General features: G+C 46.7%; 1 protein-coding gene across 1 annotated transcript; it reads right to left on the bottom strand.

Annotated features, from left to right (window-relative positions):
* Positions 1-11,435: 11,435 nt before the first annotated feature.
* LOC139317514 (neurotrophin receptor-interacting factor homolog) lies at positions 11,436-69,762 on the bottom strand. Its single transcript, XM_070944586.1, has 3 exons — positions 69,552-69,762; positions 15,295-16,521; positions 11,436-11,569 (listed from the first exon to the last, which is right to left on the bottom strand). The coding sequence occupies exons 2-3, from the start codon at positions 16,342-16,344 to the stop codon at positions 11,531-11,533; spliced, it is 1,089 nt and encodes a 362-aa protein (XP_070800687.1). The 5' UTR covers positions 16,345-16,521; positions 69,552-69,762; the 3' UTR covers positions 11,436-11,530.
* Between the last annotated feature and the right edge of the window lie 2,327 nt (positions 69,763-72,089).

Below are 72,089 nucleotides of genomic sequence, written 5' to 3'. Positions count from 1 at the left end.
GAAAAGGAAGGTTTTAAGGGCACGGCGGAAGGCACCGAGGTCTTGGATTCTCCTTATCTCTGGAGGCAATTGATTCCAGAGGGTAGGTGCCCCCACAGAGAAGGCCCTCCCCCTGGGGGTCACCAGCCTGCACTGTTTGGCTGATGGCACCCCGAGGAGGCCCTCTCTGTGGGAGCGCACGGGTCGATGGGAGATTGTCGGTGGCAGCAGGCGGTCTCAAAGATAGCTAGGCCCTATGCCATGGAGCGCTTTAAAGGTGATAACCAACACCTTGAAGCGCACCCGGAAGACCACTGGGAGCCAGTGCAGCTCGCGCAGGAGCAGTGTTACATGGGAGCGCCAGGCTGCTCCCGTCACTATCCGCGCTGCTGCATTCTGGACCAGTTGGAGCCTCCGGGTGCTCCTCAAGGGGAGCCCCATGTAGAGAGCGTTGCAGTAGTCAAGGCGAGAGGTGACGAGGGCATGAGTGACTGTGCACAGGGAATCCCGATCAAGAAAGGGCCGCAACTGGCGGATCAGGCGAACCTGACAAAAGGTCCCCCTGGTTACAGCCGTCAGATGTTCCTCCAAGGACAGCTGCCTATCCAGGAGGACTCCCAGATTGCGAGCCCTCTCTGTGGGGGCCAACGACTCGCCCCCAATAGTCAGTGATGGAGTCAACTGACTATATCGGGATGCCGGGAGCCACAGCCACTCAGTCTTGGAAGGGTTGAGCCTGAGCCTGTTCCTCCCCATCCAGATCCGCACAGCCTCCAGGCACTGGGACATCACTTCAAGGGCATCGTTGGGGTGGTCTGGGGTGGAGATGTACAGCTGGGTGTCATCAGCGTACTGGTGGTATCTCACCCCAAAGCCACGGATGATCTCACCCAGCGGCTTCACATAAATGTTGAACAGGAGGGGCGAGAGGACCGACCCCTGAGGCACTCCACATATAAGAGGCCTTGAGGTCGACCTCTGCCCACCTGCCAACATGAACTGCGACCGGTCGGAGAGAAAGGAGGAGAACCACCGTAATACGGTGCCCCCCATCCCCAACTCTTCCAGCCGGTGCAGCATGATACCATGGTCGATGGTATCAAAAGCCGCTGAGAGGTCTAACAGGACCAGAACAGAGGAACAACCCCTGTCCCGAGCCCTCCAGAGATCATCAACCAACGCGACCAATGCCGTTTCCGTGCTGTGTCCAGGCCTGAAACCCGACTGGAACGGATCTAGATAGGATGTTTCCTCCAAGAATTGTGGAAACTGTCGCGCGACCACACTCTCAACAACCTTCGCCAGAAAGCGAAGGTTGGAGACAGGACGATAGTTGGCCAATATTGCCGGATCCAGGGACGGCTTCTTGAGGAGAGGCCTCACCACCGCTTCTTTCAAGGCGGCGGGGAAGTAACCCTCACTCAACGAAGCGTTGACAACACCCTGGAGCCAGCCTCGTGTAACCTCCCGGGAGGCCAGTACCAACCAGGAGGGACACGGGTCCAGTAAACATGTGGCCGCACTAAGTCTCCCCAAAATCCTGTCCACATCATCCGGAGTCACAGCATCAAACTCCTCCCAGGTAACATTCTCAAGACTATTCCTCGTCACCCTGCCCTGATCTACCCAGTCAGAGTCCAAATCCCCCCGGATCTGAGCGATTTTGTCATACAGGTATTGTCCGAAATCTTCCGCCCTGCCTTCCAAGGGATCCTCCCGCACTCCCGGATGGAGCAGGGAGCGGGTTACCCTGAACAGGGCGGCCGGACGATTCCCTGATGATGCAATAGAGGCGGAAAAGTAGTTAAACTTTGCCGTCTTTATCGCCACTAGGTAGGTCTTAATATGCGACCTTACCAGTGTTCGGTCAGATTCAGCGAGACTGGCCCTCCAACCACTCTCTAGGCGTCTTTTCCGGCGTTTCATCTCCCTCAGCTCCTCGGTGAACCAAGGAGCCGCGAGGGATCGACACCGGGTCAGAGGCCGCAAAGGCACGACTCGATCCAAGGCCCCACCAGCCGCCCGATCCCAGGCAGCTACCAGGTCCTCGGCCGAGTCGTGTGCCAGATCTTCAGGAATTGGCCCAAGCTCCGTCTGGAACCTATCAGGATCCATCAGGCGCCTGGGGCGGATCCATCTAATTGGGTCCGCCTCCCTGCGGCGGGGTGCATCACCCACCAAATTTTTATCCAAAATGCCTTGATTTTCTTACAAGACAAATTTTTAAATTGTTTTTAATGTTTGTATCTATGTTTTTTACTTCGGCTGTACACCGCCCTGAGTCCTTCGGGAGAAGGGCGGTCTATAAATTTGATAATAAATAAATGAATAAAAAAAAACCTGGGCTCCCGGAGTGTTTTGAATGGATGGAAGTGGGAAGTTACGCACCTCCCTCCCAACCTCTTGAGGTGAGATGGAGATTAGTCCAACCTACATTCACCTTTCCCAATCCAGGACCTGGGGGGGGGGAATTAGTGGGGCGCAGACTCCTCTCTATCTGGCCAGGGGCAAAACGAGCGGATCAGCGCAGCATGGCCATCCTGCAGCTGGGAGACATCAAACGCAGCCAGCATAAGGAATGCAAAACCCCCCTTTTTGGGCCCCTCGCCAGCCTGTTTTTGTGCTACCTCCTGCTGAGAGTATACCATCAGGCCGGGGATTTTAACCCGGCCAGGGGTGGGTCCAGTGCCAGTGGTATCCAGCGCCGTCTGCTCCAAGTTTCCAGGGATCCCCATGGCCCCAATATGGCCCAACAATCCCGGCACCACAGGGGGGACTAATCCAGCATCCGGCTGGAGTACCCCCCCCTCCAGCCCAGCAAGCAGCTCGGCAGCCGACCCCCCTCCCCCAGCAGCCGTCTGCTGTCCACCAACCAGGAGCAGCTCCGCCACAGGTTCCAGCTCAGCCACCCATTGCCGGGGCCCATCCACCCACGAGGCCAACGCCACCCCACTTCAGAGCAACCTTTGATGGTATGCCTGCCAAACTGGCTTACTTCCTCAGCAGGGTCTGGGCTCATGTGGATCAGTACGGAGACCAATATGAGTCAGACCGGGACTTGGTGTCAGCGATTTCCAATGGGATGAATGAGGGGCAGGCTTCTGAATGGATAGCCCAGCTGCACAGTGAGGGCGTTGCGGAACTAAATGATGCCGACGGGTTTATTGCGCTGCTCTGGCCCAGATTTGAAGACCCAGACCGAATAAATGAAAATGAAGCCATACTAAAGGTGATGAAGCAAGGTAACTGACCCATAAAAGACTTTGTATGGGACTTTAGACGAGTTGTACGGAACCTGGGGCATTGGCCGGACCGCATACTCCTACACTATTTTAAAGAGGCTATTGACCCAGAAGTCAGAACAGCCTGTGGGATCCGGGGGGTGCCTGAGCGGCTGCACGACTAGTATACCATGTCCATAGCGCTAGACAGATAAATCCACCCCCACTGCAAAACCCCAGCAGAGAAGCCGCCTTGGAGAGCGTTAGCTAGACGGCCCCTTTCAAAGCCTGCTGAAGTCTCCCCCCCTCAACTGGCAGGGGTGATTAAATGCTATCAGTGTGGACAACTGGGACATCGAGCTTCTGAGCGCCTGGCCCCTGCCCCAGTTCCACAACAACGTCCGGCCACAGCCGCTCGAGGCAGAAGGGCTCCAAGGAAGGCCCCAGACACCAGTTAATTTGCCAGACAAGCTGTAGAGGTTCCCCTCCCCACTGAAGAGAGCGAGGAACCTCCAGCCAAAGAAGCTCCTCCCGATGAGGCTAGCAGAGAAGACAACCCGATGGTGAGTTCACCGATCCCCCCCCTTTTCAATTAAAGTGAAACTGGGGAGCAAGGAGAACTGCCAGCAATAATAGATACAGGCTGTACCAGTTGTTTAATTGGACTTCCAATTGTAGAACAACTGAGGACCAAAACAAGAGCCTTAAAGCGCCCAATTAAATTTCACCAGGTGGATGGGACATTAATTGGAGGAGTCGCAGCCACCCATATTACAAAACTGGTTAGATTAGAAATTGGAAGACATCATGAATTTATACAATTTATAGTAACCCAAAGGTGTCAGAATCTGTCATACTGGGCCTGGCTTGGCTGGACAAATGGGCCCCCACCATTAAATGGGAAGATGGATACCGGAAAATCATAATGGGTGTCGCCCCACTACCCTGTCCCTCCTCCCAAGGAACAGCCTACCTATACAGGCCAGCTGCCAGACACAGCAGCCGCTGGTTCAGACAGGCCTCCAGGCGAACCCCAGATTCCTAAGGTATATACAGACTTAGCCGAAGCATTTAGCGAGGAGGAATGTAACATCCTCCCCCCTCACCGGGCCACGGATTGTGCCATCGAATTAGAACCGGGAGCCAAGTTGCCAAAACCCAGGATGTAGTCCATGACGCCTGCTGAAATGACTGAGCTGAGGAAGTACATTGACACCAACCTAGCCAGAGGGTTCATCCAGCCTGCGAAATCCAGGGTGGCCACCTCCGTATTGTTTAAAGAGAAGAAAGATGGGGGGCTGAGATTATGCATTGATTTTCATAATATCAATGCAGTTTGCATACAAAATACCTACCCCCTACCACTAATGAAAGACTTGCTGAACCACTTGTCAAAAGGCAAGATTTTCACCAAGTTAGATCTAAGGGAAGCCTACTACTGTTGTGGCCCATCAGTGGCCTGTGCAGGTAGTAGCTGATTCCGACAGCAAGGAGGCTGGTGTGGTGCTGCGCCAGCAGCCTGTGCAGCTGGCACTCGAGTCAGACAATGAGGAGGCTGGAGAAGTTGTGGTGCCAGAGGCGGGGATTCAGCCAGGGCCTTCAGAACCTCCAGAAGCTCCCATAAGTGAAGAGGAAGAAGAGGAGGAGCCTCTTCTTGATGCACGGGCACGCAGAGCTGCCAAAAGGCAGGAGTGGCTCCTCAGAAGGAGGTCTCGAGAGTAAGGCTTGGGGCTAATTGGCCACTCCCTTAGCCTATTTAAGGAAGGACGATGACTGAGGCAATTTGCAGGGAACTTCGTTCACTCTCCTTTGCGTTGTGATCTTAGTTCTCTTATCAGTTTCCTGCAAATTGCTTCTGGGCTTTCTGCCAACCATAGTAAGATTACGATTATTTATTCTTTGGATTCTTGTAGGCTGTTAAGAAAGTTAATTAACAGCCTTTGTTTGAAAAAGACTGATTTAATTTAGTAAACTAAGGTTTGTACAGACTTTGTGTGTGCTGCATTCTTTGGGGTCCGTAGCTGGGGCAGAAAAACTACCGGGTTCGCATAAAGGAGGGAGACAAATGGAAGACTGCTTTTAAGTGCCCCCTGGGCAGTTTCCAATTCCGTGTCATGCCTTTTGGACTCCAAGGGGTCCCCGCAGTCTTCATGCAACTGATCAACGAAGTTCTGCATGAACACCTGTATAAGGGGGTCCTTGTTTACCTTGATGACATACTTATATTCAGCGAAAATATGGAAGAACATGTCAAATTAGTCAGACAAGTGCTCAAAAAGCTCCTAGCGGCCAAGCTTTATGCAAAGCTGTCAAAATGCGAGTTCCATAAGGAGTCCTTGGACTACCTGGGCTACAGGGTGTCGAATCAAGGAATCGAAATGGACCCGGGGAAAGTGAAAGCGGTGCTAGACTGGCAACCCCCACAAACACGTAAGCAACTTCAAAGCTTCCTGGGGTTTGCAAATTTTTACAGACAATTCATCCCTTCCTTCGTCGAGGTTGCTCTCCCCTTGACGGAACTACTAAAAACTGGTCTGTCTCCCACCAAGCCAAAACCTAGCCAACCCCTAGCTTGGACAATGGACTGTCAAAAATCCTTTTTAACAATTAAAACGCCTATTCACAGTGGAGCTGATCCTCCAGCACCCTGACCCAAATAAACCATTTGTAGTCCAGGCATTCTTCCTGTCGGTCAAGGTCAGGGCGATCCTGCATCTGGAGAAGGAGTGGTCGGAGTGCTATCTCAAGATGGGATGGACGGTGATTGGAGCATGCGATTGTCTGAGGAGTGAGGGGATAGTTTCTGTCTCAGATTCCTCTCAGATTCTGCTTGCTTTTAGAGTTTTACTTGGAGTTGGGGGGTTTTCTGGAACGCTGACATAAAGCCTATGAAATTTCAGTGGAGAGCTCAGAGACTTGAGGAGCTGAGAAAGAAATGAAAGGAGGTTCAAGACAGTTTGGTTGTTAAAAATTATAAGCATGATGGTGGTTTAGCGCCAGCAGTATTCTCTGATGCTTGAGGCAATCTCTAAAAACATCTTGGGGATGAAAAAAAAAAAGTGTAATTTTTCCTGATGGGGAGAATTTTGCCCAAACTCATTCCAGCTGAAGTGCCTCAGCTTTGACATCCCAACTATTTATAATTGCTCAGATGTTAAAGAGGCCTAATTGCCTCTGAAAACTACAGCCTCTGCTTTTTTCTTTCCTCTCTCTGCAGGGACATCCAAGAATGTAAGGTATATCTGATGTGACCCTTTCCTGCACTCTCCTTCTGTGAGGGGAGAAAGGAATTCAGAGCTGTGTGATGTCCTGGCATGTGAACTCTTTCAATCTATTACCAAAGTGGCAGAGAACATGTCAAATAATAGGGCACCTTTTCTAGGAAGTCGGGCCTTCTTCAGAACAATACTGTTGGCTTCTGGGAAAAAGTTAACAATTCTAAGTTTCATGTACATTGAAAATCAAACTCTGAAAATTTGGAATTTCTCTGAATTTATCAAGCTTGAATATAAGTAGAAAGATAATTTTTACACTGCTGGAAAGAAAGTATCACTATAGCACTGTGATGGCGAATCTATGGCACACGTGCCAGACGTGGCACACAGAGCCCTCTCTGTGGGCACGCATGCAGTCGCTCCAGCCCAGCACCAATTGCGTTTCTCCATCGCGTTTCACTCAATCAATTCCAATTTCTCGCAAAAGAAAAAGATCTCATGAAGTTGGAATTGATTGAGTGAACTTTTTCACTCGTGCACTTCACAATGGGGGAGACGGGGTCCTGTCCTCCTCCTGAAGCCCATTACGACGCAGAGCCACAATGCGACCCTATGTCAGCTCAGCTTGGCAAAACAAAAAGCAGTTTCTTTTCCTGCAGAGCTGCCTGTGTTGGGATTCGCCACCAGCCAGCTGAGTGTGGGAGCTGAGTGATAGGGAGGGAAAGAGAGAGGGAGGGAGGGAAAGAGAAATGAAATTACAAAAGTTTTTTTTTATTGTTGCTAAACATAATGTTTCAAAAGCAGAAAAAGTTGCTCCAAAGGAGTCTTTGAAGGCTGAACGCCGAGAGGCAGGGATTTCCTCTGCCTTCTGCGTTCCCACCACGCACTGCCTTCTGCGTTCCCACCCCGTGCTTAAACGAACCAAACGGGCCAGAGTCTCCCCACTAAGTGGCCCTGCCAAGCCTGCTTGCAAACTCCGCCGAGCGCAGCTCCAAACATTTGGCTTGCACATCCCTCCCGGCCAGTGCCAGCTCCGCAGCGGTGATGGGGAAGGTGCGCACCCTGCCTGCTCTGCTCTCGCTGGCCAGAGGTGGGGCTCCACGTCGCTGCCTCCCAGCCAGAGCACCACATTTGCTTGCTTGCTGGTCGCCTCCGAGGAGGGAGCTGCTCTTAGGCTGCCCGGGCCCCCACCGCGGGGTGAGAGAGGGAGAGGGAGGGGGGAGTCTCCCCGACAGGATCCAGGTTGGAGTTGCCTTATTTTGTGTGGCTCTCTAATGTTTGCCTTTGCCTGCCAGCCTCCACTCCCCCTCCACATGCCAAGTGGCTGGATTCACACGACACGTGAAGCTGGACAGGAGCGCACGGATGGATGGATGGAGATAGATAGATAGATAGATAGATAGATAGATAGATAGATAGGATAGACAGATAACCATGTTTCTCCAAAAAGACGACCCACCTTGAAAAGAAGCCCTATCACGTTTTTGAGCACATGCAATCAAATTAAGCTCCATCTACAAAATTAGTCCTGATTAAGACCCTGCCCAACCCCGGGTGCAGGGGGTAGGGCGAGGCACACAGGTAAAAAATAAGCTGGGGTAGGGATGGGGGGGTGGAGCTGCCCTACTTACCAGGCCTCGCACACCCCAACACCTGCATCACCTTCTTCTGCGGACCCTTGCCGCTACTCACACGCAGCCGGGCGGGATTGCCTTCCGGTTTTCCTGCTGCTGCATTGGCAGCTGGCACTGCCCTCCTGAGAGGCGGTGCAACTTGTCGGCAGCCATGCCACGAATGGGAATTTTTTTTTTATTGAAAAGTTTTACAAAAAAACAAGAATTTTCTTCCCCCCCATGTTCCCCCCCACCCTTTCCCTCCCCTCATCCCACCCTCCCCCCCAGACTTCCCAGAGCAAAATACAAGGTATTTCATTTAACAAACATAAACTAGATTAACCTACTTATCCTCAGACTACTAACTCCCCCCCGAAACCTTAACTCCACTATAGATAACATACTTCTAATACTTAACATTCATTCATAAGCTATTTGATATTTTCTTGTCTGATACTTATTTTGAATATAATCAGTCCATCTTCTCCATTCCGATACGTATCTTTCTTGTGTATAGTCCTTCAAGTACGCTGAGATTTTCGCCATTTCTGCTAGGTTCGTTACTTTCAATATCCACTCTTCAATAGTAGGCAAAGAGTCCTTCTTCCAATATTGCGCTACCAACAACCTAGCTGCTAATATTAAATTCAAAATCAATTTAGTCTCTGATACTGTACAGTCCGTAGTTATACCCAATAGGAACAATTGAGGAGTAAATTTCAACCTTCGTTTCAGAATATTCTGCATCACCCACCAAATTTTTATCCAAAATGCCTTGATTTTCTTACAGGTCCACCATATATGATAATAGGTTGCATCATTACATTCACATCTCCAACATTTAGCTTGCAAATTAGACTACATACATGATAATTTTTTAGGATCTAAGTGCCATCTATAAAACATTTTATAAAAATTCTCTCAAATTTTGTGCTTGCGTAAATTTAACATTTCTGACCCAAATCTTTTCCCACGTTTCCATCATCACTGGTTCCTGAAAGTTTTGTGCCCATTTTATCATACAATCCTTAACCAATTCCGTTTCTGAATCTATTTCCAATAATGCATTATACAACCTTTTAATATGCATCTGACTTTGATCTCTAATGTTTCACCAGATTTTCCTCATTTTGCATAACCCCAAATTTTTGATCTTCCCTCCATCTAGCTTGAAGCTGAAGTATGAATGTATGAGGGAGTATGAAACCAAGTATGAATTATCCCTTCTTCTTTTAATTCATCTAAAGTTTTCAGTTGCAACTTACCCCTTTCCAAAAAAAGAAGCTCTTTATAAGTAATCACCTCTGTTTTTTGCTCTATACTTATATTTTCTATTGCATGTCTGGGATTTGCCCATATGGGTATCTTATAATTTAGCTTATATTGGTACTTTTTCCAAACCCTCAACAACGCATTTCTAAGTATATGACCCTTAAACACTTTATCCACTTTTTTTCATATAACAAATAAGCATGCCATCCATATAACAAATCATAACCTTCTATGTTTAACATTCTTTCTTCAGTTAAGTTAAACCAATCACTAATTTGTGATAAAGCAGCTGCTTCATAATACAATCTTAAATTAGGCATTTTAAGACCTCCTCTCTCACGTATATCCTGTATAATTTTCAGTTTCACTCTTGGTTTCTTCCCAGCCCAAATGAAAGTATTAACCCCTTTCTGCCATTCCATCAAATTTCCATCTTTCTTAAGCACTGGTATCATTTGAAACAAAAATAAAAACCTAGGTAGTACATTCATTTTTATTGCTGCTATCCTTCCCAGTAATGATAGTTGTAACTTTTTCCAATTTTCCATTTCTTTCTGTACTTTTTGCCAAAGAATTTCATAATTATTTTTAAACAATTTCGTGTTTGAGGCTGCAATATATACTCCTAGATACTTAACCTTTTTAACTATTTCAAACCCCGTTATTCTCCCTAAGTCTTCTCTTTGAGTTATGGACATGTTTTTAGTTATCATCTTTGTCTTATGTAGATTTACTTTAAATCCCGATACTTCGCCATATTGAGCTACTATGTCCAACATATAGGGAGCCGCTTCTATAGGTTGAGATAAAGTAAGAACCAGGTCATCTGCAAACGCTCTTAATCTATAATCCTGCTAATTACAATTCCTTTTATTTTATCAGAGTCACGTAACTTATTCAACAAAACTTCTAAAGTTAAAATAAACAACAATGGCGACAAGGGACAACCCTGCCTAGTACCTTTCTCAATTTTAAACACATCTGTTAAACCTCCATTAACTATTATTTGTGCTGTTTGTTCCTGATATATTGCTCTAATTGAATGTATAAAATACTCCTCAAAATGCATTTTTTCTATTATCTTAAACAGAAATTGCCAATTCAATCGATCAAATGCTTTCTCTGCATCCAAAAATATGAACGCTGCAGGGACCTGGTTGTTTTTTTCCAGATATTCCAATAGGTTTATAATTTGTCTAACATTATATTTCATTTGCCTCCCTTTTATAAAGCCTGATTAATCATTATGAATTGTTTGTTGCATAACTGGCATTAGTCTATTTGCTAATATCTTAGCAAAAACTTTATAATCCGTGTTCAAAAGTGAAATTGGCCTAAAATTTTCAGGTTTAGTACAATTTTGATCTTCCTTCGGGATCAGTGAAACAAAAGCTGTTCGCCAAGACGGTGGGACTCCTCCCCCTAATTGAATTTTACAAAATAGAACTCTAAGCGGTTCTACCATTTCAAGCTGTAAATTCTTATAATAAACAGCTGTTAATCCATCTGTTCCCGGAGCTTTCCCTATTTTTAATTGCTTAATTGCATCAGTAATCTCATCAGAAGTTATTGGTTAATTCAATCCTTCCCTCTGTTCCAACGTTAATTCAGGAATATTCCCTTCCTTTAAGTATCTATCTATATCTATACCTTGTATTGAGTCACTAGCATATAACTTTGTATAAAATTCTACAAAAACTTTTTTGATCATATTTTGTTGGTAAACTTGCTTACCTCTAAATTCTATCTTACCAATGACTCGTGATTTCTGTTTTTTCCTCAACATGTAGGCCAACCACCTACCTGGTTTATTGGCATTACAAAATGTATTATGTTTAGCATATTGTAAGCTAGTTACCACCTGATCAGCCATTAACATACTAAATTGCCCTCGTAGTATATTTATTGTTTCTTTTACTTTCTTGTCTCCTGGATTAAATATAAGTAATTGTTCTTTCTTTTTTATTTCTTCCTCTATCTCTTTCCGCTTCTTTTGTTGTTTTAGTCTATGTTTATTATTCATGTGTATTAACGTACCCCTCATATAAGCCTTGCTAGCATCCCAGACCATTTCCATGGAAGTACCCTTATTCATATTAATTGCAAAAAATTCTTCAATTGTTTTTTAAGCTCTTTCACATTTTCTTCATATCTAAATAAATTTTCATTTAACCTCCAAGACCTCCTTTCTCCCCTCTCCTGTTCAAATTCCACCCAAACCGGACTGTGATCAGTTAAAGTTCTTGGACATATCTTCGTCTTCTTCACCCTGGAAATAAAATCATTTGTGGTTAGTATAAAATCAATCCTGGAGAAGGATTGATGTCTATCAGAAAAAAAAGTAAAATCTCTTTCCTCCACATTACGTTCTCTCCAAATATCTCTCTGTTCTATATCTTCCATCATATCAAAAAAAGATTTAGGTAATTTTGCACGGGTTGAGATCTTTGATAAACTTTTTTTATCTTTCTGCGTGTCTATTACTCCATTCCAGTCACCCATTAATATAAAAGATGTATAATCCCATTGTATTATTTTAGTATGTAGAAATTTATAAAACCTGTCTTGTTGCTGATTAGGGGCATATATTCCAATTAAAAGCATTTTTCCAGTCTGTGTTGATAATTCAATTGCAATATATCTTCCTTGATCATCTGCCTCAATTAGATTAGCTGATAGTCCTTTCCTTACATATATGACTAGCCCATTTTTCTTCTCTGGCGCTGATGCCACAAAATGTGTACCTAATCTTGAATTTATCAAATATTTTTGATCTAATAATCTAATATGTGTTTCTTGCAAGCAAATAACATCATTGTTAAATTGTTTCAAGTGGTGAAATACTGTACTTTCTTTCTTTTTTGTGGTGAATTTAGGCCATTGACATTCCAAGATAGGAATTTAGTTGCCATCTTTAGCCTTTCGAAGCCGTATGAGCATCAGCTGAAGCTCCTCCTCCACCTTACTCTTTGGCCTAGCCCCCCCTCCACCGCTTCTGTTTTTTTGAACTTCTTGAGATAAATCTTGAGATTGTTGCCTTTTTGATTGTTGTTCTTGAAGTTTATAAGTTGATCGGGTCAGTCGTACTTTCGGCTCTCCCTTCTTAGGTGGTTCCAAAGTTGGAGGTAAGCCCCCAAGATCCAAATCTTCTTCCATGATAATTCCTCCAGCTGCAACTTCAGCATAGGTTTGTATCTGTTTGCCATCTTTTTCTTGTTGTAACATCTCCATTTTCTTCCTTCCCCCCCCCCCGGTGAGGGTGGGTATCCAGCCTTTAAAACATTTACATAGAAGTCTTTTGCCTTCCAGACTGTGTTTAACCGGTATCTTTCTCCATTATAAGTCACTATTAGACCAATTGGAACGTCCCATCTGTATGCCACTTGTTGATTTCTCAGCTCATTTACCAAAAAGCCAAAGTCTTTTCTACTTCTCAGCATCTTTGGAGGGATCTCTTTCAAAACCACCACCTCTTGCCCAGCCACCTGAACTTTATTCTTGTAGGAAGCTTGTAAAATATCGTTGCTGATCCTCCTGGTTGTAAAATAGATCACCACATCTTTTGGCAGCTGTCTTTGTTTTGCCAGCCAGGAATTAACCCTTTAAATTTTATCAATTTGGCTTGCCACATCTTCTGGTCTTTCTTTAATTATCTCTGCAATAGCATCAGCGCAAATATCTTTTAAATTTTCTTTACTATTTTCTTTCAGGCCTCTCAATCTCAAAGCAAACTCCATGGACCTGTATTGTAACATTACCAATTCATCATCCACTTTCTCTGTTCTGGTCATAACATCTCCCATTTTGCTTTCCAAATTTAAATTGGCTTGATTAATTTCTTCCACTTTCCCATCAAGCTGGATAACATGGTTTGACAATCCTGATACAGCATAAACAATATCTTCTCTTATTTCATCGTGTTTCTCTGCAACCACTTCCTTAATTGAACTGATATCCTCCTCAACTTTCTTTAATTTCCCTTCCACAAGTAATGTTAAGTTATTCATAGCTTCTTTCATTGCTGTTGCTTGATTATTCATGGCTTCTTTCATAAATTCTTTAAAATCATTAAGTGCTGCCTCCTGACTCTGACTCTGTAAATCAGCCGGAAGTTGTGCTTTCTGTGTCACCACTGACACAACTGGAGAACCTCCCCCTCCTTTAACAACTCCTGGTTTCACTTGTTTAGAAGCCATTTTTTTCCCCTTCTAAAGAGATCTTTTTTTTTCCCCCAAAGCCACAAAGTCCCTTAAACAACTTTAAAATGTTTGTAATTTATAGTCTCTAATTTATCAGGCAGGATAGTTTTTTTTTTCTCCACAAGCTCTCACTTCCCAGCAGTTAATAAGCAGCTAATCCACTCTCCCAGCACAAAGTTCTCAATAAGCACTTTCGTTTCTGGCTTTCACTTTCAAAACCATAACAAAGACGCCATCTTCAGCCTCCAGCTCAATGAAATTCAGTTTGAAACAAAGTAACTTCGGAGTTAAGCTCTGTACTTTTAAAGCTTGTTCTCCTGTTTCTGCTCTGCCTGCGCTTGTAATCAGTCAAACTGACTTTTGAAAGCAGGATCGGATCACGGCTTCTCGCTCTGCTTTCGCAGAGTCATCCTGGCTTCGGAGCTTCTTGGCGGGCTGGCTGGGGAGCTCTCACCCTCCAAGCCTCTGGAAATATTCCAGAGGGCTTTCGGGGAGCTCTACTCTCGCCCACCGGCTCTCCTCTCCTTTTCCCGAAGGGGAGGTTTTTCAGCCGCCAGACAGCTGGTTTGCGCTGTCAAAGTGGCTTTTACGAAGACACAGGGCTGGCGGTTTTAAAAGACCGTCCACGGAGCCTGCGGTGCCGACCGGAAGCCTCACGAATGGGAATTGACCATCCCCCAAACCCCGCCTCTGTCAAAGTGGATCCCGGGTGCTGTGCTGCAATGGAGAGACGGAAAGCAGAGCAAGGGGAGGTGGCGGCGGCAAAGGAGGAGGAGGAGTGGGGAGCCGGGCTGGGCCTTGTGATGAAAAAATAAAGACTTCCCCCCAAAATAAGCCCTAGTGGTTATTTTGGAGCGCAAAAGAAAATAAGACCAGGTCTTATTTTCAGGGAAACATGGTAGCAACCTGATCCAAGAGTTGTCTCTGCCACTGGTTTGCATCCCTGTAGGAAATCAGGTAACAGCTTGCAAGGAATCAAAAACTCCAGCTCATTCAGCCATTGCAAAAAAAATTCCCCTATGAATATTTCCTCCCCATTTCTTGCACAGGGGCTTGACTGTCTCCTGTTACCCACCCACCCCCAAGCTCATGGATTAAAAGCAGCAAGAAGTGAGGTGAGCATATGGAATCAGTAGGCCACAGTTGGCTAAGGACAGCTGGCATTGCCAATAAATTGCAGTGTGATAGGGCTGCTAAGGAGACAATGGATTGTAGCATTTCAGATTGCAGATGAGCTCTCACACTTTTGGGCGCTCCCCGCAATTCTGCAAGTTAAACAAGCCAAAGGAGAAGTAAGAAGAACAACCTCAAGTACTAGGTGTGGTTTGGTGTGTTTGTCTAAACTAAAGGTTGCTATATGAGGAAATATTTAAAAATGACATTCACCTTGCTAATTTGGAGTACTAATAAACCTGCTGGGACCTCCTCAGTCTACCTACTGGAAATAGAATGAAATATATTTCTTCAATTTGGGTGCCTCATTTTATTGCTCTGTGATGTTTTATGGGGCAGTCGTTGAGATCTGTATGCTTTGAAAGGTAGTTGGAAGGTAGTATCATAAAGTCTTCATGAATAATAATTGTGCAATTGCCACCAGCCAGGTGTGAACATCTTTTGTTCCAAAAGGAAAAGATTTTGACTCTCTGCCCTAAAGTCCCATTTCATTTATCTCCCATACCTGCTGCACTGTCCTGTCTCAGGCACTTGCCTAAAGTCTTCCCCCCAAATAAATATAGCCCAACAATGAATTTTAAGAATATATGTGAGGAAAGGAAGGGGGACTGAGCCATCTTACCTCCTCCTCTGGTCTTTCTGATTCATTCTGCTTGGCTAGGAACTCCTCCGCTAGGGCCACTGCCCGTGCACAAGTCTCCGGGCTACGTTCCCATACCCGACTTTGGATTCCAGCAGGAAGAATGGCTAGGAACTGCTCCAAGATTAGGACATCAAGAATCTGTTCCTTGGTGCGGTTCTTTGGCTTCAGCCAGTGATTGCAAAGCTCCCAGAGCTGACCACATGCCTTTCGTGGACCCTCAGTGTCCTGGTAACAGAACTGCCGGAAGTGCCGGCGGGCAGTCTCCAGGCTGAAACTGCCTCCTCCAGATATAGGTGTCCGTGGTTTGCCAATACTCCCTCTATCCGCACTAGCTGGGGAGCGTTGAAGGTCCTGGTGGCTCTCTTCAATGAAAGATGCTCCCCATAAGGATGAAGTATTCCCTAGTTGCTCCAAAGTGGTTGGGAAGGCCTCTGGTTCTACCTCTAATGCAGCGAATTTCACTACCTGAATGATATTGGAGGTGGCTGCTTCTGGTGATATTAATGGTGGTTCTATAATTTCAGGGAAGAGAGGCTGTGAAGTTTGGGACACCTCTTCCCATTGGACCTCCCAGCGCTGAGTTTGTGGTGCCTCCTCTAGCTGCACTGATTCAGCAGTTGGTGATACCTCCAAGCCTAGCAGCTCTTCAACTGTTCCAGTACATACCACAAGCAGGGAGTCATCCCCAACAATTGCTCCCACTGGCTCTTGCTGAGGGCCTTGTGGACATGCCTCCTCTTCCTCCTCATCTCCTTCTCCCTCTTCTTCTTCTTCCTCTTCTTCCTCCTCTCCCCTCTCTTCTTCCTCTTCATCTGCCTCCCCTTCAGCTTCTACTTCCTCAGGCTCTTCCTCTTCCTCCTCAATTGTGATCTCTGGATACATCTCCTGCTCAAGCAGCACCTTAAAATGGAGATCCAGCTTCCCTGATCCCTGTATGGACTCCATTTTGTCTTCTAATAAGTAGACAGACTTGTCCCAATTGTAGACTGAGGTCTGGCCAGTGATACCCCACGTCTCACAGGCAAACATGGTGGGAAGAGTCTTCTTCTTCTTCTTCAAATTTTGACAACGAGCTTAAGCCAAAGTTGGCCAACAATTTCCAGGAGGCAGAGAGACTGTTCTCAAGGAAACTGCTCTGTCACAGGATTCCACCATGCATCAAGAGGATTTGGTTTTTCCAAATGTCTTTACATGAGTATTTTCTCCCTAAAAAGACCAAAAAAACAGTAAGCAATCACCTGAGCAGTCAACAAAATGAGATTAATCAAATTCATATTTACAGAATTCATGTCCATATAATGAAGAATGGTATTTCTGAGGAAAACAGTTTTTTGTTTGGCTTGCGTTGGTTTGGTTTAGGACAGGGGTGTCAAACTCAAGGCCCACGGGCTGGATCCGGCCCAAGGGGTGCTTAAATCTGGCCCATGGGGCCAGCCTGGAAATATCAAAGGACTGGCCTGCAATGCTTCTGCCGGCCAAAATGGGCCATGGGGGGCCAAGGCGACCTCCCCACAGCCCGTTTTTGGCCTCCACGGCCTCCAGCAGCACTCTGCTGGCCGAAAACGGGCCACATGGGGCTTCTGCGCAGCCCATTTTCAGCTGGCAGAGTGCTGCAGGAGGACTGGGTTGGACTGGATTACAATTATGTGGCCTCAAGTACCGGTAAGTGCTTGATCTGGATAGAAAACAAGCAACATCCTATGTTAATACTACAGTTTAATGCCAGATTTTACATACTGTAGGTCCATTTAATCTACAATCAACAATCTACCGTGTTTCCCCGAAAACAAGACAGGGTCTTATTTTCTTTTGAACCCCGAAATAAGGGCTTCGCCTTATTATTGGGGGCTCTTATTATTTTGAGGGTGCTCATGGCACCACAGCCGCTTGTTAGCTGTTCGGCCGAGGCCGTGCCTGCATCCTCACTTCCCTGCGCCCAGCTCTTCGCACTCGGGCAGCCTGCGCACTCACAGCCGGGAGTCTGGCAGAGAGAGGCTCCCTCCACATGCCGCCATCAATCCCCTCTCCTCCCATGGGGGGGTGGAACACGAGCGGCCCAAAGGCGCCAAGCCGCGCAAGCACCTGTCTCCCCCCCACCCCTGCTCACACGCCTCCCAGGCCTCAACACATCGATGTGGGTGAAGCCAGTGAGCACACAGCTGGAAGCGGAGAAGAGTCCGTTCGGGCCAGCCGCCTGCTGCTGTCTTCCGGGAGCTGGGGCAGCCGCATGGAACCATAGAGCAAGAAGCGAACTCCCAGAGCGGCCGCTGCCGATGCAGAGAGTCTTCCGGCAGCGGCCGCTCCTCAAGGACCTGGTGCTCATCAGCTTCACCCACATTGTGATCCTGAGATACCGTTCAGTCGGTGAGTGGCGCTCTACCTGGGTGGAGGGGTGTGTGTCCGCTGGGTGGGCACCATGTGGCAGGAGGTGCTGGGCAGCTGCTCTCTTGCAAGCAGGGCAGGAGTTTTCAGGTGAGGGGGATGGCTGGCTGGATGGGAGGTGGGCAAGCGCCAAGAACGCTGGGGAGAGATAGAACGAGAGGCAGCTCCCGATCAGTTTAGCTGATCCGCGGGTTGTGATTAAGGGGCCCAGCTGCCATTAGCTGACCGGGGAAGACCAACAACGGCTCTTGGCCTCTTTGCCCGAAAACAACCGTTGAGAGATTTGCTTCGTGTTTGGATGTATTTCTTTCTTGTCAGTGTCTTCTGTTCCTGAACTGTTGCCAAGAAAAGCCTTTGGCAGTTTGCCTAATTATCCCAAGGTCAGAGATAAACTGAAGAATGGTGTTTTGAGAACTTTGTTTTCGTTTATTTTGGAATACGCTGAGAATGAGTTAATTCTCAGCTGTTTTAATAAAATCTGTTTGTTTTTTGGAACTGTTTTGTATTTAATACTAACTACATGGGCCTGGGTCACAACAGCTGTTACATCTTGTATTATCATGTTATTTATGCTATTGTATTTTTATTATTAGTTGAATAATAAAAATACAATAGTATAAATAGCTTTTCTGCCTGGAATGGGCGTTGGTCTTACCTGATACGCCGCTTCTGGTCACTAGGAAACGCCGGTCACATGAGGGATGTGACTTATCCAGTAATCCTACGATCGAGTCTACCAACTAAAGAAGTCCCGCCTCTTCCTGTATCCAGTTTGAGACTAGGACGCACGGTAGACTGTCGTGTCTGTAAAAATAAAGGAGAAGTAAAAAATCCCCAGGACCCACCCCTGTCCTTCAACAGCCATAATCCAGCACGAGAGGTGCCGGACCAATCGGGAGGGGGTGACCGGCGTTTCCTAGTGACCAGAAGCGGCGTATCAGGTAAGACCAACGCCCATTCTCGGTCACAGAGGAAAGGCCGGTCACATGAGGGATATACCAAAGCCCATGTACTTATTGGGAGGGAGAAGGCCGGCACCGCTCTTGGTCCTGGGAGGATACCCGCTGCAGCACACGTCGCCCAAATGAAGCTTCCGCCGATGCATAAACATCCAACCGGTAATGCCGGATAAACGGAGACGGAGACGTCCATGTAGCAGCTCGGCAGACCTCCTCGAGAGAAGCTTAGGTAGACCAGGCAGCCGAAGTAGCTGCGCTCCTGGTAGAGTGGGCTGTAACACCACGAGGCACTGGCAATGATTGAGCTTCGTAAGCTAAGGAAATGGAAGCCCTGAGCCAACGTCCCAAGGTAGTGGAAGAAACCTTTGACCCCATGGACTGGGGTTGGAAAGACACAAAAAGAGCCTCAGAACAACGAAAGGAAGAAGTCCTGGAGATATAAATCTTGAGAGCCCGACGAACATCAAGCTTGTGCCACACCTTCTCCAGGCGATGACGGGGGGAAGGGCAGAAGTTGGGAAGAATGATCTCCTGGGAGCAATGGAAGGCTGTATTGATCTTCGGAATAAAGGCTGGATCCAATCACAAAACTACTTGATCAGCATGAATGATACAGAGATCCTGACAAACTGAGAGAGCAGCCAACTCCGAGATTCTCCGAGCCGAGGTGATCACTACGAGAAAGGCCACCTGAAAAGACAAAAACTTCAGCGAGACTACCCGGAGAGGCTCAAAAGGAGGACCAGTAAGAGCCAATAGAACCTTGTTTAGGTCCCAGGTCGGAAACCGATGAACGGCCGGCGGACGTAGATTGGCAGCACCTCTAAGGAATGACCGGATTAGAGGGTGAGTGGACACAGACTCAGCGGTACCGCAGGTGAGGATAGAAGAGATGGCAGAGATTTGCCTCCGGAGAGTATTGGGAGAGAGTCCCGACTTGAAGCCATCCTGAAGAAATCCTAGAATGTCAAGAATGGAAGCAGCAGTAGGAAGAACCTTCTTACGTCGACACCAGGCAGAGAAGGCCATCCAAGTGGCATTGTAAATACGGTTTGTTGACTCGCGACGAGAGGCCTGGATCATAGATATTATTTCCGAAGGGACCCTGGCCGTGGACAGGAGGAACCGCTCAACCTCCAGGCGGTCAGCCGGAGCCACTGAGGATCTGGATGAGCTAGGCGGCCTTGCCACAGGGAGATCTTGTCGGCCGGAATCTGCCAATGGGGAGCGACAGAGAGAGCCATCAGATCCGCAAACCACGGTTGTCTGGGCCAGAAGGGTGCCAGAAGGACGAGCTCGGCTTGTTCCTGCAACAGCTTCCTGATGACCCTGGAGATGAAGGGAAGAGGTGGGAAAGCATAGAGAAGAAGACCACAAGGCCACGGGCTGATCTAGGCGTCCACAGCCTCGGCCCCCTAGACGGGAAACCTTGTGTAAAACCTCGGGAGCTGGTGGTTGGATTCGGACGCAAAGAGGTCTACTGCTGGAAGACCGAAGCGATGCACGATGTCCTGGAACAGAAGTTGATCGAGGCTCCACTCCGTCTGGTCCAGCACTGAGCGACTGAGGGCGTCCGCCTGTACATTCGATGACCCTGAGATGTGAGAGGCGTGAATGGAGGCCAGGTGAATCTCCGCCCACCTGAGGAGACGGGAGGCTTCCCTCATAAGAGCCTTGGAGCGGGTCCCTCCTTGCCGGTTGATGTGGGCTTTGGCAGCTACGTTGTCTGTTCTGATCAAGACATCCAGACCCTGAAGGAGAGGGGCGAACTTGCAAAGGGCCTGGAAGATGGCTCTGAGCTCCAAGATGTTGATGTGAAGTCCCCTCTCCTGGACAGACCACTGCCCCTGAGCCAGATGAGACTCCAGGTGAGCCCCCCATCCGAAGAGGCTCGCGTCCGTGGTGATGCTGACGCGCTGAGGAACTCTGAACAGGCACCCCCGAGCAAGAGCCGGAGAGGTCCACCAGGCCAAGGACCGAAGAACTGCTGGGGTCAAGGGAACTCTGGCAACTGACGTGCTCCTGCGAGACCGTTGAAACGGAAGTAAAAACCACTGAAGTTCCCGGCTATGAAACTGAGACCAGGGCGTGATCCCGAAGGCAGATACCATCTTCCCTAACAGGCGGGAAAGACCCAGGAGGGAAAAAGAACGCGAAGCCTTAACCTGACCTGCCAGTTCAACAATACTATCCTGACGTTCTTGTGAAAGGGAAACCTGCAACCTGACAGTATCAATAACAGCCCCCAAATGCTGGATGCAGGTGGAAGGAACTAGGTTGCTCTTGGAACGATTAACCAAAAAACCATGGGACTGCAGGGTTTGAATAGTGACCTGAACATCCTCATTACCCCGGATCTCAGAACTAGACAAAATAAGAATATCATCTAAATAAAACAAAACTCTAACAGGAAAAGATCTCATATGGCCCGATAAGGCAGCCATGATCTTTGTAAAGACCCTGGGAGCTGAGGAAAGGCCAAAGGGAAGGGCTCTATACTAATAATGCCTACCCTGATAACAAAAACGGAGGTATTTCCGATGTTCCGGAAATATGGGCACATGTAGATATGCCTCTGTCAAGTCGATGGAGGACAAAAAATCACCTGGACGGATAGAGAGGAGAATGGTCTGGAGGGATTCCATCTTGAACCGATGATAGACTATATATTTGTTCAAGGATTTAAGATCCAATATGGCCCTCCAGCCGCCTGAAGCCTTGGGAACTAGAAACAAACGAGAGTAAAAGCCCTGGCCGACTTCCCCTTGGGGAACACATTGAACAGCCCTAATCTCCAAAAGACGTTGAATAGCCTCATCCAGCAGAACCCTCTTGGTCCTGACCTGAGAAACTGGGCACCTGACAAACAAGCTAGGGGGAACCGAAGAGAACTCAAGGGTCAAACCAAATCTAATTGTACGTCTAATCCAAGGATCTGAAACTGAAATATCCCATTGGTCAGCAAATGAAGCCAACCGACCTCCAATTAAGGAGTCAGGGATAAGTAAGGGAGAACTAACGGGTTCTACGGAAGGGGCGGCCCCTACCTCCCTTAAGGGCCTGCGGGAAGGGAAACGGGACCCCTGCCTGACCTGGAAATCCTGCTGTTGTCCACCCCTGGGCTGAGAGTACCGCTGAGGCCTGGACTGGAAGGAAGAGAAGTCAGAGCAAAAGGAATGGGCTCGAAAGGAGCTCTGCTGACGAGGATCAGATCTCCTCGATAAGGAGGGCAGAATCTTGCGATGATCCTTCGTCTCGATGAGAAGTGGATCCAAAGCTGAGCCGAAGAGATTGTTCCCCAAGAAGGGAGCCGATGCAAGCCTCCACTTGTTTCAGACATCCGCCTGCCACTGACGAAGCCAAAGAAGCCGTCGTGATGTGACTGAAGCCCCGATAGCCTTCGCTGAAAACCTGGCAGCATTCAGAGTGGCATCAGCAGAGAACTCAACAGCAGCGAGGATCTTGTTGATGTCCTGGTGAGATCGCACATCAGAAGAAGGCAGCCGTTCCTGCAGTTGGAGAAGCCAAAGAATGGAAGCCCTGTTAAAAAAGGCAGCGGCCAAGGAGGCCTGAATGGACCAAGCTGAGGCCTGGTGGTCCTTGACCAAGGAACGCTCAAACTTCTTGTCTTCAGGGCGCAGGGATTCCTCTGACGGGCCCGTAAGAGGAGATGCAGAAGAGAGAGCCACAACAGGCGCATCTACAGAAGGAACTTGCAGGATGTTAGCAAAATCAGAAGCCATATTATAAAACCTTTTATCTAGACCATTAGGAACAGGGCCAGAACTAGGAGAAGACCACTGTCTTTGGATCACATCAGAAAACAGCTTGGGAGCTGGAACCACTTCTGCACGAACGAAAGGTTCCTGAAATAATAATGATGAAGAGGGATGCTGAGATGAAGATGTAGAAGCCTCCCTTTGAGTGGAAGAAGCAGAAGAACTTCCCAGGCCAGTAACATTTTGAGCCTTATATAATAAGGATCTGAATAACTGAGGTTTGAAAAGCCCAATGAAGGAAGGCTGGTCTGGTTCCAGACCCTCATCATCCGAGAGATCTTGATCCGGGGCAATTTCCCCTTCAGAAAGGGAACCTTGACTTGCGTTTTCCTGGGAATCCACCCTTTCCTCACATTGCACAGGATCAGCAACAGCCTGGGCCCTCACAGAATGACTCTGCTGACTCACATAACTGGAGACCTCAGAAGAGGCCCTTTGCTGCAGGCCTTCAGCAATACCCTGCCTAATTGATACTGAAATAAGTTCAGCTAGGGCAGGAGTTAAACACAAAGGAGCCTCAGCCCCTTGATTGCTGGATTGAGCTGGAGCCTCAGGGGGTTCTTGCCTTGGAGGGGCTTAAATAGACACAATTGGAGATAGAGGCCTAGCAGCAGGAAATACAGAAGAAGCATCAGCAGCCACATTCTCACCCAGAGTAGACTGATCAGGAGAAAAATCATGTTCAATTTGAATTTGAGAAGGGGGAACAGCCACATTAGAAGTGGGGAGGGCAGATGATTTAGAAGGCCGCACAGCAGGAAATGAAACTCTAGAGGCCTCTGAGGCAGCTTTTTGAAAGGCCTTTTCCATGGCCTTATGCCTCCTGGTTTCTTCCCTTGATGATGCAGCAGGATTAGCACTCTTGGAAAGGGTGGATCTAGTAGAAACTCTGGCTGCCTTGGAAGGAACCGGGTCCCCTGAGGAACCTTCCTTAGGATCAGAAGTATGGCCCCTTTTTCCTTTGCTCTGGGATTTGTTGCCCCTAGCATCCGCCATTTTGGAGCAGGAATTTACTTTCACAGCTCAGAAATGAAGGCCAAAGGAGGGAAATCACCCTTAAAATTCCACCCCCAGGGGATAATTGGTGGTTCAGGTAACTCACTGCGCCAGGAGAGAAGCAGGAAGAATCCAGAAGCCAGGATGGACAAACAGGAGGCTGGAAATGGCCGCTAGCCAAATGGCTTAAAGGCGCGGCAAAATTAGGCGCGGAAAAGCCTTCACGCCACAAATCTGCAGCCACAATGCTCCAACAGGAGGAGGAGGCTAGGAAACCTCTCCAAACGCCCCAAATTCGCCGTAAACTGCTGTAAATAGGCGCAGTGGTGCTTACGCACGTGCGCGCTGCCGCGGGGCTGCTCACAGCTGCCAGAACGCTTCTAGCGCTCCCCAGCTGAATTCAATTAAGTTTAGCCGCTTTCTTGTAAAACGCCAGCAAATTGAGCAGAACGAAGCAAAAATAGGAAGAAATCAGCAAACAATGGCCAAAAAAGCTCTCCCATGTGGAGATTGAAGAGAGAGCTAAACAGACACGACTGTCCTCTACCGGACCGAGTCGAAAAACTGGATACAGGAAGAGGCGGGACTTCTTTAGTTGGTAGACTTGGTCCTAGGATTACTGGATAAGTCACATCCCTCATGTGACCGGCGTTTCCTCCGTGACCGAGAAAAGCCATTTACTATTAAAGAATGGGGTATAAATTTAAAAATAAAAAGTTTAGTGGAGTATGAAGAATAAGTAATAAATGTTTGTCCATAATATCTGATAGAAGAGATAGGAAAATGGTTATAGTAAAGAACTGTGGAAAGAAAGAAGGGGAAAAAAATGCATCTTGAGCCTGTGTCGAATGCCCACCATGGCCATGCCCACCCCAGCCATGCCCATGCCCACCCCTGGCCACACACACACACACCGGCCCTCCGAGGTCAAACACAACCCTGATGCGGCCCTCAATGAAATCGAGTTTGACACCCCTGGTTTAGGATGATGGATATGTGTCTCGTGGCAGAAACATTTTAAGGAAAAATTTACTCTGAAGTGTAAAGAAAATTACAAAAAAGACTTCACTTTTAAGAGCAGGACAGTTACCCCTGGGTTTCATATATTGCAACTATAATTCAATCATACTTCAACTATTTAAACCTGTTTTCATTTCCTGGGGCACTTCTCATCAGTCAGAAAGCTTCAATTGCCTAAAAAAACACAGGGCAACTTAAAGACTAGAAAAGTTTAACATAAGAGTCAATGTCAAAGAAAAACCTCCCCCACAACAGCTAACAACTCCTTCACAAAGGCAATGGGGAAAGGAGTAATGCTACACTGATTATTCTGTGCAATCTATTTTTGGAAAGGAGGGGGGAAAAAGAACAGAGGATGATGGTTTCATCCATGCAGCTCTCTCCTGGAATCTAAACATTCAGAATAATAACTCTTCACCAAAATAAAACACAAACAACAGGGAGCAAGCAGCTTCTAAAAAAAAATGATGACCCCATATATGAACATAAAGAAGAAAACCGATACACCCAAATAGAACACAATAGGGAACAAACAGCTTGCGTAAAAAACAAGCCTACATACGGTATGTACCTAAGGAGCAAGACGGAGGGAAACATGTCACCCTTAGAAGAAAACAACCAAGACCAAAGTCTATCTACCCTAGCCCACTCCAATGAAGCCCCTCTGGAACTGAACAATCGCTTTCATAGCCTCCCCTAGAAGAAAATATACAGACACCCACTCCTTCGACTAGACTTTCTAACCGCTACACCCCGCCGCAGGGAGGCGGAACTGACTAGGTGGTTCCGCCCCAGGCGCCTGATGGATCCTGATAGGTTCCAGATGGAGCTTGGGCAAATTCCTGAGACTCTGGCTCATGACTCGGCTGAGGACTTGGTGGCCGCCTGGGACAGTGCGGCCGCCGGGGCCTTGGACCGCGTCGTGCCTTTGTGGCCTCTGACCCGGCACCGAACTCACCTAGCTCCTTGGTTCTCCGAGGAGTTGAGGGAGATGAAGCACTGGAAAAGATGCCTGGAGAGCGGTTGGAGGACCAGCCGTTCCGAATCTGACCGAACACTGGTGAGGTCTCATATTAAGACCTACCTAGTGGCGATAAAAGCGGCAAAATCTAGCTATTTTTCTGCTCTTAATGCATCATCAGATAATCGCCCAGCCACCCTGTTTAGGGTGACCCGCTCCCTCCTCCATCTGGGAGCGCGGGATGACCCCCTGCAGGGTCGAGCTGAGGATTTTGTGCAGTATCTGTATGATAAAATTGCTCAGATTCGGGAAGGTCTGGCCTCTGACTGGGTAAGTCCGGACGGGATGATTGAGGCAGGTCTTGAGAGTGTTATCTGGGAGGAGTTTGATCCTGTGGCTCCCGAGGACGTGGACAGGATTCTGGGACGGCTGAACGCGACCACATGTTTATTGGACCCGTGTCCCTGCTGGTTGGTGCTGGCTTCCTGGGAGGTTACACGAGGCTGGCTCCAGAGGATTATTAACGCTTCTTTGAGTGAGGGTGTCCTGCCGGCCGCCTTGAAAGAAGCGGTGGTGAGGCCCCTCCTCAAGAAGCCCTCTCTGGATCCGGCTGTTTTGGCTAACTATCGCCCAGTCTCCAACCTTCGTTTTATTGCGAAGGTTGTTGAGAGTGTGGTGGCGCGGCAGCTGCCACAGTACCTGGATGAAGCTGTCTATCTAGATCCGCTCCAGTCTGGCTTCAGGCCTGGGCACAGCATGGAAACGGCATTGGTCGCGTTGGTGGATGATCTCTGGAGGGCTCGGGATAGGGGTTGCTCCTCTATCCTGGTCCTATTAGATCTCTCAGCGGCTTTTGATACCATCGACCATGGTATCATGTTGCGCCGATTGGAGGGGTTGGGGGTGGGGGGCACCGTTTTGCGGTGGTTCTCCTCCTACCTCTCTGACTGGTCGCAATCTGTGTTGACAGGTGGGCAGCGGTCGACCCCGAGGCGCCTTGTTTGTGGGGTACCGCAAGGGTCGGTCCTCTCGCCCCTTCTGTTCAACATTTATGTAAAGCCGCTGGGTGAGATCATCCGTGGCTTCGGGGTGGAGTTCCATCAGTACGCTGATGACATCCAGTGTCGAGTCCTGCCGGAGCTCGCCATCGATGGGGGGTGTGGGAGACGAAGGAGTGGAGATAAGCAGCCGCAGCGAACACACAAACAGTTCCTGGATAGCAGCATTCAGGGCGATGATTGATGACGTTGCCGGGCCTCTCCGATTCTGCTGTCCTCGCTGCTCGCAGCTGTTACTGTTAAGGGAGTGGGGGGTGCTTGATTGATAATCACCGGATGTATGTTTAAGGGGCTGAGTTTTGGTTAAATAGCGCTGTGGTGTGATTACACCCAGCGCTGACTTTGAACCAAAACACCGACTTGTACTTTACTTTTGACTGCAAGCTTATCATTGCCAAAGTAAACCCTGATTCTCTGTGTGTTACTGGTGATTATTTCCTATCGCAGTTCTGAACGAACGACAAGCCGAGAGAAAGTCAGCGCTCGGTTCGTTTTCGCAAGAGGTGAGGAGTCCCTGTGGCTTTGCAGCAAAGGGGGGTATGGCAGAAGGGACGGCCTTGGAAGAGCAGGAGTGTGGTGGAGATGTGGAGGGGGAGGAACCACTGATAGAGGAGGTGAAGGAGAGTGTGGAACAGTTGGCAGTGAAACCAAAAGTCAAGCAACCCAAGAGCGCCCCGCCCCGACCGGAGGAGGAGAGTTTTCCAGGACAACGGGCTCGGACGGGGGATTGGTGACTCTCGCCAGAGTCTTTAGTGAGGAGGAATGTGAGACCCTGCCCCCTCACCGGCCTACGGATTGCAGTATTGAGTTAATACCCGGGGCGAAGCTACCCAAGCCCCGGATGTATTCAATGACACAACCCGAACTAAAAGAATTACGAAAATATATAGACAAGAACTTGGCCCGGGGTTTTATCACACCTAGTCGATCAAAGATGGCTGCCCGTCCTGTTTCGTGGGAAGAAAGACGGGGGTTTACGCTTATGCGTTGACTTCAGAGGTCTCAATGCAGTGTGTGTGGAGCCCCTCTATCCACTTCCCTTAATGAAGGACCTGTTAGCTGCTCTAGCCACCGGTTGTATCTTTACGAAACTCGACCTACGCGAAGCGTATTATAGGATACGAATCAAACCAGGGGATGAGTGGAAAACAACATTCAATTGTCCCTTGGGAAGCTATCAGTTCCAGGTCATGCCGTTCGGACTACAGGGCGCCCCTGCGGTGTTCATGCAGTTCATCAATGAAGTGCTGCATGAACATCTGTACAGGGGTGTCCTTGTATATTTGGATGACATCTTAATTTACACACAAACTGAAGAGGAACATATATCTCTGGTCCGACAGGTCTTAGACAAATTATTAGCTGCTAAGCTGTACGTGAAACTATCCAAATGTGAGTTTCACAAAAAGAGGATAGATTATCTAGGCTATAGAATATCAGAGAGCGGGGTAGAGATGGATCCCAGGAAAGTCCAGGCAGTGCTTGAATGGCAGGCCCCTAGAACCAGAAAGCAATTACAGAGCTTTCTAGGCTTTGCAAACTTCTATCGGCAGTTCATTCCCAGATTTGCTGAAATAGCCCTACCACTAACGGATCTGTTACGGACCAAACCGGCCACGGCTAAACCAAAGCCGGGACAAGCGTTGACGTGGTCGTCAGCGTGTCAAATGGCTTTCGAGCAGTTAAAGACACTCTTTGCTCAAGAACCAGTACTCAAGCATCCAGACCCAACGCAGGCATTCGTAGTCCAAGCAGATGCTAGCGACGTGGCTGTAGGAGCAGTACTCCTACAAAGAACACAGCAGGGAGGGTTACAACCTTGTGCCTATACGTCTAAAAAGTTAACCACGACAGAGCGGGCATGGGCGATCTGGGAAAAAGAGGCATTTGCGGTCCGTTGGGCGTTGATGACATGGCGACATCTCTTGGAGGGGGCGTCTCATCCTTTTGAGGTATGGACGGACCATAAAAACTTAGAAGCCTTACAAACGCCCAGGCGACTATCTCCCAAACAGATAAGGTGGGCACAATATTTTCAGCGTTTCTCTTTCCGGTTGCGGTATGTTCCTGCTGGGAAAAACTTCCTGGCTGATGCGCTGTCCCGGATGCCACAGTATAATAGCAAGCGAGAGGAAGTGATAGAACCTCTAATTGCACCTTCCCAAACCCTATTAAGACTTACAGAAGTAGATGGTCACTTACGTACCGAGTTTAAAACAGCTTTACAACAGGATCAATGGGTAATCCAAAACCCCTCTATGGTTAGCTATAATGATGGAATAGCGTGGAGGGAGAATAGAATATATGTTCCAGAACGTTTACGGAACGTAGTGTTATGCAGGTGCCATGATGCCAAATCAGCAGGCCATTTTGGGTATTTAAAAACTCTACACCTTGTGAGGAGGCAATTCTGGTGGCCACGAATGCGTAAGGACATAGAAACATACGTAAAAGGTTGCACAACCTGTGCAACCGCCAAACCCTGGTCTGGACGACCGTTAGGACTATTACAGACAGTCGCGAATCCTAGCAGGCCTTGGGAAGAGATCGCTATGGATTTCATAGTCGATCTCCCCCCTAGCCATGGCCACACTGTAATTTGGACGGTGGTAGATCTGTTTTCGAAACAGGCCCACTTTGTGCCATGTAAAAGCATACCATCCGCGCGACAATTAACCGAACTCTTTTTGCAACATATCTATCGTCTCCATGGAGCACCTAAGAGGATTATATCCGACCGCGGTGTTCAATTCACCTCTAAGTTTTGGAGACGATTTGTCCGTTTAATTGGGTCCTCTCAAGGGTTAAGTTCAGCATTCCACCCGAGCACTAACGGGGCGGCTGAACGGGCCAATGCCATGGTCGAAAGATATATCAGATGCTACGTTTCATACCAGCAGACGAATTGGTCAGGACTCCTGCCTTTCGCCGAAGTGGCATATAACAACATACCCCACCGCAGTACTGGGTTCTCCCCTTTCCAATATACGGCCGAGAGTTTTCAGCCATTCCAGAGTTAGATCCCCCTATGACAGACGGTGACACGCCACGCAGTTGGGCCGATAAAATTAGTAATGTATGGCCAAGTGTAAAAACAGCATTACAAAAGGCAGCAGACGAGTACAAAAAATATGCAGACAAGAAAAGAGCTGATCCAAAACCATTCCGGATAGGAGACAAAGTATACTTATCTACGAAATACCTAAAACTCCGACTGCCCAGTAAAAAAATTAGGACCTAAATATATAGGACCATTTCCCATAACACAAGTCATCAATCCTGTAACCGTAGCTCTTAAACTTCCCCCTCTGTTCAGTAGGATACATCCCGTATTCCATAGCAGTTTGGTGAAACCGGTGACGATAGAAAGGCCAGGTACCTCAACTACTCCACCGGGTCCCGTGCATACCAACCAATATGAGATAGACCGAATATTGGACTCCAGGGTTCGTAGGGGGATGTTACAATATCTTGTGCGGTGGAAAGGATACCCTGTAACACAGGCCTCGTGGGTGGCAGCACCCGATGTTCACGCTGCCCGATTGATACAACGGTTCCATCGGAAATACCCAGACAAACCTAATGCAGGATCGTAACAGTGACTAACATCTGTATGCTTTCTATTTATAGGTGAGCTCCTGGTAGGGGGGGCCGCCTGTCGAGTCCTGCCGGAGCTCGCCATCGATGGGGGGTGTGGGAGACGAAGGAGTGGAGATAAGCAGCCGCAGCGAACACACAAACAGTTCCTGGATAGCAGCATTCAGGGCGATGATTGATGACGTTGCCGGGCCTCTCCGATTCTGCTGTCCTCGCTGCTCGCAGCTGTTACTGTTAAGGGAGTGGGGGGTGCTTGATTGATAATCACCGGATGTATGTTTAAGGGGCTGAGTTTTGGTTAAATAGCGCTGTGGTGTGATTACACCCAGCGCTGACTTTGAACCAAAACACTGACTTGTACTTTACTTTTGACTGCAAGCTTATCATTGCCAAAGTAAACCCTGATTCTCTGTGTGTTACTGGTGATTATTTCCTATCGCAGTTCTGAACGAACGACAAGCCGAGATCCAGCTGTACATCTCCACCCCAGGCCACCCCAACGATGCCCTTGAAGTGATGTCCCGGTGCCTGGAGGCCGTGCGGGCCTGGATGGGGAGAAACAGGCTCCGACTCAACCCTTCTAAGACCGAGTGGCTGTGGCTTCCGGTGTCCCAATATAGCCAGCTGGTGCCATCGCTGGTTATTGGGGGCGAATCACTGGCCCCCACGGAGAGGGCTCGCAACTTGGGCGTCCTCATGGATGCGCGGTTGTCTTTAGAAGAGCATATGATGGCCGTGGCCAGGGGGGCTTTTTATCAGGTCCGCCTGATATGCCAGTTGCGTCCCTTTCTAGTTTGGGACTCCCTATGCACGGTCACTCAGGCACTCACTTCCCGCCTGGACTAATGCAATGCTCTCTACATGGGGCTCCCCTTGGGGTGCACCCGGAGGCTCCAGCTGGTCCAGAATGCGGCTGTGCGGGGGATTATGGGAGCGACGGGGCGCTCCCATGTGACACCTCTCCTGCGCGAGCTGCACTGGCTCCCGGTGGTCTTCTGGGTGCGCTTCAAGGTGTTGGTGACCACCTTTAAAGCGCTCCATGGCTTAGGGCCGGGGTATCTACGAGACCGCCTTCTGCCGCCAATAGCCTCCCACCGGCCAGTACGCTCACACAGAGAGGGCCTCCTCAGGGTGCCGTCCGCCAGACAATGTCAGCTGGCGACCCCCAGGGTGAGAGCCTTCTCTGTGGCGGCACCCGCCCTCTGAAATGACCTCCCCCCAGAGATACGCACGATACCAGACCTCCGGACTTTTCATCGGGCCCTGAAAACTCATTTATTTCACCTAGCCGGGCTGGCTTGATCCCATCCGTTCGGTTTTAATTTGAAATTGGTTTTAATTGGGTTGTTTTAAATTATGGGCCGAAATTATTTAATTACCTTTTAAACTGTTTTTTAAATTTTGTATGCTCTGTTTTATCTCGGCTGTTCACCGCCCTGAGTCCTGCTGGAGAAGGGCGGTATACAAATCAAATCAAATCAAATCAAATCAAATCAAATCAAATCAAATCAAATAAATAAATAAATAAATAAATAAATAAATAAATAAATAAGCATTCATCAATAGTTTCTAAAAAAGAGGCACAACCCAGCATTCCTGCAACAGGAAAAGTATTCCAGAGTTCCCTAGGGGAAAAAAGGCGAATATTGGTGATAGGAGATTCAATTCTTAGGGGAACAGAAGCTATAGTCTGCAGCCAGGCAGTCAATCTAGGGAGTTATATAGTCTCCCTGGAGCAAAAGTCAAAGATGTAACTGAGTTCCCTGCTAAAATAATCAACCCCACAGATTACTACCCCTTTCTTCTCCTACACGTGGGGACCAATGACACAACAGTGAATCTGAAAACAGTAAGAGATTACGAACAGCTAGGGAAGAAAGTTAAAGAATTAGTAGCATAAGTGGTGTTTTCATCTATACTTCGAACAAAAGGCCAACATCCAATGAGGGAGCAAAGGATTTTAAAAACAAACCACTGGCTTAAAAACTGGTGTCATTAACAGAACTTTGGCTTCCTAGACCATGCTCAAAGTTTAGGGAATAAACAGGGTGAACTTGAAGTAGTAGTACATGAAGGCAGATATCATATAGTTGCCATTACTGAAACTTGGTTTGATTAAACTCATCACTGGAATGTACAGAGAAGGATACAAACTATTCAAAAGAAACCTAACAAAAGAGGAGGTGGAGTTGCATTATATATAAAACAGGGGTCCCCAACCTTTTGGACCTCAGGGACCACCAAGTTCATAATTTTAAATCCCGCGGACCACTAATACAAATCCAGCGCGCCGCTTGCTGAAGCGCCTGGACTCCCAGTGAGGGGATGGGGTCCTTCAAGTACTCTCCTTCCTCTCTCTTTCTCTCTCTCTCTCTCCCCACCCCTCTTTCTCTCTCTCTCTCTCTCCCCTCTCTCTCTCATTCTCTCATTCTGATTCTCTCATTCTCTCTCTCATTCTCTTTCATTCTGTCTTTCTCTCTCTTTCATTGTCTCTTTCTCTGATTCTCTCTCCCCCTTTCTCTCTCCCCCACTGTCTCTTTCTGATTCTCTCTCTCTTCATTCTCTCCGATTCTCTCTCATTCCGATTCTTTCTCTCTCTTTCATTCTTTCATTCTTTCTCTCTCCCACTCTCTCTCATTCTATCTTTCATTCTCTCTCTCATTCTCTCCCCCCCACTCTTTCTCACTCTCTCTCTCATTCTGTGTCTTTCTCTCTCTTTCATTGTCTCTTTCTCTTTCTGATTCTCTCTCCCCCTTTCTCTCTCCCCCACTGTCTCTTTCTGATTCTCTCTCTCTTCATTCTCTCTCCGATTCTCTCATTCCGATTCTCTCTCTCTCTCTCTTTCATTCTTTCTCTCTTTCTCTCTCCCACTCTCTCTCATTCTATCTTTCATTCTCTCTCTCATTCTCTCTCCCCCCTTCTCACTCTTTCTCATACTCTCTCTCTCATTCTGTTTCTTTCTCTCTCTCTCTCTCTCTCTCTCTCTCTCATTCTCTTTCTCTGTCTTATCTCATGGGCCAGCCAGTGACTTGGGGCTGAGAGGAAGTCAAGCAACTTCCGGAGAGACCGAGGTGCACGGAGCACCAACAATGGCCGGAAGAAACACCCGTGAGATCCAGCAAGAGACGAAGCTTCACTCCCACTCTGGAATTGAACATTGGACTTACCTGAAGGTTCCTTCTTCTTGCGCTGTGTGAGAGTCCATTGACTGGGCTATATCTTGCCCGATTGGTCCATGACTGAGCAATAATTTGAATAAACACGCCTCCTCTTCCTGCTTGTCCCCAGTTCACTGGCGAAGTCCAGATCCTAAGAACCAAATGACTTGAGCAAAAGGGGAAGAGAGAAAAAAGGATAGAAAAGGAAGGAATGACAATAGGGAGGGTATGGACTCTCACACAGCGCAAGGAGAAGGAACCTTCAGGTAAGTCCAATGTTCATTCTCCCTTGTGCTGTTTAGAGAGTCCATTGACTAAGATATACCCAAGCTAACTATCCCTAGGGCGGGAAGAAGAAGAGGAGGCAGACGGATCTACAGGATCGAGGACCTGCTGAAGGACTCTATGACCAAAGGCGGCCTCAGCCGAGGCAAACTTATCTATTTTGTAATGCCGGATGAAGGATGTCGGGGAACTCCACGTTGCGGCCTTGCAGATCACCATAAGAGACGCCTGTGTGGCCCAAGCCGCGGTGGTAGCAGTGCTGCATGTCGAATGCGCTGTGATACGGCGAGGGAGCGCCTTGTTCCTGCGTTCATAGGCCAATGCGATGCATGCTTTAAACCAACGGGAGATGGTGGAAGAGGAAACTCGTGATCCGAGAGAGGTGGGTTGGAAAGACACGAACAACAATCCCATTTTGCGGAAGGAGGCTGTCCTGTGGAGATACCTTTTGAGAGCCCGTCGTACATCCAGGGAGTGCCAACGTCATTCAGTGGGATGGACCGGGTTAGGGCAAAAATCAGGTAGTACAATCTGTGGAACCATGAATTGATTTTTGGGAGGAAGGTATGGTCCAGTCATAGGATCACTCGATCAGGATGGAAGATGCACAAGTCCACTCACGTGGATAGGGCCGCCAATTCACCAACACGACGAGCGGATGTAACTGTGATAAGGAAGGCTACTTTAAAGGTGAGAAACTTCAGGCAGACGGAGGATAGGGGTTCGAAGGGGGAATCCATAAGTACCTGTAGGACGAGGCTGAGGTCCCAGGAAGGGAATCTGTGGACTGTGGGAGGTCGGAGATTTGACGCCCCTCTGAGAAAACCATGAACACGTGGGTGATGAGACAATGAACCGTGTTCCCGGCAGGGAATAATCGTCGCCAAGGCTGAAACCTGCCGTCGCAGAGTGTTGACTGCAAGGCCGCCCTTGAGACCCGCCTGGAGGAATTCCAATATGTGTGGAACGGAAGTGTGAGCCGGTTCTGTGTTAGAAGAGGCACACCATCTACAAAAAGAAGACCAGGTAGCATCATAAATCCGAATGGTGGATTTTCTGCGGGAAGCGAGCATAGTGGAAATCACCTCGGAAGAAAAGTGTTCGTCCTTCAGGATCTGCCGTTCAACAGCCAGGCGGTTAGTTGTAACCACTGGGGTTCTGGATGGTGGACTGCCCCTTGAATGAGACATACCTGATCCGAGGGAATTCACCAAGGCCCGACCTTCGAAAGCTCCCTAAGATCCGCGAACCAGGGGCAACGGGCCCAATATGGGGCGATGAGGATGACCTCTGCTTCCTCCTCCAGGATCTTCCGGATGACCCAAGGAATGAGAGGAATTGGAGGAAAAGCGTAGAGAAGGCCGGGCGGCCATTTGCAGCAGAGGGCGTTGATTCCCTCCGCCTGCGGATTCCAGTACCTGGAGGTAAATCGAGGCACCTGGGTATTGGTCAGAGTGGCAAACAGATCCATTTGAGGTTGGCCAAAGCGGAATAATAATAATAATAATAATAATAATAATAATAATAATAATAATAATAATAATAATAATAATAATAATAATAATAATAATTTTATTTCTATACCGCCCTTCTCCCGAAGGACTCAGGGCGGTGTACAGCCTATTTAAAAACACAGACAAAACAACAATATAAAATTTAAAATAATTAAATAAAGTGGCTCAGATTTAAAACCCCAATAAATTTAAATACCCCAATTTAAAACTATTGTGTTGATAGTCCGGCCTGGCGGAACAACAGGGTCTTCAAAGCGCAACGAAACACCCGGAGGTCGGAGATCTTACGAATTTCCGGGGGCAGTTCGTTCCACAGGGCTGGGGCTCCCACAGAGAAGGCCCTCCCCCTGGACGTCGCCAGCCGACATAACTTGGCTGATGGCACCCTGAGGAGACCCTCTCTGTGGGAACGGACTGGTCGGTGGGAGGCTATTGGTGGCAGAAGACGGTCTCGGAGGTACCCGGGTCCTATGCCATGGAGCGCTTTAAAGGTGGTAACCAACACCTTGAATCGCACCCGGAAGACCACTGGGAGCCAGTGCAGCTCGCGCAGGAGGGGTGTCACATGGGCACAACGGGTTGCTCCCATAACCACCCGCGCGGCCGCATTCTGGACCAGTTGGAGCCTCCGAATGCTCTTCAAGGGGAGCCCCATGTAGAGAGCATTACAATAGTCCAACCGGGAAGTAACAAGGGCATGAGTGACCGTGCGCAGGGCGTCCCGATCCAGAAAGGGCTGCAACTGGCGAATCAGGCGAACCTGATAAAAGGCCCCCCTGGCCACGGCCGTCATATGCTCTTCTAAAGACAGCCGTGCATCCAGGAGGACACCCAGATTGCGAGCCCTCTCCGTGGGGGGCAAAGATTCACCCCCAATAGTCAGCGATGGCACCTGCTGACTATATCGGGGCGCCGGAAGCCACAGCCACTCGGTCTTGGAGGGGTTGAGTCTGAGCCTGTTCCTCCCCATCCAGACCCGCACGGCCTCCAGGCAGCGAGACATCACATCAAGGGAGTACCAGCTGACAGAATAGATCAGGATGTAATTGCCACTCTGCTGGGTCAATGGCTGTCCTGCTCAGCCAGTCCGCCTGAAGGTTCGAGGAGCCCGCAATATGTTCTGCCTGTAGGGAAAGAAGGTGCCTCTCCACCCAGGCTCCCAGCTCCGTGGCCTCAGTCATGAGGGCCCTGGACCGTGTCCCGCCCTGACGGCTGACATGGGCCTTGGTGGTGACGTTGTCCATCCTGAGTAGGACGTGCTGACCGGAGAGTTGGTGATGGAAGTGCTGTAGGGCTAAATGGGCCGCTCGTAGTTCCAGCCAGTTGATGTCGTGTCGAAGGTCCACTGGCGTCCAACGACCCTGGGTGATCCGACCGTTGAAGTGCGTACCCCAGCTGAATAGGCTGGCGTCCGTTCTCAGGATCAGTTGCTGTAGATCGAGGAAGGAGGACCCTTTTTTTTTTTTAGGGCCGTGGATGTCCACCATTTGAGAGAAGAGACAACCTTCCAAGGAACCCTGATGCAGAAGGTGGAATTGCTGATGCCCGCCTTCTGGCTGGGAAGGAGGAGCCACTGGAGTGGACGGGAGTGGAGCCTTGCCCAAGGGACGATTGAGAGGCAGGAAATCATTTGGCCGAGCAGTTGGGAGAGGAAAAGAGGAACTTTGTGGAGTGATCTGACCTGTGTCACTGTGGCCCTGATGTTGTCTTGGCTTTCCTGTGATAGGAACACGAGGCCCGCTTTTGTGTCTATGCGCGCTCCCAGATGAACCAGATTGGTGGACGGTAACAGCTGGCTCTTTTCCCAATTCATGGTGAACCCGTGAAGGTGAAGGGCATCGATGGTGGCTTGAAGATCCAAATGAGCCTGTTGAAATGATGAAGACTGGATAAGAATATCATCGAGATAGCATTGAACTCTGATGGGTGAGGCCCGCAAATGTGCTGACACCACATCGAGAAGCTTAGTAAAAATACGGGGGGCAGAGGAGAGTCCAAAGGGAAGAGCCCTGTATTGGAAATGCCCCCCCCCCGTAACAAAACCTGAGGAACCATCTGTGGGATGGTCGAATGGGAACATGTAGATAGGCTTCCCGCAGGTCTATGGATGCCAGATAGTCTCCAATTCTAATGCCTGCCAGGATAGAATGTAGGGAATCGATCTTGAAACGCCTATATTTGATGTGAACGTTCAGGCGCTTCAAGTCCAAAATGGCCCTGTTACCACCCAACTTTTTCTGAACTAAGAATAGAATAGAATAAAAACCAGTTCCGCGATGTTCTGAAGGAACCGGTTCAATGGCTTGAATTGAAAGGAGGTGTTGGATCTCGGTGTCCATTGCAGACCTTTTGGCCGGGTCAGAAGAAGTAGAACTCCTGATAAATCGTCGAGGGGGTGTGGAAACAAATTCTAAGGTGACACCTAGGGAAACTGTCTGTATGGCCCAAGCATCGGTGGTCGTGGAACGCCAGTTATGGGCAAAGAGGGCCAGACGACCACCAATGCAGTCCGGAGAGCTATGAGTTTCACTTTCTGCGATAGGGGCAAAAAGTGGAACACCGAAAGGGCTGCTTGGATTGGGCCTGACGGTTGCGGTCCCTGAATTGTTGTCTGTCCTGAAATCTGTCAGCCGTAGGGTTGAATGAACGGGAGGGGGCCGGAGAATGGAAACCTGGGTCCGTTGGCCGAAAGGTCTGCCTACGGTAAGGGAATGCAGAGCGTCTGTCTGAGCGCCTGGAAGAAAAGGGGAGAATCTTTTTCTTGTCCCTACCTTCCACCAATATGGGGTCCAATGCTTCGCCAAAAAGATTGCCACCCTTGAAGGGGGCCACTGCGAGGCGCCACTTCGCCTTCATGTCTGCTTGCCAGTGGCGGAGCCAAAGGAGACGACGAAATGTTAAGTTGGAAGCCATGGCTCTAGAGGCGAACTTGGCAGAATTAAGGGTGGCATCTGCCATGTATTCCATGGCGGCAATGATCTTGCTGATATCTTGGTGCAGCCGTGTGTCCTCGGGGGATGCTCTACTTTGCATTTGGCGAAGCCAAATGAGTGATGTACGTGCAAAGAAGGAAGCTGCAGTGGATGACTTGATAGCCCAAGCGGTGGCTTGATGGGTCTTGCGAGTGGAAGTTTCTGCCCGCTTATCCTCTGCATGTAGACCCTCAGCTGCATCCGATGGAAGGAGACTGGAAGATGTGAGACTGGCCATCGGGGCATCAATCGAAAGTAACTTAAGCAGTTCCTCAAATTCCTGTTCAGTGGAGTAAAGCTTCTTGTCTAAACCGCTTGGGGTGGAAATGGAGCCAGGTTGGGCCCACTGGCGTTGCACTGTGTCAAGAAATAATTTGGGTGAAGGAACAACTTCCTGCTCTGTCACTGCTTCTGAAAATAGGCGAGTGTTGGAATCCTGTTGATCCGAAGCTGTCTTGGAACCGGAGGAGGAAACGCCCATGTTTGCAGTGACTCTGGCTTTGTGTAGCAAGGTCTTGAATAGGTCATGTTTAAAGAGACCCGATGGGCAGGTTTTTTCAGGAAAGGACTCCTCCTCCTCCTCAGAGAGATCATAGTCAATGGTCTCCTCCTCGAGGATGGATTGTTCACTGTGGTGAGAATGGGATGGAGACCTGGTGACAGAAGACACCTCGCTGTCCAGATGGGAAGATGCCCTGGAAGAACAGTGTGGCTGAGCTGGAGCCGATGAAGGAGCCAAGATACCTCTCTGAGTGAGGGCAGAATCAATGCTTCTGGCCACGGTCTGAGCAATAAGGTCGCACATCTCTCGAGGAATGGATGATGGAGGTCTGTCTTCAGGGCGGAGACCTGCAGAGGTGGGAGTGAAAGTGGCTGGAGATGGAGAAGAAGAAACTTGAGCTTGCACAGGTGGGGTGACATCAGCTCCCTGAGCAAAGACTTCTCTAACAATGGACTGGTCATCCACAGCAGTGGTAGACCTGTTGGGAGACCAGGAAGAAACCTCCTGAGGTGGTTGGACAGAAATGGACTGTTCCTGAGGGGAAGCAGACTGAATGGGCATGATGGTGAGTGGAGGATGAACAATGGCCTCTGTTTGTCTTTTGACCTTGTCAAATTGCTTGTCTAAGGCCAGGTGCCTTCGCTTTGCATCCCACTCTGCAGCTGCAGAAGAAGTGGAGGCAAGCTGGGAAGCTGGTCTCTTAGTGGAATGCTTGCCCTTGGAGCTTCCCTCCTGCTGAGAGGAGGACTGAGAGCACTTTTTAGAACGGCTGCGATTAGGCATTCTGAAATACTGCCTGAAGACAAAAAAAATATGAAGTTTAATTAAAAGGTGATACTGGGAAGGGAGGGAGAGGGGCGGGGACAGCGACTGGTGGGTTCAGCCGACAGGAAGCCACAGCAGGAGGAAGAAACAACCCAGGATTGCCGCCACCCGTTGCTTCGACCCGCCTGCACCGCCACCCTCTCTTGCACCATTTGCCTCATTCCAGCCGGAGAGGGCTGCGCTGCAAAGTTGCGAGTTGCACGAACCTCCCTCTACAGTGGAGATTTACAGCCCCACCATGAGCTGCCTGGCCAGTCCCATATTCCAGAGTTCTAGTCACAAATCTGGCCATTGCTCATCCCAGAGCAGCTCCTCCACCCGGGTGCGCTGCGGACCACCAAAATGTTCTCACAGACCACCGGTTGGTGACGACTGATATAAAAGATCACTACATCTCTACAGAAATACACAAAACCAAGGATGAAAACCTCATGGAATCCATATGGGTCAATATAAAAGGGGGGGAAATAACATTGCTATAGACATATACTACAGGCCACCCAACCAAGCAGAAGAAATAGATGAACTCTTTGCTAATCAATTAAATGTATGTAGAAAACACACCACAGTAGTAATGGGAGACTTTAACTACCCTGATATCAACTGGGAGACAAACTCTGCAGCAAGTGGGAGATCCAACAGATTCCTAACCAACTTAGCTGACAACTTTGTCATCCAAAAGGTAGAGGACGGAACTAGAGGAAAAACTATACTGGACCTAATTCTTACTACTAGAGAAGAAGTGACAGAGGGAGTTGAAGTTGCCGGAACCTTGGGCGAGAGTGACCACGTCATACTGGAATTCAATATAATACAAACACAAGCAATAGAATATAATCCAACCAGTGTCTTAAACTTTAAAAGAGCTGATTTTAACAAACTCAGAGAGGGCCTAAGCAAAATTTCATGGATAAAAATCCTAAAGGGGAAAACAACTCAAGAAGCGTGGGAAACACTGAAAAATATGATCATAAAAGCCCAGTCCAACACAATACCACTAAAAAAGAAAAACAAGAAATCCAAAAAGAAACCAGCATGGTTGCACAATGATCTCTCTGACAAACTGAAAGACAAAAAGGATAAGTACAACAAATGGAAAGAGGGACACATAACTAAGGCAGAATATCAGCAGATAGCCTGAATCTGCAAAGATGAAGTCAGGAAAGCAAAGGCTCAGAATGAACAAAGACTTGCAACAAAAGTCAAAGATAATTTTAAAAAGTTTCTTTCAACATATAAATAACAAGAAAAAAAGTCAAGGAAACAGTTGGTCCACTAAAGAGAGAAGATGGCAAGGTGGTAACAGGCAACAGAGAGAAAGCAGAGCTGCTTAACTTATTCTTTGCATTAGTCTTGCATGCAAAAAGAAACTATAGCCCGAGGACTTCTGGTGGTGACGTCACAGTGGTGCAGTGCAAAAGAACGGGGCTGCATTCGTTTTGCCCGATTTTTCGTGCCTGGAGGCCCATAGGGGCAAAGTTGGATCCTGGAGGGGCCAGCGAAATAGAGGGAAAGCTCTGGGGGCAACAGGGAGAGGTGCGATTCCCCGTTGCAACAGGAGGAACCCCTTAAATCCGGCGAGAAAGAGACTGACCCTCATGGTCGGCTCCAGAGGCGTGACAGCCTGATCGAATGGAGTAGGACGCGAACAGAGGGAAGCAGCAGGAAGTATCGGTGATTGATGAGACAGAGTGAGATACTGGAATGATTCTCAGAGAATTTGAGACCTGCAAGCTGGCTGACAAGTGAGTCTCCAAAGTGGGAAAAGCGGCGCTTTAGCGGTGGGAGCGGAGGCTTGAGAAGTCAGAAATCGACTTTGACAGAACGAGAGGAGGGAGTGATTGATGGTCTGAGCTGGTGCCTGTTGAAAAACTTTACTGACAAATCGACTATTTGGATTGAGACTGTGACCAGGTACTGCGGTTTAGGAAAAGAATACACACAAGAAATTTTCCAACTGGGACGGAGACGAGAAGCAGAGGCAGAAGTGAAAGTGACAGCGCTAAATAGGGGGAAGATGACATTTTAGAAACAAAGAGATGAAGAGCAGCTGATGCAATAATAAGACTAAGGAATAAAGAACTCGCTAATCAACTTTAAAGTTGGGTGGACCTTAAAGACTAAATCAAAATCAGTGACTCTAAAAGGAGACTATCCTATAAGATTTGGAAAATAGACTTTACTTACAAATAGTTAAAAATATAAATCAGATATAACTTTATAAGTGTTTTGTACGTTACCTACGGTATAATTGTATAAAAATCAAATTTGGAATCTTATATACTTAATTACAAAGAATTAATTCAAAAAGAAATACTAGAAATATTTATAGACTAGATGATAGTGCATGGACCTCTAAAGCATTTTTTATATGTTTGACGTTGCAATTTGATACATACTCAAAATATAACGTGTATAATCCCTATAACTGTTATAACTGTATATTTGTAAGGTGTAATTAGATTATGATTGGTGCTATTAATAATTAGAACTGTTAGATTAGATCATTAATTGTAGACTATAATACATTGCAGATTGTATTATATTACGGATATTGGGGTCTTTGTTGTAGGTATAAGATAAGATACTAGAAATATATATAAGAGAAGAGGAGATCTGAGAGATAAATAGTATGCGATTTATGGTATTGTGGAAGAGGTTTTTCAAGATTTTGAAAATGACGAGTACGACGACAACTATGAAAACTGGAAAGAAAACTGTTGCTGCAAAGCTGGCAGCGGAGTCAGACAGCGATGAGGCTGAGGAAAAACATGGGCCAGTCCTAGAGGCTGGGGAAGGCCCGGATGAGGGCTCTGCATTGGAGGCAGAGATGGGGCCAGGGCCATCGGGGAGTGAGGTGCGGACTCCGGAGCCTCCAGAGGCTGACAGTAGAGAGGCAGAGGAACAGTAGGAGCCTGTTCCTAGTGCACATATGAGAAGAGCTGCCAGAAGGCTAGAGCAGCTAAAGCAAAGAGGACGACTCGGGAGTAGGGCCAAGAGTTGATTGTCCCCTCCTATAAGGCTTAAAAGACCAGCAACGGCGTTTGGTCTCTTTGTCAGAAAACAACGTTGATAGTATTGCTGCAATTAACTCTGGTTGGCGTCTTCTGCTTTTGAACTTTTGCCAAGAGAAGCTTTTGGCAGTTTGCCTAATTATACCAAGGTTGGTGATTAGACTGAACAATTTGTGTTATGAAGACTTTGTTTTATTTTAGTTTGGACTATGCTGAGAATGAGTTAATTCTCAGCTGTTCTAATAAAGTCTGTTTGTTTTGGAACTGTTTGCGTCGATTACTACCTACTTGGGCCTGGGTCACAACAAAAACAACGCCAATGATAGCCTCTCCATCGGGACAGAGATCAATAGAAAATATGATGGGTGGCGAGAAATCAGGATCTACACTGAGTCTGCAGAACATGCAGTCGACCCTGAACATGATTCAAGAAGTGATGATGAAAACACAAGAGTCAACAGGGAAAAATAATGAAGAAATAAAGAACAAGATGGGAGAGGTGAAAGGGGACATCTGTAAATTGGATGACAGAATAAGAACGATTCAGGAGGCAATAGTAAGAAATGAACAGAAAATAAAGAGGGGAAGCCAGAACAGAGCAAACTGAAAAGAAATTAGAAGCAGCGGAACAAAAACTGATGGCAGCGAATAGAGACCTGGAGGAGTCAATAGTGCACCTGGAAATGGAGAAATCAGCTTTTTTTCTGAGATTTCAAAATATAGCAGAAAACAAAGAGGAAGATCTACTAAACCTCATGGTAGAACTGCTAGCAGATGTGTTGCAGAAAAGTAAACAGGAGACCCAAAACGATATAGATGAGATCTATAGAATCCACACCAACTACGCGCGTCGACATAAACTCCCAAGGGAAGTCCACGTGAGGTTTGCAAGAAAAACAATTAGGGATGAAGTTTATAGGAGGACAAGAGATGAGCCGCTGATGTATAAAGGGAAAGAAATCTTAACTTTGAAACAAGTACCTAGAAGGATTAGGGAACAAAGAAGGAATTATCATTTTCTATCCTCGCAACTAGTTAAATACAAGGTAATGTTCAGATGGCTTATCCCTGAAGGCATGTTGATCTCATGGCAAGAAAAGAAATTTAGAGTTGATACTCTGGACAAGGCGCAAGAATTTTACAAACATTATCTAGCTATAGATGAAGAACAAGATAGCAGAGAAGAGATTGAAAGCAAAAGCTAAGAAAAGCAACAATTAGAAGAAAAAGAGTCAGACCAAGAAGTAAGAGAACGGACGGAAAGAGAGCGCCAGGAAAGAGAAGGTGCGAGGACAAGAACGCAACGAGAGATAAGACCAAGGAGAAGAACAAGAACTACGTATAAACAATAAAGTGGAAGAAGAAATTAAGTTGTTATCAATGAACATAAATGGAATGAACTCTCCGGCTAAAAGAAAACAAACATTGTCAAAACTCCGAAAACAGAATATGGATATTACCTGCCTACAAGAGGTCCACATTAAGAAACAACATGGTGGTATCTTAGAATCTCCTAAAATACAGAAACTACATTTGGCTCTGGCACAGAAAAAGAAGAGGGGTATAGCAGTATATATAAAAGAATGGCTGAAACTGAAACGGATCTACGCCAATGAAGAAGGAAGAATCCTATTGATAGAAATAACAACAAATCAAAAGTGAATATTACTGGCAGTAATTTATGCACCAAATGCCAACCAGAAGGAATTTTACCATAAACTATACCGGAAAATAATAGAGTCAGAACAGGAGAATATTTGCCTAATAGGAGATTTTAATGTTGTAGTAGATACTAAGAAAGATTACACAAGTAATAAAAAAATAAGAAGAGAAGAACACTGCCAAACACATTCTTCGAAATGGCACAAGAGTTACATTTAAAAGATACATGGAGAGAACTAAACCCGCAGAAGAGCCAATATACTTTTTTTTCAAACCCCCACAACTCTCGGTCAAGAAAAGACATGGTGTGGATGGATTCGGAATTGGGAAAGGAGATAGAGGAAATAGAGATAATGTCAAATACTTGGGCAGATCACAACCCTTTAAAAGTGAAATGGAAGGGATGAAAAAAGAGAGGGAGATGGACCTTGAATCAGAGGATTTTGAGGGGGAAAAATATGTCCAAATGTTGGAAAAAGAGCTTGAATTATTTTTTAAAGAAAATGTGAAAGAACAAACGACGTTACAAAACCTATGGGATACAACTAAAGCCTATATTCGGGGTTTAACAATAGCTTACGTGGCATGAAAGAACAAGGAAAAGAAGAAACAACAAATGGTGTTGCAAGAAAAACTTAAAGAGTTGGAATCCATGATGCAAAAAGAACCTCAAAATGAGAAAATTAAAGGAGAAAAAGATGTGGTCAAACATAAAATCAATTTAATGTCACAAGAAAAAATGGCACAAAATCTTAGATTGACGAAACAAAACTTTTTTGAGCACGCAAATAAACCAGGGAGATGGCTGGTGTACAAATTGAAGAAGGAGAAAGAAAAAAAATTAATACAACGGTGCAGGATGAAGATGGGAACCTGTATTATCAGATGGAAGAAAAAAAAGTATTGCCCAAAAATTCTTCAAAACTCTGTATAGTCAAGAGGATATAATGGAAGAAAATATTAAACAATATTTAAATGAGAGGGATCTCCCCACAATACCAGATATAACAAGGGAAATGTTGAATTATAAAATTACCATGATAGAGATGGAGGCAATTAAAAAACAAAAAACAATAAAACAGATGGAGATATTAATGTTGGACTTATATAATGAAGCCCTTGAACAAGTAAGATTACCAAACTCATAGACAGAGGCATTTGTTACGCTTATACCAAAAGAGAATACAGATAATCAGCAAATTAAAAACTACAGGCCAATCTCGTTACTAAATGCAGATTATAAAATATTTGTTACAATAATTGCAGAAAGAGTTAAAAAAATACTAAATGAAATCATCCATTCTGATCAAAATGGATTCTTGCCAAACAGGTACCTAAGAAATAATAAAAGGATGATAATGAATGTGTTGGAATATTATGAGGCTCATCCGGCAAAACAAGTGGCGCTGATATTTGTGGACACGCAAAAAGCATTCGATAACCTAAACTGGAAATTCCTCATTAATCAACTAAATATTATGAATTTTGGTGAAAAATTTATAGGCATGATTAGGGCAATATACTCCACCCAAACAGCAAAAATACTAAATAGAGAAACAACAGATAAACTTAATATCTGTTCTGTCCGTGGGGTTCTTTAAAGATTCCCTGCGCATGCCCAAGATGGCGGCTCTTCGCTGAGTTTGCGGTTCCGATGGGGTGATGCCTGTGGCTTTTTGGGGGTCCTCGGGGGGCCGGATTGAACACCTATGACCCCTGCCGGGCTAAGGGAGTTTTTTTCCAGTCAATTGTGAGCTTTCCCGGCTTTCGGGATGCTCTGGCCTGGGAGAGGTCGGCGTTTGCGGAGGACGGTGTGAGGCGGTGGTATCGGCCTGCATTGCTGGCGGCGACTGCCGGAGCAGCAGCACAGCATTCTCGTCGGATGCCTCGGAAGATGTCTGTTGAGGCGAGGGGAGGACGAGGACAATGGCGGGGAAGCTGGCGGCATCGACGACGGCTGCAATGGCGACCGCTGGGACGGCATCGGAAATAGCGGCTGCAGCCTGAGAGCTAGAAGTGAGATGGTGGGGGATACTTTCAGTAGCCTTCATCTGGGAACTGCCTGGGCGACCGTGGGGTGTTTGGCTACCTTTGGAGGGCCGGCCCCCATGATGACCCAGAGGCCTCCACAGTAATCTGGTGATCTGGTGGAGGCTGAGCTTGGGGAGTGATCCTGACTGATGAATGATCTGGGGCGGGAGGGGGGAGGGGGCGGAAGATGACTGAGGGATTTCGCTCTGGCGCCTTGTTGCCATGTGCTCCCCCCCTTCCTTCCTTTTGGCCTGGTTTCAGGCCTGTTACGGTCGCTCGCTGCCCTGCTTATTCCTGGTCGGCCTGAGGGTATCTCCCTTTTCTGCTTCCATCTTGGCCTCTCCTGATACGGCTGCTACACCGTTCCCGTGGACCGACTTCTGTCCTGGAGCCCGTAGACTGGCTTTACTCCATCTGTCTCTCCTTAGCCATATGGGGAGCTGCAACTGAGATACGAGCGCTGAGGGAGCCGGTTTTCACCTGCTGTTTCACCACCGGTTCCATCAATCTCCCGGACCATCTTGCTGGACCAGCCACCGTGAGAGGGTGGCATGGTTATTTTCTCCCGATTGTCGTAATGGTGTGAGACTCCTCCCACTGTCGTGAGAGGGCAATTGAGTCCAGCTTGCCTGTACCTCAGCTGTGCACTTCTCTCCATTGGAGAGAAGGTACCAGGGACGATGTACCAGACTGACGGAACTTGCCTGCCAGTGGAAAGACTGAGATATTAGTGCTCCCAACATGGCCGGTGTGAGAGAGTGGTCCATGTGGTCCTTGACTTATGGATCCCCCCCCATTGCAGTGAGAGGGCAATGGGGGAGGGCTATTGTTTCATCACTTGATACGTTTCTCCCTGGACTTTGTCATCAGCTGATGAAGTTTCCTCTTTTGGGGTTTTCCCGGACTATGCCAGCTCATCCTACCATCATTACAGTCCCTCAGATGTACTCTAGGACTGAACTTCTTGGTCTGCGAGATTCCCCCCTCTCGCAGATTTGGCCCTCTACGCTATCAAGGGCCTACCTCGATGAAGGGTTTTGGAACCCAGAGAGGTGGCATGCAGCGAGGAGGTTGTGGGGTTTTTTAGTTAAATTTCTATTTCGTATTTTAAGGGGGTCTGGGAGGGGGGAGGGTTGTTTGACGGGTTTGGGGATAAACCCATGGGGGGGAGTCTGGTCAGGCTGGGGGGCACGGCTTAGAGGGTGCGGGATTGAGGGTCGAAGAGGGGGCTAGAGTTTGTACCAATGAGGGTTTTTCCATCAGTACTGTGGGTGGGGGGGCAGATATGGCGGGAGCAGGGGGCCGTATCCTGTTGTGGGGGCACGCCCCCGCTGTTTGCCAGCGGTGGCATGCCCCGGCCCCCAATGCTCTTCTCGTTCCCCGGGTTGTGCAGGCCCTCAGGCCCCGGGCCTTCGGATGATGTTGTGCAACGCCAGGTCCGTGGTAAATAAAGCCCCCCTCATTTGTGATCTGGTTCAGGAGGGGGGTGCGGACCTGGTGGGTATTACGGAGACCTGGTTGGGCCAGGAGGGGGGTTCCCCTCATTGAGATGTGCCCACCGGGTTTCTACGCATTCCATCAGCCGAGGTCCCAGGGGAGGGGCGGGGGGGGTGGCGGTTCTTATAAAGGAAGGACTTGTTCCGAGGGAGGCCACTGTACCTCAGATAGCCGGATGTGAGTCCCTCCTTGTGAAGTGGGGACATGGGAGGCAGATGGGCTTGCTGATTACGTACCTGGCTCCCTGCCATGTGTCGGCGGCCCTGCCCAAGCTGCTCAACGTGATTGCCAAGGTGGCGGTGGGAGACCCCCGGGCTTATGGTCATGGGGGACTTCAACTTGCCATGTGTCGGCAAAGCGTGTGAGGCGGCCCGGGAGTTCATGGCTTCCATGACGGCCATGGACCTGACCGAATTAATTCATGGCCCTATTCACACGGGAGGACACACTCTGGACTTGATTTTTGTCTCTGGTCAGTGGATGAATGATCTTGAGACAGGGGATATAGCGATTGAGCCCGTCATGGTCAGATCATTCCCTTCTTAGGCTTGACTTTCTAATCGCCACACCCCGCCACAGGGAGGCGGAACAGACTAGGTGGTTCCGCCCCAGGTGCCTGATGGATCCCGATAGGTTCCAGATGGAGCTTGGGCCATTTCCTGAGGCTCTGACTCACGGCTCGGCTGAAGAGCTGGTGGCCGCCTGGGACAGGGCGGCCGCTGGCGCTTTGGACCGAGTCGTGCCTTTGTGGCCTCTGACCCGTCACCGAGTTTACTTGGCTCCTTGGTTTTCCGAGGAGCTGAGGGAGGTGAAGCGCCGGAAAAGATGCCTGGAGTTGGAGGACCAGCCATTCCGAATCTGACCGAACACTGGTGAGCTCTCACATTAACACCTACCTAGTGGCGATAAAAGCGGCAAAATCTACCTATTTTTCTGCTCTTAATGTGTCATCAGATAATCGCCCAGCCACCCTGTTTAGGGTGACCTGCTCCCTTCCCCATCTGGGAGCGCGGGAGGATCCCTTGCAGGGTCGGGCTGAGGATTTTGTGCAGTATCTGCACGATAAAATCGCTCAAATTTGGGAAGGCTTGGTCTCTGACTGGGTAGGTTCAGGCGGGATGATGGAGGCAGGTCTTGAGAATGTTATCTGGGAGGGGTTTGACCCTGTGGGTCCCGAGGACGTGGACAGGATTCTGGGACGGCTGAATGCAACATGTTTATTGGACCCATGTCCCTCCTGGTTGGTGCTGGCCTCCCGGGAGGTTACGTGAGGCTGGCTCCAGGGGATTATTAACGCTTCTTTGAGTGAGGGTGTCTTGCCTTCCGCCTTGAAAGAGGTGGTGGTGAGGCCCCTCCTCAAGAAGCCCTCTCTGGATCCAGCTGTTTTGGCTAACTACCATCCAGTCTCCAACTTTCGCTTTGTGGCGAAGGTTGTTGAGAGTGTGGTGGTTCGACAGCTTCCGCAGTACCTGGATGAAGCTGTCTATCTAGATCCGCTCCAGTCCGGCTTCAGGCCTGGGCACAGCACGGAAACGGCATTGGTCGCATTGGTGGATGATCTCTGGAGGGCTCGGGATAGGGGTTGTTCCTCTATCCTAGTCCTGTTAGACCTCTCAGCGGCTTTTGATACCATTGACCATGGTATCATGCTGCGCCGGTTGGAGGGGTTGGGGGGCACCGTTTTACGGTGGTTCTCCTACTCTCTCTCTGACCGGTCGCAGTCAGTGTTGGCGGGGGGGCAGAGGTCGACCCCAAGGTGCCTTGTTTGTGGGGTGCCGCAGGGGTCGGTCCTCTCACCCCTCCTGTTCAACATTTAAGTGAAGCCGCTGGGCGAGATCATCCGTGGTTTTGGGGTGGAGTTCCATCAGTACGCTGACGATACTCAGCTGTACATCTCCACCCCAGGCCATCCCAATGATGCCCTTGAAGTGATGTCCCGGTGCCTAGAGGCCATGCGGGTCTGGATAGGGAAACAGGCTCCGACTCAACCCTTCTACGACCGAGTGGCTGTGGCTTCCGGTGTCCCGATATAGCCAGCTGGTGCCACTGCTGGTTATTGGGGGCGAATCACTGGCCCCCACAGAGAGGGCTCGCAACTTGGGCGTCCTCCTGGACGCACGGCTGTCTTTAGAAGAGCATATGACGGCTGTGGCCAGGGGGGCTTTTTATCAGGTCCGCCTGATTCGCCAGTTGCGTCCCTTTCTGGATCGGGACTCCTTACGCATGGTCACTCAGGCACTCGTCACCTCCCGCCTGGACTACTGTAATGCTCTCTACATGGGGCTCCCCTTGAGGAGCACCTGGAGGCTCCAACTGGTACAGAATGCGGCCGCGCGGGGGATTATGGGATCGCCGGGGCGCTCCCATGTGACACCCCTCCTGCGCGAGCTGCACTGGCTTCCGGTGGTCTTCCGGGTGCGCTTCAAGGTGTTGGTTACCACCTTTAAAGCGCTCCATGGCTTAGGGCCTGGGTACTTACGGGACCGCCTTCTGCCACCGATAGCCTCCCACCGGCCAGTACGCTCCCACAGAGAGGGGCTCCTCAGGGTACCGTCGGCCAGACAATGTCAGCTGGCGACCCCCAGGGGGAGGCTCTTCTCTGTGGCAGCACCTGTCCTCTAGAATGACCTGCCCCCGGAGATACATAGGATCCCAGATCTCCGTGCTTTTCGCCGTGCCCTTAAAACTTTTTTATTTCATCAAGCCGGGCTGGCTTAACCCCCCCCTTAGATATTTTTAATTGTTAATTGATTTTAGTTGGGGTGTTTTAAATTTATTGGGCCAAAATTTGTTTAATTCTTTTTTTAAAAAAAAAAATTAAATTTTGTATGTGATGTTTTTATTCTTGGCTGTCCACCGCCCTGAGTCCAGTGGGAGAAGGGCGGTATAAAAATCTAATTAATTAATTAATTAATTAATTAAATAAATAAATAAATAAATAAATAAATAAATAAATAAATAATATAGCTAAAGGGGTAAGACAGAGATGCCCTCTATCCCCCCTCCTATTCATTCTATCACTAGAAGTATTATTGACAGATATTAGGCAAAAGCAGGAAATAAAAGGATTGAGAATTAAAAAGGAAGAATACAAAATACAAGCCTTTGCAGATGATTTGGTTTTTATTATAGAAGATCCATTAGAGACAGGAATCACACTAATACAAGAAATAGAAGAATTTGGCAAAGTAGCAGGGTTTAAAATAAATAAAGACAAGACAAAGATACTAACAAAGAACTTTACCACTAGTCAGAAAGAGGAACTGTAGGAGAAATTGGGGATTCAGACAGCTAAGAAAGTGAAATATCTTGGAATTTGGTTAATGGCGAAATGCTCCTCTATAAAAGAGGACAATTATAATAAATTAGTACAACAAATACAAAAAGATTTGGACAATTGGGTGAAAATACAACTATCACTAATTGGAAGAATTGCTACAATTAAAATGAATATATTACCTAAAATCCTGTTTCTCTTCCAAACAGTACCGATAAAATTAGGGATTTTTTTTTTGAAGAACTAAATAAAGCAATATTAAAATTTATTTGGCTAGGGAAGAAACCCCGAATAAAATTAACAGTTGCAAGACTGCTGTCAGGTTCCAAACAGAATGCAAAAGAAAGGACACACACCTGGTCTGTTGCTGCCTTCTTTTATTAACTTCCTGGCACGTACTGACAATCTCTATTGAATCTTTTGTTAGGGCTACATGCCCGTGCTCCCTGCTACCTTTTATACCAGTGGTTCTCAACCTTCCTAATGCCGCGACCCTTTAATACAGTTCCTCATGTTGTGGTGACCCCCAACCAGGGGTGGGTTCTAAATTTTTTTACTACTGGTTCTGTGGGTGTGCCTTATTTTGTGGGCGTGGCTTGGAGGTCATGTGACTGGGTGGGCGTGGCTAGCTGGTCATGTGACCGGGTGGCCATGGCTATGTGTATAGGGACTACTCAGAGGGCTGAAAAAAGTCATTTCTGACAGGTCCTCGCACTTTTGACTGGTCCTCACACTTATGACCATCCTCACATTTATGCCTGTGCAGCATTCTTAACAACCGTGTCACTCATTTCACAACTGCTTCTCTTCACCATGGTGACAAGATAGGGCAAAAACGTAAAATGTGAGGACAGTCGTAAGTTCGAGGACTGGTCAAAAGTGCGAGGACCAGTCAAAAATAACTTTTTCAGCCCTCTAAGTAGTCCATATGCACAAAAGGACTACCCAGAGGGCTGAAAAAAGTGATTTCTGACAGGTCCTCGCACTTTTGACCGGTCTTCGCACTTATGACTGGTCATCATTTATGCCCATTGTAGCATTCTTAACAACCGTGTCACTCATTTCACAACTGCTTCTCTTCAACATGGTGACAAGATAGGGCAAAAATGTAAAATGTGAGGACAGTCGTAAATTCGAGGACTGGTCAAAAGTGCGAGGACCAGTCAGAAATAACTTTTTCAGCCCTCTGTGTAGTCCATATGCGTAAAAGGATACAGCAATAGAGAGGGATGAAGGAAGGGAAGGGAAATTAGAGTAGGAGTGAGGGTAAGAGAGGGAGGAAGAGAGGAGGAGAAGGAGAAAGGAAGAGGAAGTAGAGAGGAGAAGAAGAGGGGGAGGAAGAGAAAGTAAGAAGGAAAGAAAAAAGAGAGGTGGTAGGTTTGAGGAGAAAGATTGCTGTACAATAAAAAAGATGAAAGGGAAGAAAGCCAACCCCAAACAAATATAAAGATATTAAGATAAAGAATGAATTGTTAAACTTTAAAGAATAAAAGAGAATAAATATGAATAAATAACAATAATTAGAAACACACATACAAACATACAATGTATTTTCTTTGAACAGAGTATTTGGCCGGTTCACAAATTTAAACAGTGTTTAGTCATTTCAATTAAATTTACAATTTCTATATTTCCCTTTTGCCATATTTATTCCTCATCTATTTTTGTAAAAAACCAATATTACCCTTCATCCTCATCTCTAATCTTAATCAAATTCAATTTTTCCCTTCTATTCTATATTATACCCCTTCCCATTGTCATCTATTTTTATATCCATCCTCACATTGGTTAATTATGTAATATTACAGTTGTTTAATATAAATTCAACATTTGGAGTGGAAAGGACATTGGACCTTCTCCCTGTTGTGAGAGGACAGTGGAGTCCAGCTCTATGAAATTCTATGAAATTCATCTGTACCCTGAAGGGTCTCTCTGGACTATGAACCCTGGACTGGCCCTCTTTTCCACCTTGGACTCGGACGTACAATGACGTACAAGAAAGCCGACAGGCTAGCATTGCGAGACTCCCCCCTCTCGCAAGTTTGGTCCTCCACTTTATCGAGGGCCCACCTCGATGACGGGCTTTGGAACCCAGAGCTGTGGAGTCGGGAGATAAATGTTCCGACTCCGACTCCGACTCCGACTCCTCAGTTTTTTGTACTTCCGACTCCGACTCCGACTCCAACTCCCCGACTCCGACTCCTCTGTATTAATATGCGAATGTATTTTATACATTCCTTGAAGGAAAGAAAGGCAACATACATGTCATTACCACAGGACTACTGGCTGGGAAGCCAACAGTCTACTGTATTGAACAGTTTAAGCAAAAGACAAACACAATGAAAACAACAAAGTTTTATTAATTTTTTTTTATTAATTTAATTAATCAAGTTGCTGGATAGTAGCAGCAGGCATAAACATCAGGAACAGGAACTTTACCAGTTCAAAAATACAAACCACATTATTTGGTTGTTTTAGAACAAAAACAAAGCTTATCTATATGAACCAAAAACAAAATCTGTAAAACCTAGAAATGGTTTATATTAATCTTGAAATGTAGTTATAGGCTTAGCAAATGCAAATCAATTCAATGTAGAGTTCTAAGGAAGAGAATTGCCTCTGCCAGATCCTCTTTCATAGAGGCTCTTAAGTCAGACTTTATTATTTTTAGGGCTGAAAATAATCTTTCGACACTGACTTGGGTGGGTGGCATTGCAGTAACTATTCTGGCCACATCACTAACGATCTCTGGATAAACAAGGATGGCTTCTTCAACAGTAAGTTTTGATGAGCGATCATACTTTTCAACTTCTTTTAGTGCTTTATAAAACTCCTGTTGGAATTTTTTTATTTGGACATTTACTGGTTCTGTAACGCTTATGCGACGTCGCTTTCCTTTAGCAACTTCCATTTTGTCTAAGAAGGAATCAAAGTCTAATTCTTCGTTTGAAGAAGATGATTCTGAGTTACCACTATTGCTTAAAAGAACTCCATCCTCCTGTGGAGGTATTTCAGGTCGTAATCCCTTCATGCGAACTGCTACATCATAGAGGGCCTTTTTCCCAGTAGCAATCTGTTTACTGTTCAATAAAAGTCGGCTCATTGGGTCGACATAAATAGCCGCTAACAAGATTTCATTTTCCAGCAAAAGACTCTCTCTTTTCATCATTGAAGATGCAATGCCCTCAGCTATTAACCCTCCATTTTTGTTCAGGCGATATAACAGGCTCTTCCATTCCAAGAGGAATTTACCCGGGGTTAGATCATCACATTGCAACCTCTTGGTGACAGTGAAGGGGTGAGAAAGAAGGTTCTCCAGCTCTTTTGTTTGTGTCCACTGGCTTGCAGTTAATGCAAGATTTTCATTGTCCATTTCTTCTATGAAGTCTTTAAGTTCAAGCAAACGCTTCACCATTAAATAAGTGCTTCCCCAGCGAGTTGTTTGATCCAAAATGGCTCCTTTTCCTGCACGTCTTTTCAAAATTGCATCTGTTTTTGGGGCCCTGGCTGCAACAGTTACTTGCCGTAATTTGCCAATTAATGTAGCTGCATGGCGATCTTTTAATCCATCTCTTATGGCAAGTTGCAGTGTATGAACAGCACATCGCATATGATGAATAGTAGCAAGCTTCAATGCTTCTTCAACAAAGTTGTCTAAAAAAATGTCAGCATTCTCTTCAGTTTCTAAACTTTCTCTAATACTTGCAGAGCTGTCTTCCTCTAAGTCTAATATCTGTTTGATACCTTCTTCATCTGCCTTCATCTTCTCAATTGTGCTCAACATGTTAGAAGCGTTATCTGTCACAACACATAAAATCTGTTCCTTTTTAATTTCAAAATCTTCTAGAACACCCTCCACTAACTTCTGAAGGTAATCACTGGTGTGATGTGCCTGAGTGTCCTTTACTCCGAGGGTCCGTGTTATTGTTTTGTTATTTTCATCCACAAATCTAACATTAATAGCGAAATAATTGACTCTGTGACGTGTGCATGCATCCATTTTAAGGAAGACAAAACGTCCTTTCATAACTTTCTGTAGTTCTTCCTTTTTACATTTGGCCTCCTCAATTATAAGTTTCCTTATACTTTCTCTTTCCAGAGAAACACCAAGTTTTTTTGCCATTTCTCCATTTAGGCCTAAAAAGGCTGTCTGTGAAAAGAAGGATAGTGGTACACTATTCTTTACTACCATTTCAATAATGTGGTGTTTGAATTTTTCTGGTGTCATCCTTATGGTAACTTTGTCAGATATAAAGAATTTTCTTATTTGTGATTGTTCTCCAGTAGATTTCTGAACGTTTTTTGTCACAGAAGTAGATGCAATGTTTTCATTGCTATCTTTCTCATTCACGGCTTCTAACACTTTGGGATGAAAACGCTGTAAGTGTCTTTTCAAATTTGATGCTCTTGTAGGTGCATTTTTATCAGGCCCACTGAAACTGCTAATTTTTGCATCACATTGTTTTTCACCATCATCATCTTTTCTAATACATTGGCACACGTAATGTTTTCCATCACTTGATAATGCAAAGTGCTCATAAACAGTAGACTTTGTTGTGTTTGTTGTTAGCAGTCTTTTTGCCATTGTTTAGGATGCCTCTTTCCCTAAAATATAAAATATGTTATACTAACTGGCATATAATTAGATTTTTAATATCAACATACACAGTCTTGTAAGTTGTACGTACATGGCTTTATACAAACAAATAAGCTATATATCCCAGCACTAAACCTAGACATGATTTGTCCTATACAATATAAACACTTACAGTTGAATCCAAGAAGCTGTTCCACCAAGTTCTTCTAAGCCAGTGGTTCTCAACCTTCCTAATGCCGCGACCCTTTAATACAGTTCCTCATGTTGTGGTGACCCCCAACCAGGGGTGGGTTCTAAATTTTTTTACTACCGGTTCTGTGGGCGTGGCTTATTTTGTGGGCATGGCTTGGAGGTTATGTGACTGGGTGGGTGTGGCTAGCTGGTCATGTGACCGGGTGGCCATGGCTATGTGTATAGAGGGCTGAAAAAAGTCATTTCTGACAGGTCCTCGCACTTTTGACTGGTCCTCACACTTATGACCATCCTCACATTTATGCCCGTGCAGCATTTTTAACAACCATGTCACTCATTTCACAACTGCTTCTCTTCACCATGGTGACAAGATAGGGCAAAAACGTAAAATGTGAGGACAGTCGTAAGTTCGAGGACTGGTCAAAAGGGAGAGGACCAGTCAGAAATAACTTTTTCAGCCCTCTGAGTAGTCCATATACATAAAAGGATACAGCAATAGAGAGGGATGAAGGAAGGGAAGGGAAATTAGAGTAGGAGTGAGGGTAAGAGAGGGAGGAAGAGAGGAGGAGAAGGAGAAAGGAAGAGGAAGTAGGGAGGAGAAGAAGAGGGTGAGGAAGAGAAAGTAAGAAGGAAAGAAAAGAGAGAGGTGGTAGGTTTGAGGAGAAAGATTGCTGTACAATAAAAAAGATGAAAGGGAAGAAAGCCAACCCCAAACAAATATAAAGATATTAAGATAAAGAATGAATTGTTAAACTTTAAAGAATAAAAGAGAACAAATATGAATAAATAACAATAATTAGAAACACACATACAAACATACAATGTATTTTCTTTGAACAGAGTATTTGGCCGGTTCATAAATTTAAACAGTGTTTAGTCATGTTTAAAGTTTAAGCTAACAATCAGAGTTACAAGTTTTTATAGCCTTAGCTGAATGACAGCAGTTTTTCCAATGGTTTACAGCTTCAGTCTTGAACTATTGACCCTCCATTCCCTTCACTTATGCAAGTGTCTCTAGTCCTGCAAAAAACATATTTACTTAATCCCTTATCAGTGAGAGGCTAGGTTACCCATGGGCGCTGCGTTCCCTGTAACAGCAGAACACAACACTATGGAAAGTATAAGTATTGCCACTCCTAATTGTGTGTTGCGTGCCTTATAGTGAAGCACATGAAAAGCATGCTTCTTCACGGTCACTTAACGTGTTCATTTTGCGGTTACGTGAGGCACTGCATGCATTGGTCTTTATTCTTACAGTAGAGAAGTCATTAATTATAACTTTTTGTGAATTGGGACATTTAAACTTGCTTTTTTTAAAATTCCAATCTAAATTTAGTAGGAGTCGGAGTCGGAGTCGGTGCATTGTTTGCCGACTCCGACTCCGACTCCAGGTACCCAAAATTTCCTCCGACTCCGACTCCTCGACTCCGACTCCGACTCCGACTCCACAGCACTGTTGGAACCCCGAGAGGTGGCATGCGAAAACTAGAGGGTTGAGGGTTTTTATATCAAAATTTTTTGTAATTTTTTAAGGGGTTCTAGGGAGGGGGAGGGTTTGATTGGAATGCGGGTTGTGGGCATGGGGGATAGCCCACAAAGGGGAGGGGCAGGCCTGGCAAGGAAACACAGCGTGGGAGGTGGGGATCTCGGGGTCGAGGGGGGAGTCATAGTTTGTACAGATAGTGCTCTGAATATCATTACCGTGAGTGGGAGGGGTAGGTATGGCGGGAGCAGGGGGCCATATCGAGTCAAGGGAGCACGTACCCGCTGTTTACAAGCGGTGACATGCTCTGGCCCCCAAGGCTCCACCCGTTCCCCAGGTTGCACAGACCCTCAGGACCCGACCCTTCGGCTGATGCTGTGCAATGCCAGGTCCGTAGTAAATAAAGCCCCCCTCATTTGTGATCTTATTTGTGAGGGGGGAGCGGACCTGGCGGGTATTACGGAGACCTGGTTGGGCCAGGAGGGGGGGTTCCCCCTTGTTGAAATGTGCCCACCAGGTTTCCTCGCATTCCATCGGCCGAGGTTACAGGGCAGGGGCGGGGGAGTAGCGGTTATTATTAAAGAAGGTCTGAGATCGAGGGAGGCCACTGTTCCTCAGACGGCCGGCTGTGAGCCCCTCCTCGTGAAGTGGGGTCATGGGGTTCTGTGGAAATTGGGATCGTAGAAACACCCAGGAGCATAGAAGAGTCCAAAGGCAGATGCATGAATAAATGTGATAAATGTATTTATTCATATAACAAAACATATTAACTATATACAAAGGCTGTCTTAATATCCATTAGGATAGGGGGCACACAGCGTGTGTGACTACCCCATCAAAGATCATGTCTCATGGAGAACAAATGTAAAAGAGAGAGTTTGGTGGAAAGGTTAGAGGGGGTTTTATACTCAGTGTAAGCCCCTCCTCTCCACATAGGGGTGGGGGCACTTTCTGCCTCCACTAGTGTCTGTATGATATATGTGCCAATGGCTTGCAAATACTTGACAGGTTCAGATGGGTTTGCTGATCACGTACCTGGCTCCCTGCCATGTGGCAACAGCCCTGCCCAAGCTACTCAACGTCATCGCCGCGGTGGCGGTTGATACCCCCAGGCTTATGGTCATGGGGGATTTCAACCTGCCATCCGTGGGTGAGGCGTCTGAGGTGGCTCGGGAGTTCATGGCTTCCATGACAGCCATGGACCTGACCCAGTTAATTCATGGCCCTACCCACACGGGGGGAAACACGCTGGATCTGGTCTTTGTCTCTGGACAGTGGCTGAGTGATCTTGAGATAGGGGATATAGTTACCGAGCCCTTGTCATGGTCAGATCACTCTCTCCTTCGTCTCGACCTTCAAACTGCTGCACCCCGCCACAGGTAGGCGGAGCCGGTAAGATGGTTCCGCCCCAGGCGCCTGATGGAACCTGATAGGTTCCAGATGGAGCTTGGGCCATTTCCCGAGGCTCTGGCACACGCCTCGACTGGAGACCTAGTAGCTGCCTGGGATAGGGCGGCCGCTGGAGCTCTGGATCGGGTCGTGCCTTTGCGGCCTCTGACCCGTCACCGAGTTTACTTGGCTCCTTGGTTTTCTGGAGCTGAGGGAGTTGAAGCGCCGGAAAAGACGCCTAGAGAGTAGTTGGAGGGCCAGTCTTTCTGAATCGGACTGGACACTGGTAAGATCCCATATTAGGAATTACCTAGTGGCGATAAAAGCAGCGAAATGTAGTTATTTTGCTGCTCTTATTGCGTCATCAGATAACCGCCCGGCCACCCTGTTTAGGGTGACCCGCTCCCTGCTCCACCAGGGAGCGCGGGAGGACCCCTTGGAGGGTAGAGCCGAGGATTTTCTTCAGTATCTGTATGACAAAATCACTCAGATCCAGGAAGATCTGGACTCTGACTGGGTAGTCTCAGGGGGAGGGACTGGGGCAGGTCTTGAGAATGTTATCTGGGATGAGTTTGATCCTGTGACCCCTGAGGACGTGGACAGGATTCTGGGCAGACTGAACGCGACCACTTGTTTATTGAACCCGTGCCCCTCCTGGTTAGTGCTGGCTTCCCGGGAGGTGACGTGAGGCTGGCTCCAGGGGATTATAAATGCTTCGTTGGGTGAGGGTGACTTCCCCGCCGCCTTGAAAGAGGCGGTGGTGAGGCCTCTTCTCAAGAAGCCTTCCCTGGACCCGGCAATGTTGGTTAATTATCGTCCGGTCTCCAACCTTCGTTTTGTGGCGAAGGTTGTCGTGAGTGTGGTTGCGCAACAGCTTCCCCAGCACCTGGATGAGACGACGTATCTAGATCCGTTCCAGTCGGGTTTCAGGCCCGGGTACAGCACGGAAATGGCATTGGTCGCGTTGGTTGATGATCTCCGGAGGGCTCGGGACACGGGGTGCTCCTCTGTCCTGGTCCTGTTAGACCTCTCAGCGGCTTTTGATACCATCGACCATGGTATCATGCTGCACCGGTTGGAAGAGTTAGTGGTGGGAGGCACTGTACTACGGTGGTTCTCCTCCTTTCTCTCCGGCCGGTTGCAGTCTGTGTTGGCAGGGGGGCAGAGGTCGACCCCGAGGCCCCTCATATGTGGGGTGCCACAAGGGTCGGTCCTCTCGCCCCTTTTGTTCAACATTTATGTAAAGCCGCTGGGCGAGATCATCCGTGGTTTCGGGGTGAAGTACCATCAGTATGCTGATGACACCCAGCTGTACATCTCCACCCCGGACCACCCCAACGATGCCCTTGAAGTTATGTCTCGGTGTCTGGAGGCCGTGCGGATCTGAATGGGGAGGAACAGGCTTAGGCTCAACCCTTCCAAGACCGAGTGGCTGTGGTTTCCGACGTCTCGATATAGTCAGTTGACGCCATCGCTGACTATTGGGGGCGAATCGCTGGCCCCCACGGAGAGGGCTTGCAACTTGGGCGTCCTCCTGGATTCACGGCTGTCTTTAGAAGAGCACTTGACGGCCGTGACCGGGAGGATCTTTCATCAGGTTCGCCTGATTCGCCAGTTGCGTCCCTTTCTGGATCGGGACTCCCTACACACAGTCACTCATGCCCTCGTCACCTCCCGCCTGGACTATTGTAACGCTCTCTACATGGGGCTCCCCTTGAGGAGCACTTGGAGGCTCCAGCTGGCGCAGAGTGCGGCTGCGCGGGTGGTTATGGGATCAACATGGCGCTCCCATGTGACACCTCTCCTGCGCGAGCTGCACTGGCTCCCGGTGGTCTTCCGGGTGCGCTTCAAGGTTTTGGTTACCACCTTTAGAGCGCTCCATGGCTTAGGACCTGGCTACTTACGGGACCGCCTACTACCACAAACAGCCTCCCACCGGCCGGTACGCTCTCATAGAGAGGGGCTCCTCCGGGTGCCGTCAGCCAAACAATGTCGACTGGCGGCCCCTAAGGGGAGGGCCTTCTCTGTGGGGGCACCTACTATCTGGAACGAGCTCCCCCCGGAGATACGGAGGATCCCGGATCTGCGCACCTTCCGCCGTGCTTTGAAGACACTCCTATTCCAGCAGGCCGGCCTGGCCTAATTTTCTCCCCTTCTTTTAAATTTTTAAATTGAAATTTTAATTTGTTTTAAATTATTGGGAATTTTAATTGTCTCAGGCAAAATTATTTAATTTGGTTTTAATTATGTTTTTTAACTTTTGTATTTATGTGTTTTATTTTGTGCCTGTTCACCGCCCTGAGTCCTTCGGGAGTAGGGCGGTATACAAATTTAATAAAATGAAAATGAAATTTTAATATAAATCAATTAGTTATATAACTACCTTTTTTGTATATTAATCAATATGAACATGAATATTCCAATTATTTCCATGCAATCCAATTTCTTACAAATCAATTAATTATATTTACCAATAATAATAAACCAAATAATTTCCCCCATATATTCCTCCAAACCACAACTTAACCATTTCTGCTTTCAACACAATATACAATTAATAGTATCTCAATTATTACAGTTCCCTAGTTAAATAGAGCTTTTTTTCTTTTGTGTTTTAAAATCTTGAACTCTCCACTTTTTCCCTAAATTTCCCATTGTTTGCACCTACCTTTTTTGGTGAGGAAAAAGAAAAGAAATCTGCCTGCCTAATTTTCCAACGTTGTAGCAACAGCAAAGCCAACAGCCTGCTTTACTTTCAGTTTCGTTTTTCAGCATAGCTAGGGGGAAAAAATTGCTCCAGCACTCTTTGCAAACAAGCAGCAGAGCCCTGAGCAAAACAGCTGAGAGCAAATCAGCTGAGAGTCGGGAGCCGATCTAATCAAGGGCTAATTAGCCTATGCTGAAGCTCCGGGGGCCAATAAAATTACAAAAAAACACCGAACCATTTGTTAAATTGCTGGCTCGCCCACCCCTCGCCCACCACTATTTATTGCCAATAAATAGTGGTGCGGAGGGGCGGGGCAAGGGGAGGGGCGGAACCGGCAGAATCCCACCACTGGCTATAGGGCGGCCCTTTGAAGCCCCGCGGCAAGAATTTAAACAGTTTTTTTTCCCTCTAGCCATCAGCTAGGACTCAGGAGGCAGCAATAGATTGAGAGTGGGCGGGGTAAGCGAACGGCCGGCGATCCAACAGAGCAGAGAGTGAGGGTGAGTGAAGGCGTGGGGGGGCGAGAGAGGGCTTTGGCGACCCCTGTGAAATGGCCGTTCGACCCCCCAAAGGGGTCGCGACCCCCAGGTTGAGAACCGGTTTTATACAATAAACACCACCCCTCCCATCACCCAATCACGCGCCTTTCCTCCCACGTTTCCCAGAGTAATTGCTCTCGGCATTAAGACAGCATAACAGTTACACCCCCAGCTTGCCAAAGCTTCCCATCTAATTGGCTGGGTTCTCCCTCCTCCAGCCTCCACCCACGTGTCCCAGAGTAATTGCTCTCGGCATTAAACCAGCATAATAGTTATACCCCCAGCTTGCCTGCTTGCCAAAGCTTCCCATCTAATTGGCTGGGTTCTCCCTCCTCCAGCCCCCACCCACTGTCTTTCAGGTCTCTTTCGGCCCTCTCTGTTGTCCTGGGTGATGTCATCACCACGCCCCTCAGCTGTTTGGCAGCCACGTGGCATATTGGCAGTTCAGCAAGGTTTCTCGAGCCGGTCGGATTCCGGTTGCTTCTGGCACAAGTGGGGTTCAGCGTGGCCACAGAACCTACATCTCTCAATGTTGTGGCAACGTTTCAGCTGGGCTTGGTGGGATGGTGACTGTGCTGGACGTTGGACACGTGGCTCCGGGCCGGCTGGCCTGCGGGAGCTGACAACAGCAGAAATAAGGGAGGTTTTGGACTACCGGATTGGGAACTTTACTACCACCCAGCAGCCGTGACTTGTCTTAAAGATTGGATAAATCTAAATAATAAAAGGATACTAACAATAGAGGGTCACGGCCTCCAACTTGGCTGGCACGCATTCATTTGGGAGGGGAAAAACAAATCACATTCGTATTTCCAGAGACATCAAGTGAGAGACGCCCTGCTATACGTCTGGGAGAAAATTAAGAAAAACCACTATATGAAAATCCCAATCTGGTTGTCAACTATGGAGGCAATGATATATCCCAATGTACTAGACCTAAACAAGATAGTAAGATATAAAGAATTACTGGATGAGCAAGGGAAATTAAAATCTAATCAAGAGTTAAAGGACCAAGGAAGAGAGATAGACTGGTGGCCATATTTGCAAATTAGGACAAGATACAAAAAAGATTTACAACAATATGCGTTCTACAAAGAACAACAGGAATTAGATAAAATACTACAGGGAAAAGGGGGGGAAATGATTACCAAAGCATGTAATTATTTCTTAAGATTCAAAATGGAGGAACAGTAGTCTCTTGACTATGATAATTTGGACTAAAAATTTTGGTTACAGTATTGAATTGGAACACTGGGAAAAACTATGGGAGACAAACTACAAATTAACAATGGCAGCAGCCTACAAAGAAAACCTGTACAAAATGCTTTATCGTTGGCATTTACCCCCAGCAAGATTGGCCAAAATGTTTCCAAATAGGTCACCCGAATGTTGGAGATGCAATTGTAAACAAGGAACTTTTTACCACATGTGGTGGACCTGCCCCAAAGCGAGGAAATATTGGCTCAAAATAAAGAAATGGCTGGAAGAAATCACAAAACAAAAAATTGAGCTGAAACCAGAACTATTTTTATTGGGCATATTAAGAGAAAACATATGTAGAAAACTTCAATATATAACACTTCATATAATAACCGTGGCCAGAATTGCCTTTGCCCAGAATTGGAAACAAGACAACAACCCCTCGGATGTAATGATAATAAGAAAGATACTTGAGTGTGCAGAGATGGATAAGTTAACTATGGAATTAAAGGACAGAGAAGAAACGGAACACTATAAAATATGGAATATATGGTACAACTGATTAGAAGATAGACGTAAAGTTGTTTTATAAGGAATATGTAATATATGTATAGCAAAATGAGAAAATACTGTATATATTTGTAAATATTGTCACAATTTAAAAATAGATAAAGGATTATATAATATATAGAATAGTAGCTATGTTAATATTAGTAATATCGATAATGAAACGCTGTAATGAGTGGAAATGTGGTTTTTAATGTTGAAATATGTCTAATAAAAATTCATTAAAAAAGAAAAAAGAAACTATAGACCAACGTACCAAAAACATAACTGTAAAAGACAGACTAGAAATAAAAATTAAAATCAGCAAGAAAATAGAAGGGGAACCCATAAAATTTGCAGATGACACTAAACTGGCAGGAATAGCCAACACCCCAGAAGACAAGCTCAGGATCCAAAAAGATCTTGACAGACTTGAACAATGGGCCCAATCCAACAAAATGAAATTTAATGTGGAGAAAATCAAGGTTTTACACTTAGGTGGTAAAAACCAAAGGTACAAGTACAGATTAGGCGAAACCTGGCTCAAAAACAGTAACTGTGAGAGGGACCTTGGAGTCTTAGTGGACAATCACTTAAACATGAGCCAGCAGTGTGCGGTAGCAGCCAAAAAAGCTAATACAATCCTTGGTTGTGTAAACAGAGGCATAGAATCAAAATCATGTGAAGTATTAGTACCGTTTTATAAAACCCTAGTAAGACCACACCTGGAATACTGCATCCAGTCTTAGTCACCACATTACAAAAAAGATGTTGAGACTTTGGAAAAAGTGCAAAGAAGAGCAACTAAGATGATTAAAGGCCTGGAGACTAAAACATATGAAGAAGGGTTGCAGGATTTGGGTTTGGCTAGTCTAGAGAAAAGAAGGACTAGCAGGGACATGATAGCAGTATTCCAGTATTTGAGAGGCTGCCACAAAGAGGAGGGGGTCAATTTATTTTCCAAAGCACCAGAGGGCAGGACAAGAAACAATGGATGGAAACTGATCAAGGAGAGATTCAACCTAGAAATAAGGAGAAATTTTCTGACAGTGAGGACAATTAACCAGTGGAACAACTTGCCTTCAGAAGTTGTGGGTGCTTCATCATTGGAGGTTTTTAAGAAGAGACTGGACAGTCACTTGTCTGAAATGGTATAGGACAGTGATGGCTAGCCTTTTTGCCATTGTGTGACAAAAGCGGGGGGAGCACATGTGCGTGCGTGCCCACACCCATAATTCAACGCGCCCCACCCCCCCGTGCATGCGCACGTAATCCCGTCTGCGCTCCCACTTTTGGCACGCGATGGCACAGTGGGCCTGGTAGGCCCATTTTTCACCCTCCCCAGGCTCCAGAGGCTTTCTTGGAGCCTGGGGAGGGCGAAAACGGCCTTCCCCATCCCCTGGAGGCCTGCACAGGCTGGAAACGGCCCATTTCCCGACTTCCGGGGAGCCCAGAAGGCCCAAAAATCAGCTGGCCAGTGCATGCATGCATGCTAGAGCTGAGCTAGGGCAACACTCTTGCGTGCACACAAATATGGCTCCGTGTGCCACCTGTGGCACACGTGCCATAGGTTCGCCATCACAGGTATAGGATCTCCTGCTTGAGCCCAAGATCCCTTCCAGCTCTATTCTATTCTGATTATGATTATGACTTCAGAATCTGGAGCTGTGATTAAGGTGCTGGTCTAGAAACCATGAGATGGTGAGTTCCAGTCCCATTTTAGGCTTGAAAGCCAACTTGGTAACTTTGGGTAAGACACTCTCTCTCAGTCCAACTCACCTCACAGGGTTGTTTGTTCTGGGGAAAATAGGAGGAGGAAGGAGTATTAGGTATTAGGTATGTTTGCCACCTTGAGTTACTTATAAAGTAATAAAGGTGGGATAAAAATCAATCAATAAATAAATAAAATTACAGTAAGGCTGTCTCCTCACTCAAGTCCTTCACCATTCTGGAAGCCACAGCTTAGAACTATGGTAAACTTTCTCCAGTATGTTTCTCAACTAAATGTTCTGATTGCAGAAATCACCTAATATATTATATCCATCTCATGTTCTGAAATGCTAGAGCTCACACAACATTGCTCCATCTCCCCAGAAAATAGCAAACCTGTTCCACAGTAGTTACCTTCTTTTATTGCTGTTCAAGTCCATTTGTCTGCACAACACCACACACAGATGGTGATAAAATGAATAATTTACCAAATCTATTCAGTAAAACAAAATGGCACAGCAGCCAGGATTATTTTAAACTATTCATTGTTAACCAACAGAAAAAATCAGGAATTTTCTCTCAAATTTTCTAATTTCCAAACCAGGGGCAAAATAGATTTGCAATTCCATTTAAAAATCATTTTTGCACAAAATCACAAGGATGCATTGGTCCCTCTCATTTCTCCCCACTCATGAAGATGTTGCCAGTGGCATATGGTGTCACTTCAGGATCAAGATCATAGAAAAATAATTTATGTTTAGCTTCTCTACACTTGAGCTGATTTCACTGTGTCACTTCACAGTCGTAAGTGACAATGGTATGCAAGAAAACAATTACTCAATGATGCTTTGGGGTGAATACATCAAATTCTAAAGGATCCCCCCCCAAACAACAAATTTGAAGCTATCTTCATTTTCAACTACAGTAGTAATGAGTAAAATCTGAAAAATTTCCCTAATTTTTATTTTCAAAAACTGCATATCCTTCTTCCCTGTTGCTCCTTGTCACATTGTAAGTATTGATTTATAACTGGCTTCTCCACTAAAGTTACTCAGTCAACATTAATGAATAAGAATTTGAAAAGAAAATCTGGAGCAGGGCTCTACATGTTGCCAACTTAGATATCATATCAAAGTAATTTTTACAGTGCTCAAAGTAATCATTGAGACTGTTGTGGAAAGGAAGGACTGAGCAACATTCCTAGGTCAGCCAGAGCCAGTTTTATTGCGCAATGTTCAGAGCCAGTTTTGTACATGAAGCTTTGAACAAGGAAAGAACCATGATACAACTGGTTTTATACATTTCTAAGACAAAGGATTCAGTGAGATCATACATTTTCCATATATGGTTAATCATGAGATCATACATCCGATTTTCCCTATATGGTTACATACATTGGATAATAAGTTCATCTAATTACTTAAAGCATTAATCTTAGTTTACAAAATTATCTTAGCCACACAACTTTTCTTAAGTGCTCGGAGTTGCTAATGGGAGAGTTACTACTGTCCTTGGGTAAATTTATTGGATTAAGTAACTCTTTGTAACATATATGTCTTTGTGTCATTCATAGTGAGGTCACTCAGATGTTTTCCCATATGGCGGTCCTTTCGTGACATCTAGGTCTCAGAAGATAAATTACCACTTAATGGGATTTAACTGTTTGTTCATGTAATTTCCAACAAGCACTTTCCTCTCTTATAATAATGTGAATAGAGAGGTTCTCTCAGAGTTCATGTATCTAAGCACGTCTTCCCCTTATAATAATGTGAATAGAGAGGGTCCCCCAGAGCCCATATATCTGACTCTGTATGATTCCTATTTTATTCACATTATTTCTTATTTGCTATATTTACCTCAAGACATTTAATCTTTCTAAAAGAAAAAAAAAAGCCTCCTCTTTCAAAAAATGCAAACGCTCAAACAATATAAAGCTACTATCCATAACAAAACCTATTATGAAAGCAAGCAACAGTAACAGCAGGGGCACTTTTGTCGATTCATATTTAGATTTACACATTTAGATGTATTGTACATGGAAAAGGTATTTTTTTCAGAATCAACAATTGCCAGAATTGGTTTACTGATTCTAATTTACAGGATGCAACCTCTGTTTGGGACTTTGACAAACAAGCAAAAACATCAAAGGGATTATTTTCATTGATTTATTTTGCCAACTCAATCATAGACTTTTGAGGCAAAGGAATTTTTCACAAGATATATATCTGAAAAATTTCAAAATTCTACCCCTGGTTTTCCAAACACCCAGAGAGATTGTAGGGAAACAATAATATAGAATATAAAATACTGATATACTAGATTTAGTAAAAGCTTGTTATTCTGTAATCATTAGGTTCCTGTAACATATATATTGTGCTTTTGTATCATATATATTATTCCTTTCTATTTGTATCTCCTGTTACAAACATATTGTCATTAGGCCTCTGAAATGTATCTGGTATTTGTCAAATGTATGTCCCTGCCATTTGACCTGCTCATATCAATCTCTTTCTGTGCCACCTAAAAACATGGTACGTATCTGTTGGAACTCCAGCCATCAACAAAGGGGTAATTTACATCTCAATCCTAATTTATGTCTGATCTGGATAAGATCTGGTCTTCAGGAGCCAGGGGCTAAGTGGCCAATTAAGTAAACAAAGATAAGACTAATTGGAAGTTTAGATTCCTTTGCAGGGCAACAAAGAATACACAAACATAAATTAAGGGGCCAGAATTGGGGATCTAACTGATGCTTTAAAGGTATAAAAGTGGTTACATCTTCTCTGAAGATGTGAACCCTCCCATATACATATCTCTTTGTATGTGTTTGGAATGGTTTTACCCAGCCTTTTGTCTTTGATCAAAGATTAAATGTTGATTCTTATTCAAGCCTCCGTTTAAGTCTTTCTTTTTGGTTCACTGAGAGCTTAAGCGTATAGCCGGACCTTACAAGATCTTTGGATCATAAATGTATCCCTCCCTAAAATACCCATAGAATCCCCTAGAGTTGTGATGGCGAACCTGTGGCACGCGGAGCCATATCTGTGGGCACGCGAGCGTTGCCGTAGCTCAGCTCCAACGTGCATGTGTGTGCCGGCCAGCTGATTTTTTGGCTTTCTGGGTCCACTGGAAGTCAGGAAATGGGCTGTTTCCGGCCTTGGGGGGGGGGGCGTTTTCTCCCTCCCCAGGCTCCTAGAAAGGCTCTGGAGCCCGGGGAGGGAGAAAAACGGGCCTTCTGCTCCCACCAGAAGTTGGGAAATGCGCCGTTTATGGCCTCTGGAGGGTGGGGAAGGCTGTTTTCACCCTCCCCAGGCTCCAAGAAAGACTCTGGAGCCTGGGGAGGGAGAAAAACGGGCCTACTGGGCCCACCGTGCCATCGTGTGACAAAAGCAGGGGGAGCGCGGGGGGATCGTGCACACATGCGCAGGGGGCGCATTGAATTATGGGCACGCGCGCGCACAACCCCCCTGCGCTTTTGACAAAAAGGTTAGCCATCACTGCCATAGAAAGAAGGTAGTGGAGCAGAGGATAAGGCCTGTTCACCAATTACCAACCTCATCAATTGTGGATTTTTTAATGTACCTGCTGTAACAGCAACTCATAAGGAATTAAGCAGTCACACAATCTTTATAATAATTGGAATGGAGGCTCTGATTGATCCATTAGGGAATTCATTCGATGTCACAAGATCAGGAAGCAAGAAAGGTCATTTTCAGTTATTCCTAAATGAGCAAGTCATGTCACTTTTTCCCAAACAGGGCTTGGGCGTAACATCACTTCATTGTTGAAAGGGAGAGCTTTCATAAAACGAATTCTCCTCCCCCCCCCCCCCGCTTTCAGGCGCTAAGATTCCCTTCCTCCATTTTACGGTTTGCAAACTCCTCTTCCTGTTCTCCCCACAAGCACAGCTGCCCCTTACTTTCCCCTTCCAACTTCGCTCATTGCATCTCCACTTCCTGACACCCGCTTTCCAGGAGAACTTTCTGCCAAGCCCTCCCTTCTTCCTAAATTTCTGCCTCCCCACCACCACCCGCAAAGGGTTTCTCCCACTGCAAACCTCGTTCGGGACCCCCACCCCTTTTGCAAGAGACACGCGCCCCACGGAAAGGACCTTGAGCCATTCATTCCCCAACTCCGAGCACTCACTTTCCTCCCTGCTACGCCCACCCCTCTCCTGCAAAGCGGGGCTTTCGACTGCCCTACGCCCCACGAAGCAGAGCCTCTCGGGGCGCTTCCAGCCCATCCGTTCCCCCCATATGACACCAAGACAAGGGGAATGCAGCCATTTTGCCTCTTTGATGTGGTTGGGGGTGGGAGGGGCAAAGAGATGGTTAAGCTTTCTCCAACCCAGCCACCCCTTTCCGATCTTTGATATTATACCCACCTTGATTGGGGTGATGGTGATAAAAGGAGCGCCCGCCTCAACTAATCCTTTACCTTGCCCCCTCCTCCTTGTCATCTCGCACGTGTCTTTATAAGAAGGAAATGCCAGCCTCTGTCCTGTAACTCACCCTTGGAGGGGAGAGATGGTCTTCCCTCCTGCCCCCTTGCACCAGATGCGGCTGCTTAAGGGGGGGGGATTGCAACACCAGACCTTTCCCCCCAACCCAAAGGCGGAGCAGGAAGACGCCTCCTCCTCTTCCTTCTTTCCCACGTGGGCGCGAGGCCATTAACCCTTTCTCCGTCCAGAGATTTAGCGTGACCCTCTCTCCAGTCTTCCACCCAGCCCACCATCACCAGGCTCGGATTTTTTTAAAAAAAAAAATTTCGTGGGTTTCAGATCCGGGCACTAGTTTAAGGTTTGAAGTGGAAGAGTTTTGGAAAAGTGACTGTCTCCAGGCACCTGCTTTGACAACGGAGTAAGAAAACCAATAATCGTAATAATAGTGTTGTCCCCAATTCGGGTCTGAGCCTGGTGCCAAAGCCAATGATGGACGCCAGACACGAGGTGCAGGTTTTCTTGAGGTAAATAGCAAATAAAGAATAATGTAGATAAAAGAAATAATGTGAATAAAATAGGAATCATACAGAGTCAGATATAGGGGCTCTGGGGGACCCTCTCTATTCACATTATTATAAAGGGAAGACCTGCTTGGATACATGAACTCTGAGAGACCCTATCTATTCACATTATTATAAGAGAGGAAAGTGCTTGTTGGAAATTACATTAACAAACAGTTAAACCCCTTTAAGTGGTAATATATCTTCTGAGACCTAGATGTCACGGAAAGGACTGCTATATGGAAAAACATCTGAGTGACCTGACTGTGAATGACACAAAGACCTATATGTTACAAAGAGTTACTTAATCCAATGAATTTACCCAAGGACAGTAGTAACTCTCCCATTAGCGACTCTGAGCACTTAAGAAAAGTTGTGTGGCTAAGATAATTTTATAAACTAAGATTAATGCTTTAAGTAATTAGATGAACTTATTAACAGTGAATGTAACCATAGAAGGAAAATTGGATGTATGATCTCATGATTAACCATATATGGAAAATGTATGATCTCACTGAATCCTTTGTCTTAGAAATGTATAAAAACCATTGTATCAGAGTTCTTTTTTTGTTCAAAGCTTCAGGTACAAATCTGGCTCTGAACCTTGCGCAATAAACTGTCTCTGACTGGCCTGGGAATGTTTTTTAGTCCTTCCATTCCACTACACTTATGGCACCCTGGCAGATGGGACTAGAGAACAAAGAACTTTTGTTCTGCCAGACGGCCTGCCCCAGCGGAACCGACGCCTCCCCAAAGAAAATCCACTGGCTGGCCATTAGGACTCCTTTGAAGTCCACGGAACCTTTCGGTGAGGAGGTGCCGTAACCCGCTGGCGAAGCAGGCTAGTCAAGGATCCTTAAAGGTTAGCCAGACACAGAGACCTTAACGTAAAGAAAAGAAAGAAAAGAAAGAAAGAAAAAGGAAAAGAAAACAGGTAAGTATAAATCAGAGAGTTAAAGTCTCTCTGTTTAGAGGTACACACCCGTTAAAGGGGTGGCAGAGGGGCCTGATCACCCCCCTGGAGACCAGGTGGCATCCTGAAGTCTCTGGAATTAAGTATTTAAGTATTGTGGAATTAAGTATTGTGTGGGATTGTGCGGGTGGTTAAACCTCTGCGGTTCTCATAGACGACTGTCGGAACGTCCAGCATCGTGAGCCAGGGGTAGTGTTGTTAGAATGGGTGGTAATATTATTGATCAGTGGAAGACAAAAGGAAAAAACCCCTTAATTACTCAAGTATCAGGCAGAGTTTGCTAGGGTCTGTTTGATGAAAACTAAAGAAAGGGGAGAAAATAAAACCTTATGCAATAAAAGTTTTTTTAAAAAAAATGTGTGATCTTATGTGTGGTAAGAGAAAAGAACTAATTGCAGTGTTATAAAGTTTCTGATAAATTGCCATTCTTAACTAAGAATAAACAAGACATTGTTTACTGTTCTTCCCACCTGGGGTTTAGCAGGCCGTAAAGAGGTAAAGCCTGTCTAAATGGGAAGTGTCAGATAATTTGATTTGATCAATTTGGTGTGATTTCTGTTAAAAATATATATATATAATGATAGTGTGTAAAATTGAATGGAATTGAATTGATTGTTTGGCTGGCCAGCAAATTAAGTAAACTTGTGCTTGAATAATTGTAATGATTGGTTTGCATGAAGTGAGATTTTTGCATGTGAGATTGGTGTACGCAGTTTGATTGCAGCGTGAATGTGAAGTGTGTTGAGGGTAAAAGTTGGTGAAAATGCACTTTAATTTCCCTTCATATAATTTGTGGGAAATGTCTGTGAATTATGGAGGTTAGAGAGAAATGCAGAATGAGTTGCTTTGTTGGAAGAATGCTGAATGAAGCAGGTGAATGCTGAATGAAGTAGGCTTGGTTGCCTGCTGTAAAACATTTTTTTCCTCCCCCCCCCCCTTTTCCTTTGG

Source organism: Pituophis catenifer, unplaced genomic scaffold, assembly GCF_029215685.1.
Source record: "Pituophis catenifer annectens isolate HBS135680 unplaced genomic scaffold, rPitCat1.0.hap2 SCAF_5, whole genome shotgun sequence".
Classification (NCBI taxonomy): Eukaryota; Metazoa; Chordata; class Lepidosauria; order Squamata; family Colubridae; genus Pituophis; species Pituophis catenifer.
The sequence above is the reverse complement of the archived record's forward strand: the minus strand, read 5'-3'. Positions and strand labels throughout refer to the sequence as shown.

Coding starts and splice junctions, on each gene's coding strand:
- LOC139317514 (XM_070944586.1), bottom strand. CDS start 16,344: ATGTTTGCCTGTGAGACGTGGGGTATCACTGGCCAGACCTCAGTCTAC. Junction 11,570..15,294: donor CAGAAAGACCAGAGGAGGAG/GTAAGATGGCTC, acceptor TTTTATTTCCAG/GGTGAAGAAGACGAAGATAT.